Source organism: Zonotrichia leucophrys, chromosome 9 (genome assembly GCF_028769735.1).
Source record: "Zonotrichia leucophrys gambelii isolate GWCS_2022_RI chromosome 9, RI_Zleu_2.0, whole genome shotgun sequence".
Classification (NCBI taxonomy): domain Eukaryota; kingdom Metazoa; phylum Chordata; class Aves; order Passeriformes; family Passerellidae; genus Zonotrichia; species Zonotrichia leucophrys.
Window position 1 is genome coordinate 8,721,881 of NC_088179.1, and position 71,229 is coordinate 8,793,109.

The window sequence follows — 71,229 nt, forward strand, 5'->3', positions numbered from 1 at the left end:
GAGCGGCTTCAGCCGGAGGGAAGCGGGTTTGGGACCCGCACACCGAGCCACCAGGATGGGCTCGTTCCTCAGGAGCAGCTCGGGAAGCTCCAACTCTCCCGACGGGCAGGGGAGGCAGCGACACCCTGCAAGTGCTTCAGCCCGCAGAGCGGAAGGCCGAGGCAAACGCACTCCCTGATTCTGGTTCTGCTCGTGAGCTCAGCAGGACCCACTCACACGCAGGGGCAGGGGCTCCGCAGGGGCAGGACAGCGCGCACGGAGCACGGCAGCTTCTCCCAGCCGGGGGAAAGTGTCAGCCCGCGTCCCGCACCGGGCCGAGCCGATCCTCCCTCACAGCTGAGGGCATCTCTTCCCCGGGACCGCGGCTCCGCGGATCTCCTCACGGCGGCAGGCACGGCGTCCGTGCGCCTCCCGGCAAAGGCACAGCGCACACCCGCATTCCCGTGAGCAGCCCCCGCTGCCCCGGCTCCCAGCCCAGCCCCGCGGCCCGGCCCTGCCCGGCGGGGAGCGGGCCCCGGGTCACCTGTCCTCGCCGGCCGTGATGACGCCGTCCTCCTTGGGGATGAGGAGCGCGGCGCTCACGGCGTCCTGGTGGCCCTCGACCTTGCTGAGCAGCACGGGCCGGCGGCTCTGCGGCCGCGAGTGGATCTCGGCGGCCATGGCCCGCACGGCTGCGCGCAGCGGCGCCGCCCGCCCCGCCGCGGAGTCCCGAGTAGCGGCGCAGCCCACGCGCGCCGCTGCCGTCACGGCGGGGCGGGCCGCCAGCCGTACTCCCTGGAATAGAGGGGCACCGGGCCGTATTTCATGGAAGAGCGGAGAAATCAATCCGGCTGTGGGGGCTCCCGCCGCCTGCCCGGGGTGGAACGTGTCCCCTCTGGTGTCCCCTCCGGTGTCCCCATCTCAAACACGCGTTACTGTGCCTCTCCCGTGGGCTCTGTCCAGGAAAAGTCGCCGCCGTGACCCCCGCTGAAGGAGCCCAGTCGCTGCCCATCCCCGCTGGCATGCGGCCACCGCAAGGCGGCAAAGGAAAGGCTGCTCCCCTGTGGGAATTAACGGAGGGATATGGGCTCAGGCAGGACGTGTAGTCACAGGAAATACATTAGCTCCTTTCTGTCTGTTAAAGCAGCTGTAATCCTTCATCCTATAAGTTCTTAAGCAGCTGGCTTGTGCTGTTATTTTCTCTGTGTTCACTGCATGGGAATGTTGGCCACGTAGCTGGGTAACCAACAGCAGAATTCCTCCCCTCGGTGCTTAGTTTTTGGTCTTATATCTGAATACCAGCATTTGGATATAGCCGACACACACTGGGCTTAACTGAAAATGCCCAGACAGAGCTGAGCCCAAAGAGATGAGCTCCAAGATGAGGTGCAGACAAACCTCCTGGAGCAGGGTGCTGGGGATTGTGTCATTTGATGAGCTGTCACATACCGTGTCACCCACCCACAGTCAGGGAGGGTGAGTGAGGCTTCCCCAGGACCCTGGGGGAGGGCAGCAGACAGCAATTATCTTTCCCCTGATCTGTCCCAAGAGAGGAATTTTGTAGCTGAGAAAGCGAGTAAGGGAGATTGGCTACAGCAAAGGAAACTGGCACAGGAAGAATGGGTCCAGCTTGAAGCTTCAAAGACACGTGTGGTTAAATAGACTTTGTTTTGCCTCAGTTTTTTTCCCTGTTCCTTATTTTTCCTTTGTATTTCCAGAGTGACTTGGTCACTGAGGACAAGGGTATTACTCCAGGTCTGGCCTAACAAATCATCCCATATTCAAAGCAACAGGCAATGACCACTGAAGCAAAATACCTGGCATAGCTGGATCTAAAATCCTTCAAACACAATACTTCAGGCCTTGACCACGTTTGCTGTGCAAGGTTTCCCTGTGCTTGTGAACAGCAATGCAGTTCTTGGCCCAGTGGACATCTCTGCAGTCAGAATGATAATTTGTGATCCAAGCAGACACCAAAAGGCACCTTGTTGTCCAATGCTCTGGTTATTCAGTCTCATATGCACTTATGCCTCTGTTTTTTAGCCTGACCTGATTAGCTGCTGCCGGTTGTCAGAGGTGAGTCTGGCTCTCTGCCCAAAGAGGGGAAGATGGTGTTCTTCACATACAGAGGCTTCACAGCAGGGATTATGCATAAATGTGCAGCTCTAGGATGGCACATCCACAGGGAAATGTTTTCAAGAACTACTATCCAAACACTTTTTTTGATGACTAGTGGTTATGAGCTGTTTTTAACCTTCCTTTCTTATCACATGAGACATTCCCTCTGGCCTCATCATCTGCGACTCATCCTGCTGACCTTGGCTAGGGACACGTGCTGGTGTTTCGGCTTGAGGTACATCCTTCTACCGGCTCCTCCGCCTCCTGGCTGGGGACCCCCGTCCCGCAGGAGCGGGGGATGTGCTGATCCCCGGTGTTTTCCTGCTCCTGCACCGGGGCCCCGCCTGAGGGACCGGCACCGGCTGAGGGACTGGCTGAGGACCGGCACCGGGCTGCGCCGTGCGCGCAGGGACGCCAGGGGGCGCTGCGGCCGCGCCGGGCCCGCGCGTGAGGGACGGATCCGCCGGAACGCGGGGAGCGGGGATAGGAGGATATGGGGACGGCGGGATATAGAGACAGGGGGATATAGGGACAGCGGGACAGGGGATATGGGGGATAAAGGGACATGAGGACAGGAGGATGTGGGGAAAGGGGTACAGAGGAAATGGAGGTGCAAACAGGAAGATGTGGGGAAGAAGGAGAGGGGGAGAGAGGGACAAGTGATAAAGGGAGACAGGGATGAGGAAAGCAGGATATAGACATATGGTAAGATGGGGACAGGGAGATGGGAAGAGTGTGACAAGGACAGTGGGATGTAGGGATAGAGGGATATGAGGACAGGGGGTTATGGAGGCAAGGACAGGAAGATATGGGGCAGGGAGAGAGGGACAAGAAGATTAGGGTGATGGGGACAGGGGTACAGAGACAGCAGTATATGGTGACAGGGGATCTGGGGAAAGGGGGACAGGGAGGCAGGAGGATATGGGGACAGGGGGAGAAGGGAACATGGGGAAGTATGGTATAGAACAGGGGGATATGGGGACAGGAGGACATGAGGAACCCCTGCTGAATCACTGCCTTGTGCAGAGGCAGCCAGGCAGGGAAGTCACCTGTTCAGCCCCTCTGCTTAGTCCTGGTGCTTACAGGACACTGTTAAGAGCTATCAATAAGAAAAAAACAAAACAAAACAAAACAAAAACCCAGAAGAAAACTCTTCAAGTGCCATAATTTTGCCTCAGAATGGATTTAGAGGGGTTTGGGGGCTTTTCTTTGGGTGATAGTTTCGTTGTTGTTTTGGCTTGGGGGCTTTTTTTAAGCCCAAAGTGGAGCAGTCCCACTGCTTCTCAGAGGGACTGACAGTGCCCCATTGCCACTGGATACAGCCAGTAGCCATCTGGGTCCAGGGGCAAGAAGGGACAAAGGGGACATGGGGCTGTGCTTCCCGTGGGCACACAGCTGCCAGCAGAGCCTTGAACAGGCCAACTGCAGTGTCCTCACCTCAGCCATTTCAGGAAGGGAGAATAGCCCAGGTTGGTCAGATACAGCAGAAAATGCATCCCTGCCTTCCCCCTTCTCCACCACCTGTTCCGATCCCAAACCAGCCAGCACGCATTAGTCTGGACGTGGAACAAATGCTGCCTGTGATCCAAGGAGACAAACCCAGCCCTTCTGTCTAGGACAGGGTGGCTCACAGCCAGTGTAATTAACTGATGGCCACAGGCTCCAGGTGCTCGGTGCCCCAAAGAAAAATCATCTGATTCACTCCCTCTATTGCACAAACGCCCTTCAGGAGCTTATACACTTAATTACAGGGAATGTGGTGCATTAGGAGCCCGGATCCAGCATTCAGGGGAGATGCCATGGACTTACCAAAAGGCTTGGGGAAGATAATCCTCGCATCAGGGTTGATTGTGCATTGGCAGCACGTTGGAATGGAAATGACACTGTGTTAATGCACCATGCACAGCACATGCATCCCAGACAGGGCCCAATATTTCTTCCAGTCTGTACGAATTATCCTCACCGTGATCTTGGAAGCAAAAATTAGCATTCCTGGGAACTTGAGCACAATCTGAAGAAAAGAGAGGACAGCAGAGCACTGAGCTGCCATCCTGCTGTGAGCTGGCAATATATACCCATCACCACTGCAGCAGCAGCACAGCAGAGTGTCACCTAGTGAGTGAGCAGTGCCCACCTGGCCATAGCAGCAAGCCCAGAAACAAGAGCAGGGAGAATGCACTCTGGCTCCAGCACCACCCTCCTGGGAACGAGGGCAGCTTCCACCTTTAGGTTCCCCTACAGCCTTTGATAGGAGCTGGTCTCCTCCTGGGTGTCACATCCAACACAAGAACGTCACAGCTTCCTGGCACCACATAATAATGGAAATTATTAATGTTAGACAAGTTTCAACCACTGCAGGTATTGGTATTATTACTACTAATAAATGCACACAGTTTAAACTGGTGGGGCTAAGCTCTTTGGGTTTTAGTTTCTTTGAAGTATGAGGGAGAGTTTTTAAAATATTGCTTACAAAAGAGATATTTCAACTTCTTGCTCATTTTCATCTTTATTATGCCACGTTGCTGCTGGGAGGCAATGCAGCCATGTTTTTAATGGAGAGGTTGCTGTCAGAAGGCTGCCAGCAGGGAATGTGCTGTGATGCCAAAGGGTGAACTGCAGTTGTCCCTGTACACGTGCTGAGGAACTGGCCCTTCCCTACACTCTCCACTCTGTCCAGCAAACAGGATTTGAAATCAACAATGTCAATGAAATGTGGAAGTTGTAAAAGAAAATGAGCCTTTTTAGAGCTCTCTGAAGTAAGAAAAACAAAGTTAAGACATGGTTTGGCAGATTAATAGCCTGCTATTTTACCTGTTAATTACTTCATGACTAACTACTTTCTTCATTATGTTTCTGGCTCAGAAAATGCATGGCAAGGTCTACCAAACTCTCTCTCTACTTATTCTCTAGGCTAAAGCAACTGTAATCACAAGCATTTTCCAGTCATTTCCTGCCAAGGTTTCAGTCTCAGTCTGAAGAGCAATCAGTCTCTCAGGGCTTTCCACCTCAGAAAGGTTTACAAAGGATGTGTTATCTGTGCTTTTAAAGACTGAGAAACTGAGGTGTCTGTGGAGAGCAGCCAGGAACAGCAGACAATGAGACCATCTGGGCAGCAATTCTGCAATCCTGTTTGAAGTTACCCATCCATTACTATGATAAGTTAAGCTTCCCACATTCAGGTCTCTGTTCTTCCTTGAGGACGGTCCCTTCCCAGCCCTCCTACCCTCAAACATTGAAGGGCTTAGGGGCCCAAAACCAGCTCAGCTTTGCCAGGCTGACAAAGTTCAACTGTGAAGCAGCTGGGAGTAAAGGAGGAGTAGACTGCACCAAGCAGTGTGAGCATCCACCATAGACCTGACAGTCCTAGAGACAAAGGTGACTTTGAAACAATTAACATGCCACCTCTACCGACTGCAATCAGATTGCCCAAAGCCTTCCAAGAGCAGCTAACAGACTGCCACACTAAGGGTTAATAGACTACACTAAACTTAATGCAAAAACATCACACTGAACTCATTACTCTGTCAAGCAGGACTGGAAATTTGATACTTATTCAGCTCCCAGGATGGAAGAGCACAGTGGTTTTACAGCATTACTGAAGAGGAAGTTTTTAGCAGCTAACCTGACTCCCACCTTCCAAGGCTTTTAACTCATTTCCTTTCACTCCAAGCTCCTCTACCCAGTTCATAGGCAAATAGCACCAGCATCTTTGTTCAAACCTGCATTTTAACTTTTCTTTTCTAGCATTGAAAAAAGGAAAAAAGTGCTGCCTAGGAGTGGCAGAGCTGAACTCCCCTTTTTCTGAGTGGTGACATAATTCACCCTTGTACTGCAGACGATTGAGGCTCACCAGGAGAAACTGTGAGGTGTAGCATTGCCCCTGTTTGTTCAGAGCTCAGCTTGGGCAGGTAGTCCTGGCTCCAGCAGGCTAAATAATGATTATTATTTAGCCTCTTCACTGTCCACTTTTGGGGAAAAAAACAAAATACCCAGTTACTCACTGTTCGTGCTCTAAAGCAATCATCTTATTTTACAAGTTATTTCAGGACTAACAGAAGGGACTGAAAGTTGTTTACACAGAAACTGTGCTAAAGTAAACCTGAAAGCTTATGTCACTGCAATTTTTTTCTTGCCCAAACCTAATCCCAAACCTGTTTGCTGCCCAAAGCAGACACTGCTGCTGTGTGTAAGTCCTGTGGGAGCTCAGTTTCAATGCCAACCCTGAAATATTGGAATTCTTAACAGAAACATTAAATAGAAGTAACTGGAAAATTAATTCTCATATTGCAATTTTATTTTGATATTAAAACAGCAGCTGTTACTCTGAAATACAATCCTGCACCACTCCAGAGCCCAAAGATCATGTCTTGCACCCCAATAGTCAGAAAAAAACAATTTGTGTGTGAATTAACTCCACCTCAGATCCTGGCTCTGTAGTTTCTGTGAGGCAACATTTCTCTATTTTTACAGGACAAACCATATCCAAGACAGATGGAAGACAAACCAATGCAGATGTCACTGTAATTGTTTACAGCCCAGTAACTATTCCATTGTTACTTGTGCTCCTTACCTCCATGAGATGCAAGGAACTGAAGGCAGGTGTGGTTGGGTTAGCCAGGAGAGTTCTCCTGCTCAGCAGGAATCTTTAGTTACATGATCCCCATACTTGGTTGTTTTCTGGTTGCTGCTTTTGAGTGCATCTGTTTTTCATTCCCCACTGCAGGGTTCACTTTCTCTTCAACAAGACAGGAAGACAACAAGGCCATGCTAATTTTCTCCACTCACCTATTGCAGACCCAGCCCTCAGCATGCAGCAGGAGCATCCCTTCCCCAGCTTACTTGGATTGGGTGGTAGGCAGAAAATACAGCCCATAAATCCCCTACAGATTTTATTCTTCTTGATGATTGCAGTCTTCATCTCAAGCAGGAAAAGAGAGGCTAGCTGATTGCTTCAGTATCTGGCAGCATGTTATGAGCTCTCAGCCTGGGGTCTGGACTGGGTTAGGACTGACCATGCACAACACATTCAGGTGTTTTCAGCTGGAAGCATTTTCTCTTCATCTTGCTTTCTCACCCAACCAAGAGGCTCAACACTGCAGTGGACACACACTGCAGTCACCTACTTCCACCAGGGCTGAGTCTGCAGGGATTTCTCCCCTGAGACCAGCAGCCTCTTCTCCCTGAGTGCGCCCTTCAGGGCTGCCAAAGATTTCCCTCACCCACCCCAGTCCCTCAGTCGCCACAGAAGCAGCACAACAAAGAACCATCTGTGACAAGCCAAAGGGATTTGCTGCTTATCTTTTGGAAAGAGTTTGGCACTCAGGAGAGTCCTGCAAGGGGCATGAAGAGATGCCCATGTGCATATAAACTGCACCACAGGGAACAGGAGGAAAGTGCCAAAAGGTGCACTGAGACATCCTCATGGGACAGTTTTCAGCAGTAACTTGGGCATACAAAAATAGAGTTCTCTTCAGATACCAAACCTATGGATAATTCATCCACAGCAGAACAACTTCAAAAAAGGTCATCAGAAGGAGAGACTAAAACAAGTAAAAATCCAAACAAGCAAACAAACCCCACCACAAAAATCCCAACCAACACCCCCCTACACACAACAAAAAGGTCTCACAAAACATCTCCCTCCTTTCACTCTTCTTAAATCTCAAACAAATCACACAGGGCTCTGGACCCCAATATCCTTGTGCACATCCACGATCCACAACACTGACTGTTCATAATGCAGTTTTATTTTTTTCCTTTGTACAAAAACAAATATAAAATTTAAATCCAATAGAAAGTGTATACTAGCAATGACAAGTTTACATTACAATGAGACAGGACAATGCGATGTGTATTGAACACCACATTAGTTTTAAAACTCTCAGTGATACATGCACTATATAAAAACTGCTAGAACTTTTATTCTATTTCTACCAAGAATATCCAGGTACCAAGATACTCAAGAACCAAAAGTAATCTTGATAGGTGGTATCTACAAAATTAGACCTTTTCCACACACAAGAAGAAACCAACATTAATAGAAACATTTATCATTCTTTGTTAAAATCCTCTCACAAAAAGCCATACATAAAATTCTTAGTAGATACAGAAAAAGCTCAGAAGCTGCTAGCATAGGTAACCATTCAGTAGTTTAGAGAATCTTTTAGACATTTTGAAGAGATACTGTAGTTTTCAATCTGTATTTTCCCCACAAAGCCAGAACTATGTCGACTCCTGTTTCAAAACCTAGTCAGTGGTTAAAACTAGTTCTTGAGTGAAGTCAAAGAGTAGTGTACAAAATATTTAACAGAACAGGGGTGTGCCTGTTTACTTCTTGAAGAAAGTCTTTTCCACATTCAAGGTTTGTTTATCTGTCCCATAAACAAGATTGTACCTAAGGGATGAAACAAAAACAAGGGTTACCATCATCTGTAAATAGAGTTCAACTTTTCCATGAAAGCTCTAAGGCCACAGAGCACAGCCAAGCCACCTTGCCAGTCCTGTCCAGCCTCTTTGAGGTCTGTAAGCCAGGGAAATGCATGTTTGGATAGGTGGCCAGCTCCTATTTCTAGAGACACACAGCCCTGTTGATGCTCTATGGAGCCTGGGGATGGGGCTGGCTGCCAGCAGCCTGCTCTTCCCCAGTGCTGGCAGCAGCACCTTGTTCCCCACTGACTGACATTGATCATGCAGGTCACTGCAAGGAGGGCAATTCTGCTCTGGGAGACTCAGCCCATGCTGCACAGGAGCTGTGAGCATTATATTGGAACACTCATATTCAGGATAGGCTGGAGCAGCACCCCAAATCCCCAACCCCCTATTCTGCCTTCGCCCTCACTGTCTGACTGTCCAGAAAGCTGGGTCCTGTTCAGCAATTCACCACCAGTAAAGAGCTGTTTCCTCTGCACTCAGGGGAACTATGACTATTAAAGACTCTTCTTTTATACCCACAAACCTGCCACACTTGCTTCTGTTACCTTGACAGCCAAAATGGATTTCTTTCCCTGCTTCAAGTTGTATTCCCAATAAAATAATATAAAATTAAGGGCAAAAAACACCCTGCGAGTACATTTTTATAATAGTTATTCAGTAGCTTCAGACTTCTTTTGTCACTATTACATAGCTGATAGTCAACTTCTAAGCCAAAAAGTACTTAGAGATGCTGCTTACCTGTAGGATTGTGCCGGATGAAAAATACAAATGGTCTGTCTACTATGAACCAAGGAGGGGATGACCTGGCTATTAAAATTGCAGCTTGAAAAAAAAGAAAAAAAAAAGTTTAGAGTGAGACAAATCAAGCACCATAATGCATTACATACTCTATCAAAGTAAAGTTTCTTTGTAGATAGATATATATATGCATGTGTGTATATATATCTACATATATCTGCACCTTGAATAGGTGCAGACAGATGCCTAAAACCAACTAACTTGGACATTTAAAGCCACACAGGGTACATGATATTCTTACAGGAAGCATTTAAAAAGACAAGACCCACACAGAGCTGGAAGTCTTGGGTTGTCACCCAAAGGCTTGCAGTAGCTTACTCCTCTTTGTAACCTGGATAGCCAGAATGTGCTGTCAGTGGGCTGATATAAACTCTAAGCTATGGGAAGACACTTCTCTAGAAGTAAGCCTGTCAATACTTCTTACAGTGATCAACATTGGCAAGTTGAGATTTGACTGAGAAATCACATAAAACCCATTAACTGATCTGAGTCTGAGCACACTGCTGCAGTGATCTCCAGGTGAGCTCTTTGCCCAGTGCCAAAGCCTTCTAATGGAGTTTGCCCAACTCTGACAGTTAGCAGTACAATTGCTTACTTGTTGCTGCAGAAGCTTTGGTACCATCTTCACTAACTTCAATTTTTGTCTTTTGCAGAACGTTAGATACATGAAGACCTTCTGTTCCTGAAAGACCCAAGGAGAAGAGCACCTTCAGTAAAACTCACTGAAAAAATCCTGGAGTGCTGTGTAGCTAAGCAGCTCTGTCAGCATGGCCCAGAATGCTAAAAGCTGCTACAGTCCTGCTGGAATCCCAAAGCTGCAGTCCAGAACAATACCTTTGAATACAGTCACTAAGGTTATTCCATACTTTTGTAATTACTCACTATCTTATTCCTTGTTCCTCCCCATTTCCTAAGTTTCCTTATTGTTGATTTAAGTTAGAAGCACTCACATGAATTTTTAGTTTTAATTTTAAAAAAACCTGAAAAATTTTGCTATTAGAATTTAAGTTACCCTCCCAAATGTCTCAGTGTCAGGGGAAAAAAAAGCACTTACCAACACACCTTGCTTTCAAGGAAAGACAGGCATGTGTTTTCAAATTAAGCCAGCACAAGGGTAAGCTTTTTTGTTAGACAGTTCTATAGAAGCTAATCAGGATTTTAATGAGAGCAGAGAAGAGAAATAAGATGACATCTTTCAGCCATAAGTTCTAAAGTGTTTATATTCCATTTTCAGATACTAATATTTGCAGCTCTGAGTTGCTTAAAGTGTGAGTGTTTTTCATGCATGCTTTCTTACAGCTCAAGTCAATAAACACACACTTCAGGGAAGGTTACACACTGTAGTTGCAGTATTTGTTACAGACTAAGGTATGGTATTGTTTAAGCCCTGCCAAAGATTTCAGACAATGCCTGAGACCCTCAGGTTGCAATATCAAATCTTAAGCAGCTGACCAGCATGATTTACTGCTGTAATGTAAGATGAGGGAGGAAAAAAGCCACTGCAATGTTGAACAGAAGCAAGCAGTCATGCCTGGCTGGCTACAACATAAAGCCAGCTCCAATGTCATGGCAACACTTAGCCAAGAGAAAGCAGACAACTGCATTGGTAAAGCAGCACTTTATTCAGAGCTAGCAACTATGAAGGACCACCATGAATTAAAACAAAAAAAAACCCTTACTTGCTATTTTTGCAAAGTTTGCCTTTGACTGGTCAAACATATCTGTAATACCAAGTGCTTGCAGTGGTTCCTTTAAGTCTGTTTCTGCCTCTGCTGTAAATCTGGTTGGAACAAAAATAGAATGCATCAGGTATTATGCAGGGAAGTCACCTTCAGTATTCCTTCTCTTATATCTGATGAGATACATATAAATAACCCCCCAAACACTTCCAGAAGAAGGAATGGATTGTGTAAGTACTTACTTTGGTAAAATAACCTGCACCCTTTTTGCTACCATGGTTGTCATCCAGCTTCCTATTGTTTTGGTGCTGATGTGGGGGATGATAGCAGAGAGCGGCGTTGTGCTTTCAGTGGGCAGTGCAATCAACATGCTGATCATTTCCCCGTGGTAGGGCAGCTCAATGATGTTGTACCACAGCTCATTTGGGGTACTTGTAGTGCCTAAAATGATAGAAACAAACAAACCCAAACTAGTGAGCCATAGCTATTCTAGTTTTAAATCTCTACCTTAACACAGCTACTGCTAGAAGAGTCTGTCAGGAAAGCTTTGCCCACATCTGAAAACCAGCTCTAAAGTCCCAGGCTTCCTGCTCGGCAGCCCTTCAGAAGGCATGGGCTCTGTATGGATGCTGGTATGCCATAAAACACAGACAGGATGACACCATGGAGCAAATACTCATTTAACATACACACTGCTTCCCAGACAAATCTCACCAGCCCAGAGCAGCAAGCCAGCTATGCTAGAAGTGACCAGGTCAGCAAATTAAATGGATCTCTGCTCCAGATCTCAGCTGTACCAGAACCAACTGAGAATAAAAATAAAGCAAGGAATAGCAATAGACTATCTTTCCAAACTGAAGAGATTTTGCAGACAAGCTTCTTCCTCCAAGAGTTATTGCAAGACCTCCTGGTTCCTGTCTGAATTAGTCTGTTGCATTTGCTTAATTTTCTTGCTTAATAAGGATCTGATTGGGAAGCAATCTGAAGCCTTGCAAGATAGTGGAGCAGCCACTTTGAGGCAGTGCAAGAGGCCAATTAGATGAGATGGAGGGAGATGATAGCACAACCAAGTTCCAGCAAGACTGCCTTTGAGCAACCCTCTCCTCCTCCAAGCTCCCTTTGCTTACTGTGGGATTTCTGGCATGTGGCTGGGAAGCAAATGCTTTTTATAGTAGTTTCAAGTTAAAATTTGTCAGTTTAACTACAGACAGTATTTCAGGCAAGGTTTTAGGATAGCAACAAGATCTTATTGTCTTTCCCCTTTCTTGATCTAAATCTGTACTTGACAGTCCAAGCTGAAAATCAACAGCTTCATTACAAATTTAATCTTGTTGTCAGAGCCATGAAAGCTGCTCTAAACTCATATTGCTACAAAACTGGCAGTATTGCCCCTCTGTTTTGCAAGAATCATGCCAAAGTTGGCAGTTTCACTATTCCATTTATTATGGCAGTGGTTCTCAGGCTGGATCCTACAGATCTAACACTGGCTGCAGAAGTCAGCTCCAGGACAGCCACACAAAGCAAACTGTCCAGCAGGTAAATGCTGCTTTCCTGATTTGCTGCTATCATTACTGAGGCAAACTGAACAGGAGGGGAGCTCAGCTTTAGTCAGCAGATGGGACTGAAGAGACTTAAGATATTTAAACTTTAAAGATTCCATTCCAAGCATGGATAAAATAGAAGCCCTATGTTAGGAAATCTAGAGATAAAAAATACCTCATTTGAGTCCTCAGGAAATGAGTAACTCAGCAGTATTTGTTTTGTTCATTTTTAGCCTTAATAGTTTCTCTACCTTAAACATAGGCCAACATAATGGATATTATAACCAGCATCAGAAGTCAAAAGCCTTCAAGATAATAGTCTTGCTAAACCCCACCTTTAGTCATAGAACCCATTTGAAACTCCAAAATTAGTATATACTGCAGTACATACTCACACTTTCAGCAGTTAAAGTATTGCGTTACATCTGCTCTAATGTACAGGTCTGGGACAGAGTCACAGTTGTTTACTTCAACATAAAGTCTACTAATAATAATTGAGCACTACTGACAGCACAAACACGCATTTAAAAGCACAGCGTGTCTTGCTTTTAGATTTATAGCAAGCTGTATTCTCAGGCCTATTTCTCAGAGTGTATCTAGCAGACATGAAGTAAGTTCCATGCAGCACTTCTTAGAAGGATGGAACACAAGGTTTTAATCAGAGCATCCATCTTACTTTGACCACTAAAATCCCTATAAGGCTGCAAACTGCAGCTCTGAAGTACATTGTCAGTCACATCAAGCTGCTGGTGTCAGCTCTGAGAGTCTCTGATGGAAGTCTGGCAGAACCTGCTGAACTTCTTTTCACTTGTGACTCAATCTGAAGAGCAGTTTCACACCTCAGGAGATACAGCCAACATTCTAACCCAGCTCCTCTGGCTCCCACAGGACTGGAGACTGTGCAAGTCCCATTTCTCTATCTGCAGTAAAATATAAACTGAAACTCCAATCTTTCTCTCACCACCAGGTAAGCCTCCTACCATTCTGCCTGTTGGAAGCTTTCTTTATTTTCAGCCTTTATAAACACGTATTTTTCTTTCTTACAGCAAAATGCAAATTTCTCAATTTGGGTACATCAGACTTTCCCTTTTGAAGGCAAAGGATAAGGCAATACTTGACAGAGCATCCAACCTTAAGGCAACTGTTAAGTACCTGGCCCATGCCTCAGCAGCAGGAGACACTTCTGTAACAATCCATCTATATCAGCTACAAGAACAGCACCATTAAATGCACAGCAAGCTCCTGGAAAGAGCAAATTCTACACCCTTTGCTGGTTGCAGTGGGAGTCCCTTGGCTTACCACAGCGGAAGATGGACAGCTGGGACAGCATGGGAACTTGGTAGGTCTTCCCATCAGCTCCATAAAACGGGCGCTTCTTGGTATTTTCAGGTCGAAATCGTGATTTCCATAAGCCCTTGAAATACACAGCATTCACTAACACCAGTCTGGTCAAACTGCCTTCAATATCATCTGGAGCTACAACCTGATCAATCATACCTAGAAGAAAGAAAGGAATTCTTGAGCATTTGCTGTTCTTACGTTGGCCAACTGTTTCTGAAGAACCTGATACACATTACTTTAGACCCCTTGACCTGTGAGTGTGCCAGCTCCTCAGGGACAATATTTTAAAATTCATAATGTCAGTGCTATTCTTTGTCAAAAAGTAAATTTGGGGATAACTAGAAGTAAACATATCCTGATAAATGATAGCCTGATGTTTCAACAACTAACAAGGCTCTACCTTTTCCAGCATGCAAGCAGATCTAAGACTGCATGGAATAGTTTCAGCTGAAATACCTCCCTATTCACACACTGCTTGCAACATTGCTATGCAAAACTGGTGATGTGGTCGAGAAAGAATTTGACAGCCTCATTTGACAAATACCACATCCAACATCATTAACACACTCCTCACATCCAGGAGAGACTGGGTTTAGCTCCAGAAGGTACCAAACACATAATTCCCCTAGACTGGGAACATGCTGCAAAATGTCATCTCTGGCTTTAGTGTCTATAAGCTTTCCAATTGGTTCAAGAGGCTTGAAGCATGAGGAGTTCTGTCAAGGCAGGGTTAGTTAAGAATCCTCCACTAAATGTGAGTCCTAAGAACAGGGTCATATCTTAGGACAGTTTAGGGCAGTCAGAGCAAAAGCTGAACTGCCCTACAGCTTCCCATAAGTCTGATTTACTGAGTAAAACATCTGAGCTGCCTGAAAGCATCTATGTTTGAGAGAAAGCATGGACCCAACACAATTGTGCTTGGATCTCTCACCAGGTACATGAGTGCAAAAAAGAGCAAAAGCTGCTCTGATCCCATGGATGGATGGGATGGACACACCCCAAACATCCCACACAGGCACATCTGCAGGGGCAACAACACTGCTGCTTCCTGACCCACCAGCTCTGAAGCATCACACTAATGCCAGCTAAAGGACAGCTTTAGGCTGGAGAACAGAGCTTTCTCCACCTCCCTTTGTCTTTCTCCAATATTTCCATCTAAATTGGAGGTCTCAGACACCACCCTGCCATGCACAAAGGCACTCCCCAATACTCACCCCTTGTTTCATTTTTCACCCATTGGTTGATGGAATCACAGGCTGCATTTGGGTCCTCGAAGTCCACACTCTTGACACTGCACTGAAACACCTCTTTGTTCCTTGTAACAAAAGGCACTTCCATTTTAAAGCCACTCTTTGCAAACACTGCATTAGCAATTGTTACAATGTCTTTATTCTTTTTTGAGACTATCAGCCTGTTTATCTTCTTTAAGGCTTTACCAACTCCTAGTTGGAAAAAACAGCAAGTTTAATTTAGAATAACATGATAAACCAACAGTTACTTTATATGCAACTATTAACGACATGAAAAGTCAGACATTAAGTGTTGGACTAGAAAAGGAAGGCCAAAGCAAGCATTCTGAAGGGACTTCCAAAATATCCATTTCTGATGTCTCATCTGCTGATTCCCAGCAAAAACATGAACTCCACTAGGACGCCTGCTGCACCTTTAACTGTCTGCTCAGAATGTTACAGACAGTGTTTGGGATTACACTGAGGTTCAAATATTAGTGTAGAGCTAAAAATGATGCTCTTCCACAGAACAAACTGTTCCAAAAATATTTCACATCATATAAGCCAGGTCAATTGTCAGTTCTGTGATGACAAAGAAAGTCAAAGGGTCAGCCTACTCACTCAGAGTTTTGCAGGATTTGCATAACAAATGGTCTTGAGCCTCAGAATGTAAAACAAAAATTAAAATATTTTCTTTACTTCCTTTCCATTTACTGGAGAATAAAGGAAGCTGTCAAGAGTTTTATAATAAACTTCCAAGTTGAGTCTTAGTTTCCTTAACGACTAAGTCCTGGCCTAAATCAGCTACAAGCAGGAGTTAACACATGAATTTGCTTCTAAAAACAGGAAAAGTAGTAGGTTCCAGTGCTTAGTCGAGATTCTCAGGACCCGAGAGCAGATTGTACAGAGTGCTTGCTAGCTCCTTCACTGTGTGTGAGGGAAAGCAGATGGCAGCACAGAAGAACTGCTATGCTCACCATACCCAGTTCTGCCGTGTTACACCCATCAATGAGTGCCTTTCTACACAGGGAAGCCACTGCCAGGCAGCAAACTCCATGTTCAACCTCTGTATCAAACAGCAGCCTTGGGTGGCTGTTATTAAAGGGTTCCCTCTGTTTCCCAATACAATTTAGGCAGAAACATTTCCCGCCTGCTTTCTTATGTAGACAAAGAAGAGATGTGAAAGGAATAAATTAGTTCAGAGTTACTCTCTTAGCTGCATGTCAGAAAAAACCTCAGATGGCTTTGCTGTTTCATGTATCATGAATGCTTTAACAGCACCACTGGTATGAATTTCTACATGTTCACTCTCCAATATCATGGGCAAATTCTTTTGGAGAACATACCATAACAGAGGTTCTCAAACTGTATTCTGTGGACCACTGGTGGCCCACGGAGCACTTGCTGGTGGTCCGGGGAGAGCTGGCTGGTCTCATGGTGCTGGCTCTCCTCTTTGCTTCCAGCTGCTAAATTGCATTAAAAGACAGCTAAAGACAAATTACATACTTTTCAACTAATACCTTTCCAAAGAAGCACTTGCTGCAGTTGCCAAAGGACTTTAAGGTAGTCATGAACAAGAGCAGGGGAAACCTGTGCAAGGACAGAGGCAGCATCCCATAACAAGCCTCTAACCAGGCAGTGGCTACCTTCTAAGGTGTTTGAGAACCTCTGTGTCTCACAGTTAGGATTAGGAATTCTGAAGGCCAAATAAAACCAGTTGATATAATACTTCAACATTTTTGCAAGTACTTAGATTTTAAGCATTCAAATGTTCCTAGATCTGATTATCCCATGAAGAGATTTCCATTTACATCATTTAGATATTAAGGTGTCAAATAATTTTGTTGTACTTCAAATCCAGGACCAAAACAGCAAAGCAAATGAAGACAGGACAACATGTTATATGACAACATGTTATATGACAATACTGCTCAAGATTTAAATGTGCACTTACCTCCTGAAGGGTTTTCTATTCTTGGAAGTAAGGCAGAATGCTGGCACTAAGATGTTAAGTCTTGCTGGCAAACACTCACAAAAATAGCATGCAAATTAAAGCAGTAAGAATCTTCAGCCTACTCCCTCTGGAGGGGCAGACATTGGCAGAGGAATATGAACACAGATGCATGCAGTGTCAGGCACAGGCAAGCAGAAATGGCTGTCTCAAGAAGAGGGCACTACAAGAACTACACATACAGGGATTCTGACAGCAGGAACATGTGAACAAAACTGAAGAGCAAAGTGAAAGTGTCGATTGTATGGTTAGTTTGCACTGCTTTCAGTGAGGTGCCAAGAAATATCCTCTTGCCCTGTTATCTAAGGAGCAGCACATGAAAGTTGTTCAGCACAGCCTGAAATGCAGGACTGCCACCTTCCTGCTCAGAGCTAGCACTGGACCACCATCCACCCTGTTCTGGAACACCAATTTGGCAAGGACAAAGGCAGCTCTAGCCAGGGCCCTGAAGTCATTAACCAAGTTGCTTATAAGCCAGTTTGGGTATATGTACATACCATGCTCAAATTGCCAATTAACCTCAAGCATGTCCATTCTGTGCTTTGGTAAACAGAGTTAATTGGTGCATGATGCAATCTACCACACTTTGAAAGCCATTTCATACATCATGAAGAGTCTCACAAAACACACCCAAAACCACCTTAGGATCACTGACCATTTACGCTGTATCTCATCACAGTTGTCAGCTGCTTCTTTGTCTTGCCATCAGCTCCCAGCTGCAGCACCCCCAGGACAGATGCAATCCCGTGAGGAGAAACAACAACATTGTCCTGAGGCTTAGCTTTCACTATTTGATTGAAGACCTGGATTCCAACATCAGAGCTAAGCTCCTCCAGAGGATAAAAACTGAACTGGGAACATACAGACATTAAAGTCCCAAGAACAAAGAGGAGTGAAAAATGCCAGTTCATGATTCCTGGTTGGAGATACCTGTAAGAAAACAAGAGGGGGGAGTTAAGTCAGCTTTCACAAGAACAGCATTTTTAACATAAACTCTTATTCACCTAAAGAGCAGACAATCTTGTACACGTGCCACACACCATTCAGAGCTCTGGCAATGGGACTCACACAACTCACTGTGTTTCACTTAGCTCTACCAGGATTTTAGGTCTAGGGGTTTCCAGGTGCAATGATAATCATGACATAGCTAGATACCATTGCCTATATAAAGGACAAAAGCCACCAAGTTAGAAGACTATCTCCCACAACACCCTAGTTGAGGCAGTTTTGTGTTTCAGTTAAATGAGCTTTGGCATTCCATTTAGATTGCCCTTTATGGTAAACGAGTGCTGAGAGTGTGGTATGGTCCTCACCCACTAGTGTGTGATGCACGGTACACCTCATAGATCATTTTCTGCAGTGAACAGAAGCATATATACATATGCAAACAGACCTTCTGGTGTGGGAATTTACACCTGCCTAGAACAATAAGAGTTAGCTGCATAATTGGCATTCTCAATAACAGCAACGTAGAGGAAAATTTTGGATTTTAAAATGCAAATCTTGAACTTGGATTTCAACCTGTACTTCTCCATTTAAGAACACAGAGCACCTAATGTATACAGAATGAAGTTAATATTCAAAACAGGTGCACCTTCATCTGCAGGTCTAACACCTGACAGAACTCAGCATTATTATCCATGAGCTCCAAAGAACTGAAGCACAAACAGCATCAACATTTTCTTCAGGACCTATCAGCAACCGATTAGAGACAGCCAAACCCAAATGTCAAACACTGAGCACTGTAACTGCTGTGCTGTATTTCCTCCTCATGAAACTGCATTCAATCCCTATTGTTAGGGCAAAGAGAAACGTAGAGAAAAATACACGCAATAATCTCCAATCTCCTTAAATTATGTTCCCTGTTCACAACATTAAGACATTTCATTTACACAGTTCACAGCCCTGACTTCCATTTCCAGGCCAGCCAGGAGCCTGTTCCTCACTGACTTCAGAAGGCTGCAGAAGGTATACAATAGAATGAAGTGTTATTTGCACAACAAATGCAGCACCGGGTCTGTGCTGCCCTGCAGCCCCCAGTGCAGCCAGCTGGCACCCCTGCTGCTCTGGGTGCAGCACCCCAGGGTGCTGGGGCCCAGCAGAGGCACAGCCTTGTCACTGCCAGCCTCCTCCCACACAGCCCAAGGAGCTGTGCCACCGCCAGCCTACCTACGCTGCGAGTTCAAACCGCGCTGCAGCACTGCACTACCAGAAAACCAGCTGGCGTTTGCACAGATTTGTTTAATCATCTTTTAATAGCATGTACTTTAACTGTGCTAAAACACTTGAAAGCGACAAATACAGCATTTCCACTTTCTTCTACACCGTTTGAGGGGACGAAGTTGGCTTTGTCGCAGTTTGTCGCTGCAGAATAAAGCAAATGCTGAAAATGCAATAATTCAGGAGTTTAGACATCTTTCTCCCCCAAACCCAACTTCAGCACACTTCTGACCAGAGGAACTTGCTGATTTAAGTTATGCAAGAAAAAGTGAAAACGCTGTCCTACAAATTGGGGTAACAGCCCACCCAATAATTAAGTCTTCTCCATAAACCTACTGATCCCCCAAGCAGTTCTGAGGTCACTAAAGCACAATTCCATCCAAAGCAGCTTCATATCAGCCATCTGCTGCAACTACTCAAGCTTAGTCCAAAATTAAGGCTGGACTGGGCTAGCTGCAGCTGATACCAGCAGGAACAAAACCCAAGCACCACAGATTGCTTTGCACCCCCTGAGGCAGGTCAGGATTGGCTTTGCACCCCCTGAGGCAGGTTACATGAGTCACTCCTACGTTTGTCTTGCACCCCTCATCACCAGCTACAGCAAGAAAATGTCATGGGGGAGAGCCAACAGCCTGACAGGGAAAGTCAACTTGCACTTTTCAAAATAAATTAAAATCGTTAAGGAACATTCTTCAGTGTTCTTTGATGCTAACACAAACCACGTGAAACCTTTAGTTTTGTTCTAAAGGGCAACAATTCCTTCTCACAGGCAGCAGCTCCACATGGATGGCACTGCTGCCTTGCAGGACGAACTCCAAGAAAAGCTTCATTTAGGGCTAGCTTTTAGGGTTTTCTTTGGTTGTTTGGTGGCCATCTCTTCTCCCAAACCTGGAAACCCAAGGGGTAGTTTAAACAAATTCTTAATCCCGATATTAAGCAGATTTATAACTCGACCTAGTATCTTGGCAAAAAGAAACTTCAAGGCCCTAAAACTATTACAAAGTCTTACTGGAGGCACTCTGAAGCAAGAAAAGGTGCATGTTGGTGCAATACAGCCTGTCCCACATAGTGATGGACGGAGACAGTACCAGATAATCACAGAGCACAGTTTGAGCTGCCATCTGAAAACCAGGCTTTGACCAAGGCAGCTCCACCTGATCCTGACAGCAAACCACAGGACACTGGGCTGTTTTGAGGGCAATCTACCCTTGATACATTATATGGCAAGAAGCATACTATGAGGGCAGACAGCAGTGACACTTTGAAATCAAATAAAACAATGTTTCTTTGTCTTTTAGGTACTTCATCTGCACAAACCTAACTGAAGTCAGACACTTCTCTCCTTGACTTTCCCAGAATATATTGCAAGTCTCCAAGTTTTCTACTCCACTGATGACAGCCCCTGACAGACTCAGGGTGACAGCCTTGTATTTTCCCCGTAACATGTGAAGCCTTGTCAAAACAACCCCACTCTGCTCACAAGGCCACTGCTGCAAAATTTTGGGATTTTTTCTGTTTCAACTGATTACCTCCCGCATCTGGTTTCCCCAGAATTATCCATATTTGCCTAACTCACACACCTTTAAGATGGGTTGGTCTCTGTTTTGGAGCATAATCTCTAGCAGATACCTATTCAATAAGTGAAATAAAAACCACTTTTGATCACAAGTTACGGAGCAGTCACTTCTTGGCCTGGCCACTAGGTAACTTAACCAGGTAACTGGGGAGACAATTGGATCTTTGAGAAGAGGTGACATCCCTGCAATTGAAGTTTCCATCATGGATTTCAGTAAAATCAACTTCTATGCAGTCCAGTATCAAGAACTGCATTTGCATATCCTGAAAGAAGCAGCTTAAGCACAGTGCTGGGAGAAGAAATCCAAAAGGATGTATGATGTGTGGGATGGAAAACAGCTGACCTGCTATACAGAATATCAACAAGCTTTCATAACACTGAAGCTAAAAAACTCAGTGATAGTTAAATCTGAATCTAAGGCTTCAAAAACCAAACAAAAATACAGGCTAGGCATTTCTTTGCCTATGACCTTTATATTTTTTGCAAAGTTAAACTGAGGAGGAGGAAAGCATATAGGCGAATTCATTTGCATAAATGTGGGCTTTTGAAAGATGCTGGATCAAAAAAAAGTCCCTCTGTAGGGTAGGCTGCCCACTTCTTAGACTGAGCACTTACAGGAAGGACAACATCCACAATTTCAACTTCTCAACACGCAATGGCAATGCTGTCACTAACCCAAAGAAACGTAGCCAGTGTTATCATGCATTGCCATTTGTTATGCAAATCCAGCCCTTAACCCTAATGCTAGAGTTACTGAGCAGGCCAGAGCAGTGGCACACACTCATCTATGAGAGATGCCATCTGCACAGCAAGCACACCCAGAACTCAGCTCCCCCACCTCACAGAGCAGCACCGCCCCAAGTCTGTACATCACACCGAAGTACCAGCTGTAACTCCAACTGCAGAGCCCAGCCTGAGCCACGAAGGAATGTTTAGGCAACTATTCCAGTCAGGCACAGAGCTCTGGGGAAGGCAGAGGAGGAACACAGCAGCAGGTCCTGTGTACACTGATAGCCCTGTGCTGTTTCATGGCAGATGATGGAAACTCTTCAGGCTCCCAACCTTGGGATGAGCTCAGCTTCAGTGTTGCAAACACTGACTCTCAGATGTATTGGGCAGGACACTCAACTCTCACCAGGCTCAACTATCCAGATCACCATCATAGTACCTAGTTTAATTTTTTTAGATGAAATTATTGTGGAAATAATTATATCAACAAAGAGGGCGTGATGCTTTCAGCCTACATTTATAGAATGCTTGTTACAAAAGCAAAGTTATATTAATACAGGCTGTTTAATCTGTGTCTAGAAAAGCATTTGGTGGAGCAGGGAAAAGTAACATCTTCAGCCCCAGGCACAAAATACTGCTAACAATGAAGATCCTCCTACAGCAGAAAACTAGCTTAGGAAAGACTTTATTTTCAGAGAGCCAAACTAAGCTTCTGCAATCTTCCCAAGAGGAAGAACAGAAATTAGTTTGGTTCAAGATCAGAGGCAAAAACATGATCTGAAAAAATGTCCATATTTAATATCTAAGTTGGAGAAAAGGCCTGCCCCAGAGAGGCTAAAGAACACTTTGCAGTGGATTGAGGATGAAATAATCAACTGTACATAGATTTTCAGATAGCTGTAATTACTGCACTATGAGACACTTCCAAGTGTTTATTTTGAAGCCTGACTTCAACAGTAATATATCCAAAACTCATTCTTGCAGTTGCAAGATTGATTCTGTGGTTTTTTTAAAAGATACAAGAAACAAGGAAGTTTAGACACCAGACTGCACTTCTGTGAATAGCTGTAACCAAAGGGCAGCAAGCACAGCTAAAGGGACTAAAAGTGAGGAGCAGTCTCACAGCCTTGCTGGTCTCACTGTAGTAAGCCCAAACCCCTCAGAGCCCCTGAGCCCACGTGGCAGGCACTGGGCAGCCTCTGTGACCAGAGAAGGCCAGCCTGGAACAAACATTCAGGGACCTCTCCAAGTCTGAGATGTTGATGTTTCCATGCCACTGTCATCTGGGCTACTAATTTAAAAGTCTTATTTCAATTGACATATGAGCTGAAAGAAAGCAGCTTCACTTCAGGCATTTAACCAGTTCTCTCCAGCAGGACTGAATAAATACTCAAACAAACTTGTTAACAGTCATTAAAGGAGCTGGCTGAGCACACAGCAATTGTTTCTCCCAAGCAAGGAGACCACTCCGGGGCAGAGGGAAGGTCATGTGCTGGGTCTTGTTTTCCAGCTGATGGGTTTAGCAGCATGGTAAAGCACTCCAGCCCCTTGGTGGGCTTCCCTGCCCCTCACAGGTGCTCCTGACTCCCCTTCTGCCTAAGCCTCCTACATACCAAAGCCTTCAGCTTCAATATCCTCTCCTCATCCTGAACCTGAGTTCAGCCTGCTGAAGTTCTGGCTTCTTCCACATGACAGATCTGGGAAATGTTTCATCTTCCTGAATGCTGGCTCTTCCTTTTCATCTAACAACTCCTTCTATTATTACTCAATACCTGGAAAGTTTAGTATATGCAGAGCATTTCCAAGAAAGGATGATTGCTAGGTTTTAAACAGCTCAGTACTCACATTGCTCTGAAGAGGAGTAAGTTACTGTCAACAAGATATAAACATAACTTGTACACAGAGATAAGATGGAAGTGATGGGTTTTTGAAAGAAAAAATTTTATATCTTAAGGCATTGGTCTGACATCAGGCACAACAGCCAGCATTGCACATGAATGCCAAAAGCATGGTATTGGTTCTGAATATTTCCTCTCCCAACCTTAATCCTCTCTCTGCTATTCCTATCTCTCTCAGACTTTTTAGTGCATTCTGGAAAGCCTGTTCAGCTGTGTCCAACCAGCCTCCCCTGCCAAGTGGGCATTTCCCTGCAGAGCACCAGCTTGTACAACCAGCTGGTCCCACACAGGAACCATCTCTTTGTCCAAGAGATGCTCCCCCATGAGCAGGAAGCTGGAGTTCAGTGCTTCTTTATCAAGAGTCCTGACCACCCCCATTTTCTGGGAGTTTCTGTTAAACATGAAGTGCAGAGACCAGCTCCATTTCAAACTGTCTGTAACCTCATGACTGGGGTCTCCAGCTCACAAGCCAGACTAATTTTTCCCACCAGTATCTATCCATCTTGTACAGCATTTGGTGGTGGTTCATGGTAGTTAATTACAAAGATCAATTTCACATCATGCAAAGCTGACCAGGGTTTTTTACTTCACCACTGAGTTGTGGCTGTACAACAACTACAGAGGCACTATTGAGAGTTTCAAGAACATAGATAGGCTTTTATGTACCATTTGCTTTTACTTCCATCCCTCATTTATACATGATTTAAAGAGCCAAATTTAGCTCTGCTTCATGAAGCAAATACAGCTGACAGGGCAGGGGGCTTACAGAGACTGTTATGGTACTGCACAATTCTACCACCAGTCTTAAATTTTATGTGTTCTCTTGTTACTGTAAGCTCAATTACAATTGCTAAAGTTTCTAGGTATTATCTATTCCTGTATTTAAAGTAGCTTCTACAGAATTCTCCAAGACCTAGAATCAAGTCTTACAGTATCAGAAAGATTAAACAGAATTATGTTTGTAGTTTACTGGTGTCCCTTTATTAAAGAAGTGGTTTGGTTGATCTCAAGTTCATTGTGCAGTGTGGGTATTTTAACATAATGAAGAAACAAGCATGGGACAGTCAGCTCCTCCAGATTAACGCTGCAGTCCCACCTCTGCTTTAGGATTTTACCATCTTTTCTTCCTTAAAAAAATATTAAAGGGCAACCCAGTACCCTTATTCATTTTCACTTAGTACAAGTATCTTGGTGTCATCTGATAGCAAGACTCACACCACTACATCCCTGCAGGGCAAACAAATCTGGTTCTCCTCTTCTCAGGTAAATTTTCATAACACTTTCATAAATTTTCTCCAACACTTGGGCTTAAAGAACTGACAAACAAAGGAAAAAAACCCCAAAACTGTGTACGAAATAAAGAAAACTAAAGGTGTAGAATTAGTCCTCAAGCCAATAGTTAATACTTCAGAGCTTTGAAAAGGCATGTGAGTTGCTGCAGAGTAGAAGAGAGATGACTGTTGGCCTCCAGATTCCATAATTTTGAGGTTTAGGTTACTCTGCAAAAGAGATACTTATATTTCCTACTAAACAATGCTACAAAGCCCAATTCCCATCACCCCACACTCTATGGTTCAGTCAGGGTTTACAGCATAACTGAAAATTAGGCTTTCTATGGAGCCATGCTATTTTTCATTATTTACATTTTTATTATCCTGGGAAGCTGAGAGAGGTGGCAGCATCTATCAGCCATAAAACATCTAATCAAAGCCAACTGGGTTTAGAGATGCCCAAATGGTAACAGAAGATGGGGAGACATTCTCTCAAGAGGACTTTAAGAAGCCTCACTTCAAATAATGCATGTGCATTATTTCAAGTTTTTACTTATCCCTTCTCCTTCAAGAGGAAAGACTACAGCAGTACAGTGTTGGCAGTTAGTCTAAAAGTACATACAGTCAATACAGTTGTTTCACTATAAAAATGGATTGGAACTCCAGTATTCTCTGTTCATAACTATGACATTAATAAAAACTTGCACTTACACAAGCTCATTGATAACCAAAACCTGATACTTTAAGCATTTGTACATGGGAATGCTACCAAGTGACAAATTACTTGGAGAGATCAGGAATGCTGTTCCAACCATTTACTGCACTTGTGGTTGGAGATCTGCAGAGCAATGGGTGACTAGCCTTTTATTTATTTATTAATCACACAGTACATCATTAGCAATCAACCACTTCCTATTTGCAAGCTAATTTAGAAACCTTATCTGAAAAACTAGATAACAAATATAACCCTCAAAGTGTAATGGAGCCAAGTTATTAACATAAAAAATGTATACTGATTTATACATTTATTTAAAATGAAAAATGTATATCGATCTTCTGTATCCAGGACAGCATCACTGAAACAGACCTAAGCTCACAGGAGATACTAGTTTTTAGTGGCCTCTTCTCAGCCATTCCAGCCCTAGCTTGAAGGTTACCCAAAAAGGATAAGGAGATTTACATTTCTATTCACAGCACAGACATTTACTTGTATCCATCTTTTCCCCCAGGAAGCTCCAGAAGGAGAACTAGCCAACCACAAGAGCATTCCAAGTCCCAGGTGCTGTAAGGATGCAGGAATGAAACTTTGTGCTGGGAACCTCATCCATATGCTCAGGTAGATACCTCCTCAGTCATCTGCAAGAAGACTCACGTTAACAAGTCAATAAGCTATTTCAAGAGCTGTATTTAAGAAAACACACTTTTTGTTTAACTGACCTCACTTCTGACTGATCCCCCTGGCTTTACTACAGATTTCTGGGAAGGCAAAACTTAAATTTCCATAGTAAAAAAAGGGACAACAGAGTATGAACTATGCACAAGAACTCTCCAAGAGCAGGTCATGACCTGTATATTAAACTGTCTGATTCAGTTCAGCCTGAGAGCTTGTGGGCTGAGCTGTGAGCTGTGCTGGCTGAGGCTCCACGGAGTCCATCACTATTTCTGTAAGGCAGATGACAAACCTCTGCAGAGGAAGTAGGCAATTAGCTGGGAAAGCAACCTCTCCAAGCGAGCTGCCAGAGCAGCTGGAGGCCTCAGCTTGTTTAACTGCTGGGAAAGACACACAAACTGCTCTTTATGGGACAGGAGGGGGTGTAGCAACATGGAGACATACGGATAATGCACCAACTTCTACATGGCAGTTCTTAGATTGCTTAGGGATGTAAAGTTATAGGATAACAGAATGGAGGAGAAAAAACTAGTCATGTTCAGTTCTCCACTTGAGTTTGTACCTGTAACCTGTCAGAGCCAATGGCAAACTGCCCCACTCCTAGTCAAACAAAAAACCTGAAACCTCGTTCAGCTTTGGGCAAGCAGAAGCTTACAGCTCCCACCAGATGACAGAAGCATCTCAAAAGCAGTGAGAAACATCACTAAATACCTCAACATGTCCTTCTGTGAGAACAGAAGCTTAAAGAGAGCTGTTAAATAATACACAAAGCATTTAACATAAAAACAGGCTTGGTCAAAACTACATAGCTGACGAACATGAATTCATATCCCCTGTACATCAGCCAAACTAAGGGAGGTAGAATGTACAATCATTTCTCACTAGTGCTTCTGGAGACTCCAGGGGGATTTGCTCCTGTAGCTTACAGTCTGTTGGTAACTCTAATTTCTCTCAATCCAACCTACCTGCTCACCAAGGCCACCACATATACCCAGCTTTGAACAGGCTTCTTCAGCTCAGCACTCACTAACCACCAGTCTTGATCCCTTCCACAGTCCCACAACACTGAGGAGAATTTCAGGCTGCTGTTTCCAAAGCCCTGATGCCAACAGCAGACTGCCTGAAGCCCACACTTTGCACCACATGAACATGGTCAGCAAAACTGACATTTTCTCCAAGGGAGATAATTCCACAAGACGAATATGCTTTCATACTTAAACTGCTTTGTGGCATGGTTATTGGACCCCAGCATAAGGCACCTTTTGATTTCAGCTTGAAAATAAGGGGAAAAACCACCTTTCTGGCCATTACAGGTAAATACCAGACCACAGAAAAGACACAGGAGCTGCCAAAACGCATGCTTTTCCACAGACACTGCTCAAAGAGAGGTGCTAATGGCTTTAGAAAGCAGTTCAGTTACCATTTAAGTGTATTTCAAGGCCATGATAAACAGCTTAAGAACCTACAGCTTATTCTAGCATTGCCACTAAAATTGCCCCATACTTTTCCAGTCAATCATTGCTGGCTCTCACTTCAGCAGAGACCTCAGCTCTGCTTACAGAAGTCAAGTATGAACTAGAGTCTCTCCCTAAAGTGAGAGGAAAACAAGCAGAACACAGGACAGCTTTTTTTCCCCCACGGCATGCCAGCCTAAACGTTTGTGTGGCTCCAGCTGCAGAATGCTACCACCTCTTATTGCTCTCCTCCCACCACTTTAACCATCACAGAGGAGACACCTGAACACACACATGGTTGTACATATTCAGCTCTCCAGTTTTTACACAAAGAAGCTAGCTACTTTAATAATAATAAAAAACTTATATTTTCATACTTTCCTAACTTACACTGAATCTTTACATTTACACTAAATCTTTAAAATCATATGTAGATAACTGACTACTCCATGCTACCACTACCAAAAAGAGGTAATTCCTTGTATCACTACACTTATTCAGAAGAAGTTTATGGCTAGTAGAGGTGCACAGAATGACATGGATCCTACAGGCCAGCACTTTACTGTAAAACTTGATTCATTAGCTATGTCACAGGTGACTGGGAAGATGCTCAGAGGCACGTAAATAAAGATGACTGTATGTAGCAACACTTCACAGATTAGTGATGGTTATCCATCTTTTCCCTGTCTTCTCGTGTATAAAACCTTGGACCCCAGAGAATTGCAGAATTCAGTTAACAAACCAAGTTGACTGGAACTGTTTTGATGATTAGAATTAATTTCCTCATAATCAGTATTACAAAAGCATGCTCTTTCATGCATGCTTGTGATTAAGCAATTCAAGCAGCCCAGACAACCCCTAACCTCAGCTTCCAAGAAAAACCTTTCACTGAGCCTCAGCTTTTTCAAGAATGAGCACAGCAGTTCCTATCAAGAACCAAAAGCCACAACCAGCTGCATGAGCCAGGCAGATGCTGTGCCCACCACCACAAATTGCTTCCCAGAGCTCCCTCTGAGCTGATCCCTTGCTGTGGATACTGAAATTTACTTGCATCTCCACTGTAATTCCTAGCAGCAAGGTGAGGCGCTTATTTTTCAGTATTTATACAGACACATTCACTTCAACCTATTCTAAAAATACCTGGTGCAACTTGCTGGGCTCCCTGCTTGACATTTTTCTGCCTAGCAGATGCTGGTAAGAAACTCTAGGATGGGAACACGTTTCTGCCTGTGTGATTTAGACACTCAGGCTAAAAGTCTCCACATGCCACTAAGACGTGCTATTCTCCTGGTTGTCAATGACAACACCAAACAGAAGCTCCAACACTTCTGTATACACCTTGAGACAAAACCCACTGCGGGTTTCTGTTTTCTTTTTTGTTCTGACATGAGTTTCTATTGCCTCCCACATGAGATCCATAGAGCTATATATAGATATAAATGTATGTGTGACTATAGTGATGGCCATATCACCAATCAGAGCAGAGAGGAGTTCTTCCACCATCCTCATACCTGGGGAGGGCATAAAACAGCAGTGCCCACAGAAGCTGCCTTCCAGCATCTCAAGCACTTGACACAATTTGCTTACAGACTGCCTGACATACAACTTGTCTGTAATTGTAAAAAGCTGTGGACTAGCATTCATCACTCAAAGTTTGCTCCTGTGCCAAACAGCTGCTATTCTCGTGAGTTTAATCACACCCACAAAATGCTAGATCTCCAATCTAGTACATCTTACATGCAGCTGAATTAATCTACTTAATAATTCTGCCTTTTTATTTGCATTGCTCTTCCCCTCGCACTCCAAAGGCTCAACTGAGCACTCAGCAGACATGCAGCTGCTTTTCACTTTCCTCGAGGATGTCTGCAGTTTCTCCGAAGCTACACAGCAGCACAGCTGCTTACACCTACGTATATTTCGTGAATAGTCCCTACAAAATCAGGTTTCTAATGAATTCCTGTGGCAAGCTGGGGACAAGACATTACTAAATGCGCCCACCAGAGAAAGTGAAGGAACAAGAGGTCATTTTTCAGTGCAGTGAAAAAAAAAAGTCATTCTACCAGGTTTCTCTTTCAGGAAGTTGCCCAAGAATGCGATTACAACCACAAAAGCCAAATCACATTCAGAATCATACACAGGCATGAGACAGGGGGAGAGAAATAAATCAAAGGCCTCTAACCCATAAACAGATATTTCCTAGTTTTATGGGAAATTTGGCATTTTAACACCTATTTGTTACTACAATGGCTTCTCCAAAGGTATTTTTCTGTTAAGATCCTCCAACATCGCACAGCACTGAGAGTAAATATCAAGCACCATTTTCACCAAGAGACAAAGGACTCTGCATTTCCAAAACCTCCCAGGACGCGACACACGAAGCACCTCCCGTATCACCCCAAAGTGAGCCGAGGTCAGAGTGTTGGTTAACCAGCTCTCCGCTCCGGCACACAGCGGGATGCTATCAGCCCTAAATCCTGTTACAGTATCACAGTATCACTCGTTCCTCCCCAAAGGGCAATGGCCGAAAATGTTCCTCCCCCGTTACTCTGCCCTTCGAAAAGCCAAGAAAATTTCAGTCACTACCCGGATTATGATTTATTACTTTTATTTAGCACAACAGCAGCAAGCTCTCTCTCACGGCAGACAAGGGACACGAACGCAAGCGAGCAACTTGCAGTTCCCGAGCGCTCGCAGCGCAGCCGGTGCCCGGGAAGAGCCGCCGCTCCCGCACCGGGAGCGAAGCGCCTCCCGCGCCGCTGCCCGCGGGCTGCCGGCCCCAAACCCGCTTCTTTCGGGGCAAAATCCCTCCCTGCTCGCACAAAGCCAGCGCCTTATCTTGGGAGAAACTCGGCGCGCCCGAAGCCCCGCTCCCGGCACAGCGCCCACGCACCCGGTGCTGGGAAACTTGTGCGAGCAGGTAACAGGAGCGCACCGAGGAGCCGCCGGAGCGACCCCCGCGGCCTCCGCGCTGTCAGCAGCCAAACTTTGGGTGCCCCGCTCCCCTCCCTCCCGGGCGCCCCTCCGGCGCGACCCGGCTGCGCCCGCACGGTCCCGCTCACCTCGGCCGCCACTCGCCGCCGCTGCCCCTCGCCCCGCGCCGCTCGGCCGGAGCGCGGCGGCGCCGCCCGCCATTTATAGGGCCCGGGCCGCCCCGCCCGCCCGCCCGCCCCTCGCCCCGCGCCGCGGGCCCGCCCAGGGCAGCGCCGGAGCGGCGCGGGGGGCGAGCCTGTCCCCGGCCCGGCCTCAGCTCCGTGTCACACAGCACCTCTGGATCAGCCCTGCCGGGGACAAGGGGGAGCCCGGGCAGCGGTGGAGGTGCCCACGGGGCGAGGCTCGGCCCGACAGGGCACCGCGGGGGTGGTGAGGGGACAGGGACCGCCGAGGCCAGCTCCATGCGACCCCTTCCCGGCAGTGCCGTGCTGGGAGCTTGCAGGGTTTGGGCCAAGGGGCTCCTCCCCGTGTGCTCCCACGTCCTCACCAAGGGGTGAGGAAATGGCTCAGCCGGGGACCTCCATCCCTTGTATGGCCCTGGGTTAAATCTGCAAGAGCAGCGGGAGGGATCGGAGGGAGGGGAGTTGTTGCTTCAGTGTAGCGGCACAGGCACAGAGCAGTGCGGCAGGACAGAAGTGTAAACCTGGGAAAACACATGTTAACCTTAATACTGACTGACAGCCCTAGGCTCCTTGACTGACGAAGTACCAGAAGGAATTTCCACTCTTTGTACAAAACCAGTAGTGCTGACAACTTCAGGAAAACCGGCAGTGTGTTGTGCGGCAGTGGACAGCACTGCCTCGTTACCCAGCACTGCCTTGTTAAGTCATTATTTCTGATCCCTGTTTCCAAACAAATTTTCATGCATGGCACAGTTCAGCTTTGAAGAGACAGGATAAGTATGCAATAAACCACATTTCTTCCCACAGGATTTGGACTTCTCTGGATAAAAAATCAAAACAACCCATCTCCTGGCACGAGCTGGATCAGCCTTGGTGGCAGCTGCTGCTGGTCTTTATGGTGGAGAGACTTGTGTCCATCCAGGTGGCTCTCTCAGTGCAGGGGCCCTGTGCCTGGGCAGAACAGAAATTATCGAAACATGGATGAGAGAGGTGGCACAGCAAGGCAGTGCTCAGAGGGAAGGAGCTCAGCCTCAGCCAGGGCACAGGGAATTAGGCCAAGATAAGGTGCTGGTGCCAGAAGGCTGGGCTGTCCAGGAATGGTTTCTCCACCAGCTGAGGTGGACATTTGGTAGGCTATTTACTAACCAGCTTGATTTTTAAATTTTAATTAAAATCTAGCTTCCTTTCCCAAAATGTTTCATACCATCATTTCTACTGAGATCCATTTCTGAATTGAGAATGGAGATTAATTAAGAAACCAAAAAACCCACAAAAATACCCAACAGCCACTTTTTGCATATTTTTTCATATTAGCAGAGACAACCCTTGGGTATCCATTTTCTCTCAGGCATGAAGGCAGAAAGCTGCAAAGACCATGTCAGATCCCTTGCCCAACCACTCAGCATCATGAAAACCACATGGGAAAATACCACTGAATGATTTTAGCAGCATTTTGGTACAATCTGGCACATGGAAAGGTAGCTGAAGAGCTAGACCACGACTAGCTAGCTGAACTCAGAACTTGGAGCAGGAACCCTGGTTCTGGTCTGACAACCTGAAGACCTAATCCAACAGCCAAGCCCCCAAATGCCCTTCTCTTGGATCTGAGCCCATCCTCCTCATGTGCAGACTGCAGAGTCTATCTTCAGTAGAAATGGGCCAGGGAAAAGGGAGTCATGTTCCAAGCAAATGAAAATGACATGAAATTGTCCAAGTTTTGATTCCACCCAGTTTGGACAGCACAGTTCCCGCCCAGTGAAGCTGGAGCTGAAGAGTAAAAGCCAGAAGTGCAGTTCCTCCCCTTGGTCGTGTCCACATCGCCCACAGCCCAATCAGTTCCTGTGGGCAACCACCTCCCACCCAGGCAAGAAGGCACTGTTCCTTCTCCTCAGCAAGTGGTTTAAGTGATCAAATTCGTGCCCACTAAACAGTTAACAAGTCAGGCTTTTTGGAAAGAGTGAGGCACCACACCTACGAAGTATTTGCACCAACAAAGAACTAATTTGTGGAAATCGGGCAAAAATAGTCAAGAGGAGTTTGAGGGGAAGCTGCCTGAGATTTGCCCAGCCAAGCAAACAGCTGCCAAAAGGGGAGCACTGCCATCCCCTCCTTTCCCCCCTACCCCACTCAGGGTCTCAGAGCCCCACCAGCTCTGCTGCCTGCCCAGTCCTTGTGTGAGGTGTCTCATCCTCATAGGGGAAAAAACCAACAATGAGCCTTTTTTTCTGAATTTATCCTCTGATTCCTTTAGGTGGGACACACTTGGTTGCTACTAGAATTAATTTCATAGATAAGTACCTATGCACGGAGATGAAAGATGCGTACATGAAAGCAAAATTCACTGACAAGCTGTATGTGCTGTGAGGCTATACTTAAAAGCAGAGAGGTTCTTCAGATGGTATCTCACCTCAGAAAGGGCAGATTTCAAGCTATACACCACACTGCTAATGAGGATACAGGAAATCTCATCCATTTTTTCCACTTGATGCAAAACATCTCTTCCCACAAAGGGAAGTGTTGATGTTTCCCAGTGTGATTTAGGCTGAAAGAGGAAACTGACAGGCAGAAAGTCACAGTGAAATAGAAAAACTGGCTCCAACACAAACAAGCCTAAGCTTGACAAAATAGGCTGTAGTTTTAACAAGCAGGTTAGGAGAAGACCAAGGCGGAGGCCCTTAAAGAAATTTACTGCCTTTTGAGGCCAAAAATTTGAAAGCAACATTTCTCAAGCAGTTCAGATAGGAAATCCTACATAAAAGGGGGGAAAAAAGAAACTTCCCAGTTCTCATCCATGTTTTATAAAGCTAAAGAAAAAAAATATTGTAAAAGTGATAAGCCTAAAGAATTTATTGTTTCATGTATGGTTTTGACAGGTTGCCAAGAGAATGGTGCTGCTCTATGGAGAGTAGAAGAAATGACATTTTCTTTGCTTTAGATTGTTATAAAATTTTCAGTTTTTTACAAGCCCCCAGATGGTTTTTATAACCCCTTCAGGGGTTGCAACATATTGACTGAGAAATACCGATTTATATAGCAAACTCCACTCTCTTCTCGTTGGCAAAAATTACTGCTTTGTATCTGTGTATACACACAGTGGCTGAATATAAATAAAAACCCAAAAATAATGAGATCTGAGGCAAAATCCACCACCTGGCAGTACATTAAGTCGGATGAAATTTCCCTAAATTTACACTGGTGTAAATAAGAGGAATATTTGGCCTTAAATCATTTAGGTGAATTTGGGATTGACGATTAAAAAGTTTGTTCTCTGTTTCACCCTGCAAACAAGCAGGCTGCCTTCATTGGTGTCAGAAATAAGGAAACATTTCCACCAACAATTCTTTGGAAGTGGAGGATTTTTTATTGGCTTTCATTGTGTTCATCTGCAGTGTTTTAACTGGGAAGTATTGGTGCCTTGGGACACAGCAGGCTTACAGCACAATCACCAAAGCAGGTGACAGCACCTCAGGAGGAGCAACTCTGAAATGCTTTCCCTGTAATGAGCAAATAATTACTGAGGTAAACAGTGTGTCCAGTTTTGGAGTTTTATAGACCCCTATAATCATCTGTATTTTGTACGTTCACGAGGGTAAAAGAGAATTCTTCTGAATGGTGACTTCACAAAGAATCTAAATCCACAGTGGACCATGAAGAGTTCATATTCCTTGGGGGACTGAGCCTGAGCTTCTGCTCTTGCCCACACTCCTGCACAATCAGGCTGCTGGTTTGGCTCACTGGGTGACTCTGGTCACTGCTGAGACTGCCTAGGTATAAAACACCACAGGACCTGGTGCTGTGCTCAGCTCACAGCTAGGGAGGAGGCAGCACCCCATTCTTGCTGTGCCTCAGGGTTAGGTGGTCACTGAGAGCACAGGGAGTGTGATTTTAATTCCAATGAAGGCAGGAGGAGAGTTGCTGGTATTCCCAGGAGAAGTCTATGTCTGCCCTCTCTGAGGCTTTTCTGGATAAAGAGAGATTTTGGTGCCTTCCTACTTTGCATTAAAGAATTGAAAATGCATTTAAGCAGGCAGAAAGAAAGGAAGACCACGGCATTGTAGCTTCATATTTAAATCATCATTTGGGAGGGTGGAGACTGCAGTTCTGCCCCTGGCTTGCCAAGCAGAATACTTTTGTATTTTACATTAGTCAGCCAGTGGATAAAATACATGAAGAACCCTTAGGCTGGTCAGAAAGTTTAACTGATATCCTCATACTCAGCATCTCCTCTGCTCCTTTGCATTGCAATACCTCACTTTTCTTGGAGCTGAGCCTTAACCTGTGCCCTGTAGCTCTGCACGGGGAAAAGCAGAACTGCTGCACTAAACTTTCTGGCAGCTTTCATTATGCAGATTTTGAAACCTTTAGATCACAAACTTTCTCTGTCAAGGCACGCACACAGCTCCCAGCTCCTTCAGCCCCCGTCTCAGGCTGATATTAAAGCAGCAGCGAGCTGCTTCCAGATTACCTTGGATTTGTGTGGATTTAGGGCTAAGCCCCATCAGCGAGGCTGCTGCTTAAACTTTAGTGCACTGTGTTTAGGTTGTAGGACCCAAGTGAGCAGAGCTGGCCAGGTTGTAGTGTTGGTTCGACTCTTCCTGCGCACTTGGACAGCTGTTAAAAGAGCAGGCAGCAGAACAGCTCCAGACCTGAAAGGAGGCAGCAAAGCAGACTTGGCACAGGGAAAAAAGCACAGGCAAGTCAGCTGGCTCAGGGGAGGCAAGTCAGGGGAACGAGCCCAAGGCACAAACAAAGCCAATGGCAGCCTCAGGCTGGCCCTGGTCCTGTGGGGCAGAGCCCAGCCTCGGCCAAGGCAGGGCTGCTTCCCAAGGCAGGGACAGACAGACGGCCAGGGCGATGGTGCGAATGAATGGCACCGGGATTTGGCTGAAATTTGCCTGTTCCTTCGGGCTAGAAATGGTGCCATTTGCCATTGTAAGTACCCTATTCAAAAGCTCAGTCTCTATGGCACTCAGCTGAAGGACTAAAGAGCTCATCTGAAACTGCTCAGTGCTAGGAAGAGCCAGCACTGCTGCGTCAAGCCGAAATTAACTTCCCCGTGTGGGCAGGATGTAGCGCTTAAACTCCTTTGACATGTATTTCCTAGAGACAAATGGCAATTCCCTCTGTGGCCCATCATTTACTATCTACATAAAAGCAGAAGGAGATGATTAGAGTGGGGAACTGCCCTGCTTTTGCTATATTTAGTGCCCTGTCAGCTCAGCCTATAACATTCTGCTCTTCAGTTGTAAATAATACCCTAAGGAAGGGAATAAAATGAATATCAAACATGGAGAAGCTGGTATAGAAAAGCAGACAAAAGACTGTAGGTCCAGAGCACACAGGAATAAACCTTCTGCTTGGGTTTAAAAGCTGAAGGAGGCATTAATGGAGCTCATCCCACCTCCTGCCCCACAGCTGAGAGCAGGGGAGGGTTGCAGTCTTTGGGGTCCTCCAGCAGAAAGCTGCATAAATCAGTGAGTCTGGCTGGCTCCTTCTGCCTGGCACCTGGCAATGTGGTCTGACGTGAAGGCTTCCAGCACTGTACCTAAAGGAATTCTCACATTTATATTTCAAAGAGTTCTGGGAGGCTGCACATATTTCTATTACGTGTATGTATTTAAATCTATTCAAATTTGTTCCTCTTAAGAGTGAATTCCTCATCATAAATCATCATCAAGACTTATTAGCTTAAACTCTACACAGCACACACTTGTAAGGAAAAATACAAACTATGTATTTGCCTTAAATAGTCCTGTGGTATTATTTAATACCAGCTGGACATTTTACAGCAATAAATAGATTTTCTAGCAACAGCCTCCTGAGGTAAAGTGGAATATTCCCATTTTACAGCACAGTAATGGAGGTGGTCAGTCCATGGCTGTTGTGGACATCTGTAGAAATGACCCCAGATCTCTAGTACTTCAAAATCTTTGCTAGCCCACAGGACCAGCTTCTTCTAAAACCAGATGGAAAGGCAATGCAGAAAGGAAAAGAACAAAGAAAAAGGTTTTGGTTTGGTTTGTTGCCAATGAAGAGTAAAGGAAGAAAGCCGTTAACAAAGCATTTTCCCATGTGAATCAAATTAGGGCAGCCCATAATGGCTGAAGACAATTGTGCTTTTATTCTTTTTCAGTGATATTTTCAAATTTGGGAAAGTTTTTGTTGTTCTTTTGCCATTCAACATAAGGAAGTTGACTTTGGTTCCACCACCAGAATGATTCACTGCACTGAAGAAATTCAGAACATCCCCAGTAGAGGAAGTTCATTGCTAAATTTTAAATTTTGACCACATCAATACAGATCTTCTCTGCCAGGAAACAATCTGTCTACAGTCTAGAGGAAATGCTCTCTAACAAATGAAAAATGAATCCTGTACTGTAAACCCCACTTAAGTTCACTGGGTTGTTGGTTTTGGTTTTTTTTTTCATGAGTACGAAATGAGTAAAAACAAACAAACATCCTTTTGGAAATGCACCAAAAAGATTAGTCAGGCTTTTAGCCATAGCCTACTTGGAGATCCACGGTCTCAGTGAGTTTTTGGTCATGCTCTTCAGGAAATACACAACACATAGTTTATTCAAGATAACTTAGTGCAAACAGCTCCAGGCATTTTGGTTACAAGTTGTAGGTTTCTCTATTACTGACTCATTCTTCTGGATACCTGATGCTGGCTCTGCGTTCTGCCTGAGACTGGTTTTTGTAGATTTTAGTTTCTTCCGTTTTTTCAAAATCAAAAAGAAGAAAAGAAATGATAAGAAATATAAAGCAAAAAAAAAAAAAGAATTTCAATCTTGAAGTTTCTCTTCACTGTTTTATGGCTTCTTTTGTCTAAAAACTCCCAAAATTCAATTCTTAAAATAAATATTTATGAAACAAGCATTTGTAAAATGTGCTTGCCTGCCAACTCCAGTGAATACTTACTGATTAACCATTTTTCCAAGACTACCTGGGTGTTTTCATGCTCTCAGTTCATAATACACTTCAATGCATTGCCTTCTCTGGGAGTTCACACTCTGAAGCAGCAGCACATGAAGGCACTTTGCATTTGATTGAACAGAGTTTGGATCTGCTCTGCTCCATATGCTGAACATGTCTGCATAATCTATCTGCAGGAGGGAACCAAAAAGCCTGGAAGAAAGGACATTTGATATGATGAATAATGGGAAGTTGTAGAGGTGAGGCATTTAGACTACTTCCTGCATTTTATTGATAGGGAAACAATAAAAAGCTAATACTCTCTCCAGAGATTTACAGATTAGGCATTCAGGTTTTTGGTTTGGGGTGGCTTTGTTGTGTTTTATCCACCCATTCAAGTTGGTTTTGGGGCTAACGAGTACATTGTATCCTCAGAGGATAAGCTCTGAAATTCAGGCCAAGAATATGAAATCAATTTCGATTCCTGTTCTCTTTCAGAGGCCTGTAGAGACAAACAAGGCTCAGGGGTTTGATTCCAACCTGCTTGGATGCAACAGCCTGCTGGGGACAGCAAGGCATGGGCCTGCTCAGCCAGCAGTGAGCATCTGAAGGACAGAGCCCAGAGAGATGCCATGGCTGTGATTCCCCATGGCTTGAGCCGCCCTCTGAGGTAATTAGCAGCTGCAGCCTGTAATCAGTGGCCCCTGGGGCAGGAAGGCAGCCCAGCAGCACCAGGGCACCCTGCAAACACCCCTGCTCCCACCTGAGCCAGCCTGGCTGCACTTGAGCACCAGGGCTTGCCCCAGGCATGGCACTTCCACTCTCTGTTGGCACAATCTTCCCCATCACAGGGCTGCCAGAGCTGGCACCCAGCCAAACCTCAGCATCTCACCCTGGCCTGCCTCGTCCCTAAACAAAGGCAGCTTCTGAGTTTGCAGCTGAGGTGGCACACAGGAAGTCTTGCTTTGGTAGCGTTTAAAATAACGTGTAAGATGGCAGAATAGGCTGACATCTTACACATTATTTAGCCAGACACTTACACAAGTGTCTGGCTAAAAAAGGTTTCTTGCCTTTCCACTAATAAACATACTTCAAGGCTTGTTTTGAAAACACTGGTATGTCTTAGCAAGATATTTCTGGTCTCTTTATTTTCCTGCCTGCACTTGAACTCTAATCATGCTAATGATCTTCATCTTCTGTGCATTCTGACAGGTTTTTTTGTGACCTCTCTAGGGCTTGGCAATTAAAAACCCAACTCTGGGTAACGTGAGGTTTTTTATGTTTAGATAGATAGATAGATAGATAGACTGATAGATAGATATAAAAGTTTCATATGTATAAAGCACCTACCATCATATTGACAAACATTCTTTTTCTATTTTCACCTATTTATTTCTCCACTCACCACCTCTGGTGTGTTAGATGCCTCAGTGTTTTGGGTTTGCCCACTCCCTTCTGCATTCCAGCATGAGCTTCTCCCAGGAATCCTCTCTGCTTGGGAGGAGAGGTTCTTGCCTCTGGTTCAGTCCAGACATCCCATTGAGTCAGTTTGTGCTACAACAATAATAAAGACAGGATTAACTGGTTCACAGCTTAAAGAATTAATTTAAGACTTGGTGGGAAAGGCCCTTTCCCATGTCCCCTTCTTAGAGATGGAGTTCAAGCTAACAAGTTCTTAAGTTTCTGAAGTTTGTGATGTTTCATTTTCTGAAGGCAGAAGTAGACTGAATGGTTCACCATTCAAAACTCATTCTTTCAGAAGAGGGTGGAGTTTGTTTTAGTAATGCCACACTAATTTGTGAATTAATGTCTCCATTTTCTGAGGTACATGGACAGTCTGCTTCAGAGGAGTGGTATGTATGTAACAAAAAAAAAGATGAGGTCAAATATAATTCTTTAAGTTTAGTTTCTACTGTGTTTTAAGACTATAAGACCAACTACCCACTATCAGTCAGTCTGTAAGAAAGGTTTAATATATTATAATACATGGTCAATATATAAAAACATATGACATCAATATTGTTTAGGGATTGGTTTGTTTGGTTTTGTGTAATTAAAAGGTAAAACCAAGCAGCACTATGGGAGACAGATACTCTTAAAAAACAGAGAAACAGTAAGGTTCAGAAAATTTGTTTACAACTACCAATAACAGAATGAGCACCTTTAATCACAAAAGATATTTCTTCAGTACAAACAGCTGGACTGAAGCTTAAATGCATTACATCTGCTCAGGTCAGTGCTCACAGGGAATGATCCCACAAGGGAAAAACAAAGGAAGCAGGGAACACACAGGATGCTGCAGTGTTCCCAGGCTCAGCACTGCCATTCCCATGGTGTGTGGGTGTTGTGGACAGATGCAGCCCATGCTCTTGCCCTGTGGTTATCCTCCACAACTTCCCACCCACCTCATTTATTTCTGTCCCTTTGGGTGGCAGTGCCAGCTCAAACTCTGTCCAGATGGCCGAGGCCAGCCCCTGCCACACAGAGATTTTCTCTACTGTCCCTTCCCTGCTAAACCAGCACAAACACCTTCTCTTTCTGAGGCTGCAGCAGATGCTCCCATCATGGATCCTAGCACCACCAGGAAAGGAGGGAGGATGCTCAGCCTGTCCCAGGCTGGTCACCTTTCACCATGCCAGAAGCTGGGAGGCTGGGCAGTTGCCCCAGCCAGTGGTTTCCCCAGCAATTAGGCATTAATTAGGCACACTGAAGTCATGGAGTGAGGCTAGACAGCTCTGGAGGGGCACATTTCCCTCCCAAGTCTGAACCTCTGGCTGGGGCCCAAGCACCAGGAGTATCCCTCCCTGAACAGAGGATGGTACCACAGTGATCCCTCTTGCTGTGGCTCCACAGAGAGTGACTGCCAGTTCCACAGCTATATAACAGTTCTGGGGGTGTGCTCCAGTCTCCAGGCTGTGTGTGCTGTCTGCACTCTGAAACCACATGTAAGCTGGTGGGCTCATGGATCAGTCTCAGAAAACCTCAGCTCTGCACTAAAGTCTCTCTCAGGGTTCTCCCTGGGTCAGCACCTTTTCACCCCAAACACACACAGCCCAGCAGACCAGAGATTAAAGCTACCCCTTAACCAAGACAGGACACAGTGAACCAGAGGCTGTCCCACATCCCCTCCTTCTAAAAGAAAAACATTACTTTTTCTATTTTTGTTGTGCTGGATTGATAGTTCTGCCTTCCCCACTGTGTCCCAGTGTCATAAGAGGGGACATAAATCAAGGTCCAAACTCCCAAGCCTTCTCTGTGCCCATCACTGCATGGACTACCCTGGCCACACAAGAATCCTTTTTTTTTTTTTTAACTGAGATGATCTATACTTTATTTGCAGCTTTTGCTTTGCTCTAGTCCTGGCTTGCCTCCATGCACTTTTTTCAGCTAGGATTTTGCTGCTTTGTTTTCCAGTTGCACCATTTGGGCCCAGTGATAAGCTGTGAAGTCAGAAAGCCCCCACACAGGCAGCAGCATCCTTGGCTCAGCCTTGCTCTTGCCCCATCAGGCTTGACAGCCCTTCAGAAGTGATTGATGTGCAGCCCCAGTGCCCTCCCTTGGGATGGCAGCACTCAGGAAAGCTGTCAGAGCTCAAGGAGACAGGATCACCCCAGGAACGATGGCTCATTTCAGCTTGTCTCCAGAGCCACTTACCCAAGGATCATAAATACATGAAGTGGGATTTCTACCTTCATGACTTCCTGGATAATTGACACTGAGAGCTGCATTTCTGCAGTGGAATGTGGATGTGCCTCCCCAGGTAACAATGCCATGAAGCAGCCAATATCTGCAGCTCATTTGGTGCAGCCTGTGGTTCAGAGGTCAGGGAGGGCCATGTAAAACATCTGCCCAGGTCAAATAACTGCAGATAAGCCCCCTCACAGGGTTCTTCTAACTGTGCCTGGAGGGGCAGGAGGCACATGGTGTGTGAAGCAACAGGAGTCAGACACCTTATGTTGCCCTGGCCTTATGTTATCATTCTCAAGTCCTGTGGCATCAGAGGAACCTATTTTTGGCAATCATATCATCAGGAAGGTCCAGGAAGGTAATCCAGATGGTAATGAGCTGCATAAAGCAAATTCAGCTTTTCTGAGGAATTTCCCACTTGTTTCATACACCAGACCAAAGGTAGTGTTCCTACCTGGTGCCCTTATGCCTGCCCCTTGTGAGTGCTATTTGTTCAGGCTGAACAATCATTTATTTTAAACAAATGGCACATATCAAAGCAAGGGTTTAGTAACCTATAGGAGAAAGGCTGGGTATTAGGCCTAAAGTAGCTTTGAGAGAGCTCAGAGCACCATCATGTCTCATCCATCCAATTCTTCCAAGAGTACTTCAGATTCCCTGTGCTTCTAGAGAAACCATTTCTCACTATCTCACTGTCTGGACAGCCCTGGCCCCAGAGGTGCTCTGGACTTTGCTTTCTTAGGGTGGCTATTTCTGTCACAGAGGAGTTCCTGGCAGCTTGCCATGGTTTCTCTCAATAAATCTTCACATATCCAATTTTTATAAGCTTTTCTCCATGTTAAGTGTTGAGCAATCTAATATTACATCATTTGTACTGAGTGTTCACTGTCATCAAGAACAGAGAACTGCCTACTGGATATTATTACTTTCAGAGACAAAACAAAGACATTTTTATTAAGCCAGTTTCAGTCAAATACAGCAAGTCTGACCCCAGCTTTTCACACCTGTGTAGAACCAGTGTGAGACAGCCACCAAACACCACAGATCTCCCTCACCTTTCAGGAGTGGTCTGTTCACACTTGCTGAGCAACACAGGACAACTGAATTCCAGTTCAGCAGCATTTAGAGTCCAGTCTGCATAGAAATAAATAATTACCCAACATCAAAGACAGAGAGTCAGAGTATCCATACACTGTATTCAAGATGCACAGAACCTTGCTGGTCTCTTTTTGTGATCACTAGGATTGTCTTTTTCTAAGACACTGATATTAAACAGATTCAAGGTACATCACCTGTCTGGTAATGACCCCCATACCTTCAAGACTCGATTTTCGAGTTTCCTGTTGGCACACACCACATCTCTGCCACTGGCACGGCAGCTGTGTGCCCAGAAGTGACACCTGTGCCCACACGTGGCCAGCTACTTACCTGATGCACTTGGACTGTGCTCCCAGCGGGTCCCTCAGAGCAGCTGACTCCCACTTTTATTAAGTTTCTGTCAAACCAGTGCAGTACTAGAGCAGCAGAAGCTAAAAGCCAATTCCAAACAATGAAGACAAAACTGAGCTTACAGCTCACTCCAGCAGTGCCAGCAGCTCCTTTGATCCTGCATCCATCTTTCCTAAACACTCTGCATTCAACATTTCCCACCTCACACCTAGGGCTAAAACACTTCTCTTGTACAGCCCTCTTGCCAAGCATCCCTTATATTTTATTACCAATTCCTATTGTTTGGATTGCTATTCCCTTGGCATGACTGGCTGCCTCCCAGCTGCCTCTGACACCAACAGGGGTGAAGTGGGGGAAACAAAAGCAGCAGATGCTCTTCCTTCAGTCCCCACCACACTCACTGCTCCATCCCCAGACCTCAGTCCTCCCTCCATCCTTTCTGGATCTAGAGAGTGGGAGAATTCCCACTATTAGCAAGTGGGAATTTTCTTCTTAATTCTTTATAACAATTTCCATTGGAATGTTTTAAAAAATCAAAACTAAAGAAAAACTCAAACAAAATCCCAACACCAACCAAAAAATTTCACAAACCAAACCAAATCAGCCAAATTCCATTGTCCTCAACAAATCTCTTCATCCTCAAGCTCTTCACATTTTGCCTTTTAGTGCCCATTTAACAGAGACTCCCTTAACACTTGGGATTATCATGGGTTTTGCCATGTCTGACTGGAAATCTCTAAGCAGTCATTTGAATATCAGGCACTTTAAGACACATCATGACACCACCATCTCTATTCACACTTCTCCAGTATGCCCTTGATAAATCATCTACTATATTTTCAACTCCTTTTCTGGATTGGCATTCAAACCTTCACTTGGTATTTCTGGAGTGTTAACAGCTGTCTCCCTATTCCTGGTGGATGCTTAGTGAAGGTTCTTGAAAATAATCTCCAACACCCAGTAGGGCTGCTCAAGTTTTCCCCAGATGCACTGTGGGCACCGTGAGGGGCCCTGCTGCTGCAGCCACCCCTTGTGACACTCATATCTGGGTTTGCTGAACACTGCCTGAGATTAGAGATGCACTTATAAGAGACAATGCAGAGGTGGGATGGGAGATAAGTTGCAACATAAAAAGAGCAGATGGGGAACTGAGGCACGCTTGGCTTGCACCCAAATATGCAGAGCATGCTCTATATAAAATATGAGAGAACAAGGAGGTGGCACTGAAAACCCTTAAATCTGTCAAAGGAGAAAAGAACAGCAATTCTGGAGTAATAACAATGACCCATTTCACAACTCAGGAAAAATCCCAAACTTTCAATGGCCAAAGATTTAGCTACTTTGGGGACTTGGGTTCAGTGCCTGACCTGTGAACAAGTTCTCAGTGCAACCTTTAGGAAATCACTTCATTTGCTTTCATCTACCTCCCTGTCTGTAAAATGGGAATAGTGACATTTCTCTCCTGTGGTGCCAGACAGCAAGAATTTGGAGCATGGAGATGCTCAGATGTCACAGAGTCTACTACTGCTCCTAAAAAGTTGAATATTCCTCATATTTATGAGTGGTTTTTGATATGCATGCAACAGAGGGTAGCTAGCAAAATGAAACAATTAGTTCTGTGACATTTTCAGCTGCCTAATGAGTTTCTCTTCTGCTTGTCACAAAAGTATTTCAGAATTGGAGCTTGTGTTACCAGTTTTCAATATTTTATGCTTTTTCAGCCTGAAATTCAACAGCTGTTTCAATATTGCAGTTGGAGCCAATATATTCCATATAGATTTTCTTCAGTATGTGCCAGTTTTTAAAACCTTTGCCATGCCTCTTTGCTTTTTGTACCTTGATCATGGCCACCTCTTCATTAGAAATCTGGCAGTGGAGTTTTTCTCCTACAAATGTGTGAACTGAGTTTGTTTGAATGTCAGTCAGAATAATTTCTCAGGAAACTCAGGTTTCTGTCCCAGCACTTTCCCCCACTCTACCAATCTGCACATCATGTGCTTGTTAGTCAGTTTTCCACAAAAATACCACAAAAGTCATGCACAATAGTGCTCTTTCCAGCCTTTCTACTTCTCCTTCTAGGTTCAAGAAGGTATTGTATTTGTCACACATGTTATTGGAGGGATTTTTTTTTTTTTGGTCCAGACCTTGTTTCTTGGAGCTGGTCCAGAAAAAAATTTCCAGATGACAGCTGTATATGCTATTGTTAGTATTATTCTCTCAAAAGTACTGCACTGCATTGAGGATAAGCCTCCTTTTTACTCCTCCTGGCACATTAAAAATCCATCTGGTGGGATCTATACTCTGAAACTGGCCTTTCTCTCCTGTCCTGAACTCATCTCCCACTTATGTTCCCTGTCCTGACTTCACCAGCCCTAATGACAAGGGACATAAGAGTCTTGCTTCCTGCTATTAGAAATAATTACAATGCCCGTATTGATTTTAAAATTAAACTGACACTATCTTTGTCACCTGTACATAGATAAATATTCTTTGGAGCTTTTCATTCCTGCTGTGTTGCACATCCCACAAGAAGGAGCTCCTTTCTTTGTTGGAAGGACTCCCTGCAGCAGATCCATCACTGTCTAGGGCTGGAACACACCTGCAGATTATTATCTCTGAAAAGCTTTCAGCCATATACTTTGGGCCACTTGAAACAGATTTTTTTTTTGTAATACAGTATTTAGGACAAAGGAAAATACACCTTTGTATTTGATAGTACTTGAAAGTACAATGAGAAAAATGGAAAAAGGTGCCTCTTGTGTGAGGCTTCCTTCACTGCTGGACGCCCTTTCCCCTTGGTTCCTCCTTTGTGCTCCTGGGGACCCAGCTCTCCCTGCTGAGCCTGGGGGGTACAGCATAGCACAGACAGCCATGGGCACCCACAGCTTGCCAGGGCTCAGCCAGGCACAGCAAAGGGTTAACAAATTGTGAGGGATTTCTCTGTGAGCCATGGAAAGGGCTCAGAAAGCGGAAACCAGGCTGAATTTAAACTGAGGACCTCATTCTTCCGCCAAGCCAGTCGGCTTCTTAATCAACTGGGGCCTTGTTTCACAGTCAGCCATCAGAGGCTTTAGAAAGTCCTTCTGACAAATCTGTAAGGGGAGATCCACAAAGGATGTCTTTTCTGTGCCACTCTCCACCTAGAATATGCAATGCTGGGGACAGGGCTGCCCTCAGTGGTGCTTCTGTACGTGGAGCACAATGCACAATGATGCTATAGGATACTTCCACTGCTCAGCTCCTGCTTATTTAAATATGTATTTCATTAAGGAAAGCACCCTAGGAAATCAAGCAATGAGCTTTCCCAATGGTACTTCTCCTCCTTCCATGGAGAAAATCGTTCTCAGGTTTCGGAAGTGCTGCAGTCTGCTCCAAGTCAGACCTTTCTTTCCCTCATTAGCTGTGCAGTCCTGTCACTTACTAGATTTCTGGCTCCTAAGGAAACAATTCTTCTTTATTTTTCTTCTCAGTCTAGTAATGCTTTAAATGATTTCTGAGAACTACACTTCCATTACTCATTATTATTGAGTCAGGAGAAAAAAAATACATAATAGTAGAAATCTAATTATTCTGGGAAACTTTGAAATTCCCTTCTCTCGTGGTATTCTTTGATGTGCCTGTTAAATAAATAATGATTTTTACATCTAAGGTTTATCTCACAGTGCAAATACACCATTATCCTCAGCTTAAAAACACTTTTCATTGTTAGCCACTGTAAACATGGGCTGAAGCTGTGATTCAGGAGTGCTTGAAGCTGACCTGCCCAGGTATGGGGCAGTGTAATTTTTTCACATTAACAACTTGTGAAGGAGAAATGGGCCATGGAGACAGAGGTATTGCAACAGGGGGAGGGAAAGAAGAGGACAGATCAAAACAGAAATGTCATGCAGGCAAAAGGAAACTAGCAGGTACTCTAAAGACAGAAACATATCTGATTAGAAACAGAATATGTGTCTTTTCATAAGATTTTTCAATCACAGCCTCAGGCACTTTGTATGACAGCAGGAAATAGGATGACATTTCTGGAATAGTACATAATTAAAAATAATAAAAAAAAAGATCAGAGTTTACCAGAGAAGGAACTCACTAAAGACTTCAGCAATGGTACAGGCAGGACATTACTATATAAAGTCACCTGAAGTAATGTATTTTTATGTATTTACTTGGTGTGATAATGGATTTTACTGTTAAGTGTGCACTCTGGAGTCCAGCACTGCTCAGTACCTGTTCAGCTCTCTCCAGGTCTGCCAGGACCTGTGCTCTGTGCCAGTGGTTGTTCTCCTCCCTGTCTCCCTGGGAATTACCTCCTGTGCAGCCTGGGATGGAGCTGTGCCGCTGTGGGCAGGGGCAGGGCACATCCTGAGCTGCATGGAGGAGCTCTTGGAGACCCACAGGCTTTCGTGAGGAGGTGTTACATGGGCACTGAGAGAGCCCCAAACCTCTCTTCACCACAAGCAGCCTGGTTTGGGGAAGCCCCTCTGATGCCACACACAGTCCCCTGTCCCCTTGGCTGGGTGCCTGGTGCTGGGCTGGCAGGCAGGGCACTGGTGGGAATGCCCAGCTGCCTGAGGGGGCATCTCCCAGCCTCAGGTGTGTGTGCCAGCCATCTCCTGCCTGAGGTGGGCATTTCCCAGCCTCAGGTGTGTGTGCCAGCCATCTCCTGCCTGAGGTGGGCATCTCCCACCTGGGCAGCCTCAGCTGTATGTGTGCCAGACACATCCCCTGCAGCACCAGGACAGGAGGAGTGTGTGGGACTCAGTGCAGGGGAGATGCAGAGCTGCAACACACCCGCACTGAGCACAGGGGAACAGGGAGCAGGGGAAGCTGGAAAAAGAACTCCCATGGGTTTTTTTGGCTTTTGTCCTTATTTTTATGTCCTGAGTTCTCTGAGGTTTTGTAGGGTTTTTTTTTTATTGGTTTGGGTTTTTTTTGGTTTTGTTTTGGTTTTTGCATCACAGATTAAACCCAGAAGTCTTCTCCTGTCTCTCACTTTCAGTTCCCACCTATGTCTTCTCAAAATTTCCCTGATCTGCCATTCCTTCCAGAAGTTTTGTAGCATCTTTTGTGTGCAAGCACACTCATCAGACAAGACTGGAGGAAGCAATCACCAGAGGCTTCTCACTGCAGAGAAGCAATTTTGTGCTCTCGCAGCAAGGCCCTGTGCAACAGACTGCTGGCAAATGAGAACTTACCCTGGCAGAATGCTGCTCTTCCACTTGTTTCCCAAAATGAATGTCCATTTCCAGAAACCAGAGGTGGTAAACCTGGGATGTGTTTACACCTGGAATGGAAAAGCTGTGTTTAAAATGAAGGCATAAGAAGAGCAGTGATGAAAGAGTGTTTCTTTTGGGTTGTGTTCCCTTGCAGCACTGTCTGAGCACTGAGCCCCTCTCCAACCCATCTCATCCCTGTCCTGAAACAGGAGCAAAGAATAGGAAAGGAAATGGAAGTGTGCTGTGCTCAGTAGTAAAGTGAATGTGGGAGAGGGCACTTATCTGGAAACCAGAGCTCCTTCCTGGCCTCCAGACTATTCACTTGTATAAATGTATCAGCAAACCCATCAAACCATCCCTGGCTGGTTTCTTCCAAATGATGTTTCCAAAAGAAGGCTCCTTCTTTTACAGTCATGCTTACTGGAGCTTGGTGCAAGGCTCCAGGCTCTGTGTGCTTCCTACATGAAGTAGCTAAGAAGAGTTTTCAGTCGTTTTCTGATTTTTAGTCTCCTGAGCTGCTGGATGGAGTTCAGCCCTGAGCATTATTCACTCTGTGCAGTCTGGTTTCCTTTTACACAATCCACTCGAAGGGAAGGCTACCAAACAGAGCAGCATTTCTCCTTCAGCCCTGGCAGATGGAGCCTCCTAGGTCAGATTCTTGTGTGCATAGTTATGGCCTGACACACACTGAGCCTCCAGTGAACATCATCTGCTTTGCACTGCGTGAACAGCATGGTCTGAGTCAACCTCATACTCGGGGACACCCAGGGGCAAGAGAAGGGAGAGGGTGGGAGTGCACACGTGGGGTGTGAGGAGGCCACCTCTGTTGGAAGCAGCTTGCACTTAAATGGGATTAAGCAGTTTCCTGAATTGACACCCTTGGTTAGATGGGATTTAGCTTCCAGGCCACTCTTAGTCATCAGTTTTCAGCGTCCCTCCCAGAGGCTGCTCCACAAAGTCTGTGCCACAGCACACCTTCATTTCCAGCCCTTCTGCTCCCCTGTCTGGGCTGGGAGCTGATGGAAGGGTTTCTGCACGTCAGCCCCACTAATTTCTTACCAGTCAGGGCAGCCAAAGCTGTGAAGACCCCTCCAGTGCCCCTGTCAGACTCAGAAACCAAGGGAAGCCTCGGCCCTGGGCTCTGTCCATGTCACAGCCCAGCAGCTGTGCTGCTGTGACAGGAGTGACCAGCCCAGAGGACATTGCTGCTGCCCATCAGTCAGCACCAGCCCAGCTCCAGACAAACATGCTCAGCATCTCCAGAGCAAGCTGATTATATCCTGGGCAGCACTAAAAGCCACAGGCAGGTGAATTAACAGAGAACAAAAACTAGCTCCAGCCTGTGTGTCTTGCCAAACTGCAGCTGGTTTCGTGTCCTCAGCTAAGTTCTAACATGACAGCAGTTCCCAGTACAACACAAGACTTAGAAAAAGCCCCAAAGCTGGCACGGTGGGCATGGCAGCTCCTGCTGTCTCAGAGGATGAGCTAATCAAATTACACAAGAGGGAGAGGGTGGCAGTGCTCAACTTTCACCTTTTCTGAACTGTTGCAATTTTTCCAGGAAGGGTGTTGGTTCTTTCAAGAAATTCACTCATCTCCTGTAGATTCACATAGTGAAAGGTACTTTTAAGTAGCTTGCAGGTACTTTTAAGAAGCAGCCGTGGGCCACACATGTGGTTCTCAGCTCCAAGTCTGTTGGACAGCCTTGCTTCTCCTTTTCTTTACATCTGTGGCCAGGCATGGTAGCACTGTCCCAGTCCAGCAGAACTTGTGAGCATGCCCAGAGCTTTACCCAGCTGCTCTGGCTGCAATTCTGTCACTGGGCAAGGGAACCTAAAATTGACATCACTCTGGTCCTCTCCTTGCCCCAGCACTGGCTGCATGCTCCTGCCTCCCTTCCTTACATCAATGGTGATATTTTTCTGACCTCTGGAGCTGAGTGGAGCTCCAGCTGCCAATTGGGCAGAAAACTAACCCCACAAGGAAAAAGGAATAGGTTTTTGCTGGTTTAAACCATACCCATAAATCCTGAATGGATCTGAACCCTCTGTAAGACAGTTTTGAATGGTAAGTTACTGTAAACTTAACCTCCTCTTATCATTCTGCAATATGTCAGATATGTTTCACAACCACAGTAAAGTTTTTGAAAACATGAGTGTATCTCAAGACCTTGTTCTTCAGGAAGTCTTTCTTTCTTAACTCATAAAAAAACCCCAAACCAACAATCTCTTCTTTCTTTCTTAACTCAGGGGAAAAACCCAAATCTGCTCCAAGGAATTTCTTTTTTGAAGCATTTTCAGGAAACAAAAACTTGCAAGATTATTACCCACCTTCCCAAACAATGAAAAAAAAAAAAAACACAAAAAGAAAAAGGGAAAACAAAACAAAAAAGAGAGAGAAGAAACTTTCAGTTGAAGAAGCGAAAATCTTGGATAATTTCTCATAGTCTTTTACTGGAATCCAATAAACACATTACCAAATTACACTGTATATTTTACTAGGCCAACTTATCTCTGTGTGTATTAGAGGCACAGCAAGAAGAAAAACAACAAAAAAAAAATTAACCTCCTTTGTATAACTCAGTAGAGTTATAAAAGATCTAATTGAATAAACTACATTTGACAAGAACAAATGGTGACATTTCCATTTAATGTTGTCTTTTTGGCTTCCTGACAAAGAAAAGCTTAAGGAACCATGAGTTTTGTTTCCTAAGGGCAAGTTCTTCTTCTTGTATCAACTCAGCAATCAATAATAAAGTATAAGCATAACCAGTTTTAATTTATGAACTGTATTCTTTGAGTGAGTTTAATGGTTTCATCTTACGCACGTTGCTGTGTGTTTATTTTTGTTGTACTGCACAGAACTGCTTAAGGGAAAATACTGCATTAAAGCAGTAAAGCAGCCATATATGTAGGAAAGCAGAAAAGGAATAATTGAGACACAGTGAAATTAACACTGTGCTGATTTCTTGTAAGCAGAAGAGCACCATTGCATTGAGGGGGAGCAAAACCCCGAACAGGGAGCTTGCACTGGTGTCATCTCTCAGCAAAAGAGCACCAGATGACCAGGCTTCCTCTTCCCTGACAATCCTTTGTCACTCCTCTTTTTCCCTCAGAGAGCAGAGCTCAGCCCTCCTGGATTTTGGTGCTGGCTTAGGTGCAGTTTTGTAGGCAGTTCCCAGTTTTGCCATGTGCCTTGTCCAGCAGGTCCCTCCAAACCAGCTCCCAGTGGAGCTGGAGTCAGCCAGGAGGGGCTACGTGTGCTGGTTTGGACTGACCTAGAAAGGGCTCACCAACAATAACACTTGCCCATAAAAACATCACTCCCATTTGTCTCTGGGAGTAAGGAGTGGACTTTATGAGCCTGGTTGTGCAGTGAATCACTGCTGTCCATTACTCACTGCTGAAATTGGACGTGACCTGCGCCTGGTGTTAGGGAGAGGGTGGCTCTTCCCACCCAGCTTTTCCCATTCCGACCTGATAAGGATTTCCACAGTGTGTATTTCTCCTGTCAGAAGCATGCTCTTTCACTATGGACTATTGATGTTAGCACAGATGGGCTTCTGGTTGCCATGCAGGTGATAATGTTCCAGTGAGTTTCAGTTAATATTAAATGGAAAGTGGCTCAATCTGCATGTCTCTCTAGAAACAACAAAGCAACCATCTTGAGGATCAATACTGATAATACTCTGAATTTGAAGCAAAAAATAAATACAGCAACAACAAACACATATGGTGACTCCAAACTGCAGTATCATGCAACAGGAAAAGCAGGACATTTAAAAGAGAGATAATTTCTCAAAACTGTATCCTAATTAAGACCATGCATTATCTATCAGATTTCAGATCATCTATACATAGCAAAAGCTTTACCTGCCAAATCCATATGCTGGTGTAGGTGAGCACCACGGGCAGGAGCAACACACAGAAAGAAGAGGCAGACCCAGGCCAGCTGCAGGGTAGATCATAGATGTCCCAGGAGCATTCAGGGGCTGGAAAGAGCCCTCTCACCCCTCTTTGGCAGGGGAACACAGGGCTGAGACAAGCCAACATCTGCATTATTGGATGTGGGATTTTTGTTCTTCTTGGCCTATGAAAATGAGATGAGATAAAGCAGCAGGCAAGGAGGATTAGTTTTGTAATTCTATCTCAACCCACATCATATACAACAAAGAAAAGAGATACTTGCTCACCAAGCTGCTTCAAGCAAGGATAAAGTGCTCATGACCATGTGTGGGCTCAAGTAGCTTACAGGGAACTTACCTTTCTCAAGTTTAACTTCTTAACATGGTTATGCAGTCAGTAATTAACGGAAAACTGCATTATCTGGTATTTCCACAGCAGCCAAACTCATAACCTGCTCTGTTTTATTAGTGCCAGATTTCTTACTTCTAATTTATGGACGAAAGCCTTTCAGGAAAGTCTAGAATTATGGTCCCTTCCAGCCCAGAGTGGCCTGGGTTGGAAGGGACCCTAAAGACCATCCAAGTTCCAACCCCTCTGGGTTTTTACACTTTTTACTAGCCCAGGTTGCTCAAAGCATATGGAGAGTATATTTCTTAGCTCACTTTATATTACCAGTAGCCTGACTTCTGCTAAGTATTTAGCTAAAATAGATTTAATCAACTCATCAAAACAGAGGATTATTTGAATCAAGACAGTTGGTTTGTCTCATAGACAAGCAGCATTCTCTTTTATTTAAACATGAGTGTGTGTAAGACTTGTTGTTTTTTTTTTTTTTAAATGCTGTGTTCTAAACAAATTTCAAGCAAGCAAAACCTACAGGAGACAGAAAAAACACCCTGTGGCTTGTTTCGATCTGAACCAAAAGAAATGCATTTTGGCCTGAGTTTGTCAATGTGCTTATCCCAATGTGCTTATCCCCCAACAATGGAAAGTCCATGTTTCATCCTAAGCTGCTCAGTAGAGGACAGCACTGAGATTGTGGACACAGGTGAAAGACAAAACATGCAAAACCACTGAACAACTGGCAGTGCTGGGGCAAACCCTGGTGCAAACCACCAGCCTTCAGGGCTGGTGCTGAGCCATGACTATTCCACCAGCCTGGATGGGCTCCTGAGGCTGGAGCCAGGCAGCCCACTCATTTCCTGAGGAGCAGGGCAGCATCTTCATCGTCCCCATGCAAACACAAGAGAGGGATGTCACAAACTAACCTGGAATGCAGAAACAATTTGTGCATCACTTAGCAGAGGGAAGGAAAGCAGTACATGAGTGATTGCAGTCCTCAAGGAAGGGAAAACAGAGAGCAACGTTGTGAAAGCTTAAGTAAAACACAACTGAGAGTGTTTGTGTGTTCCCTGCTCTGCAGCCTCCGCTCTCCAGTCGGCTTACGCAGGCTCACCCCTCACCACGGCACAGAGACAGGAAAAATCATCAGCTCAGCTCAATATGCCATGATTTAATACCCTAGAAATCAACTTAATTGTTAGTATTTTCTTTATAGTTTGCAGTTTCAGTTGGACCCAGCTCACTTTTTCAAAAAGATCATCACAGTTTTACCTTTTCTAGTAACTGCAAAGTTATTATGGATGCAAATGATCACATTAGAGTCGTTGCCACGGAAATAAACTGCAGTGTTACAAGCACAAAATAAAGAGCCTGCTGCAAAAGAAGATGTGGCAGCCACAGCTTCAGGGAAGTGCTTTTTTGGTAGCAAATGATGAACCAATTGCTCCAAACCTCTTGAGCTACAGGAGGAAACACAGCAGCCCCATTTTGCAACTTTACAGGACTGTGCATAATGCCTCAAGTCATTTTAGAAACAGAGTGCCACCTACCTCATGGCTTGAGGTTAGTTTTGTCGTACCAGGAACTCATGTGGGACCTTCTGAAGGGTTCTTGCACTACAGCCTGTTCCTCCCATGCTGAAACACAATCCCAGCAGCACAGGTGCCAATAAAAACAAGCCTCTTTTGCAGTGATAATGTCATTGGTGAGCATGACTAAGGCACCTTAAGCAGACCCAGCCTTTCAGGATTTCCCCTTAAGCAGGAAGATTTCTCCACTGGCATGTCCTTTGAGCCTGTAGCCATGTGACATCACAGAAATGTATAAGGGGGCCAGAGTCTGATGGGATTTAGGGACACATTATAAAGGATGAAAGGAAAAACTCTTTAAGATCAGCTCTGCTTAGTTACTCTTGCATGGTGAAGGCAAAAAACACATGGACAAAAGAACCTCACCATCAACTAAAGCTGGATTTTGAGAAGAGCCATCTCCTGATGTTGCTCAGAGGACCCAACAGAGCACTGGGAACACCAAGCCCCCCAGACAGGCTGAGTGTGGAGGCTGCTGTGGGGGCACAGGCCAGGCACTGGGGTGAGAAGCACAGGGGTGGGTGGGTGAGGAGAGCAACTCTCAGTGCACAGAGTTCCTGGTTTGCAGCTGTGGAGTCTGACTCCAGGGCACAGGGAGGAAGGAGCTGTTCACAGCCAGCAGTGAGTGCCTGGCATTTCCAAAGGGTGTGTCTGTGCCAGGGAGGGGACAGAGTTAGAGAGGACACAAACCCACCGCTGTCACCACGAGCACCTTCCTTCAGTTAACACAAAGGTTTCTATAGAGACCCTCAATGTTTTATTTTCTAATCTGCTTTTCTAGCCCCAACAGAGGAATCTTGCAGTGGTCCCATCCACATCCCTGCCTTCCCTGATGCTGACCCACCCTCTCCAGCTGGGGTTCTGCCTTGCCTGCTGCAAGCCACTGGCCCTGGCAGCTGCCTGTGCCCAGCCTGCACGGTGCTGGGCTGCTGTTCAGCCCCACAGGCACCCTCCTGCAGAAAAGCAGCCTCCTGGGAGGCACAGGGGCAGACCTGGCTCCTGCAACACCCAGAGGCTGTGCTGGCACTGCCAGAGCCCACCCGCTGCCCACGCTGTGTGCACACAAACTCTGCTGTGCCAGGCTCTGGCAGACTCATGCCACAAACATCAATTAGCTCTGTGAAGTTAAATAAACAAACAGAAAGGAGATTAAAACTGATTAACTGAAGGGCAGGAAACATGAGAAGCTGGTTTGCTAGAAAGAAAAGCTCTTGTGCTGAGATCTCCAGTAATTAGCAGCAACAAGACCTACAGAAATTTATGAGGTAAAAAAAAAATCCATGAACCCTTCCTGTTTAAATGTTCTCCTTGCACATGTTTTGCTTGGAAGGCTAACTTAAAACACAAACACAGACTGGGTCTCAAATATGGAATAGAGAGTCATGTTCTGCAGCAGTCATATACTTGGATTGCAAAGCAAATGAATGTGCATCGATGCAAGTCCTTTTTTTCTCCTGCAAATTATGTATTTTATTAACAACTATCACACTGACGGCTCTATCCCTCCCTCCAAGCACCTGGAAGGCAATTTGGTTACTGCTGGCAAATGCTGGAAGTGCTCCTTGGAGCACTGGAAAGCCCCTGGAGAGCCAAAGGCCTTTGTCAGGAGTGACCAGTGAGATTCAACAATAATTCAGTAATTCCAGCTCAGCAATGGCCTGTGTGAGCTGTTTGCAGTGTGCAGTGGAGCTGCTGTTGATTATGCAGGAGCGTACCTGCTTTCATCAGGCTCAGCAGTGTCCTCCCCCTGCTCCTGGAGCAGCACAGTCAGGTAATGAAACCCCCAGGCAGGGCTGGAACCTTGACCTGGATTTCAATGGCACTTCAAGCTGTATTTATGCATCTTCAGCATGGCTGTGTTTACTCTCTTAAATAGCAGATTTAAAATTAAAGAGAGCCCTGCAGATCCATGTCTGCTTTGCTGTCCTGGCTTTGCCTTGCTCTGTTGGATAACTCAGAAGACAACTTGAATCAAGACTGAGACTTGCTCCAATTGGTTGCAAACCTCAGCATACACTCAGAAAAGCAGCATGAGCAGGGCACAGTAATTTCCATGGGAAGGGAGGTGGCAGGTCTGATCCTGGCTGAGAGCATGGAGCTCATTAGCATGCAGTTATTATCCTGCATTCTGGTGTGTCCCCAGTGCAATTACAGCTCCAGGATGCAGCTCTCTGCACATGGCTGAGGATAGTGATTACACTCCAATACAAAGGGGAAGGAAAGAACTAAAATACTACTCTATTTCCCTGACAGCAAATGGCAAAAAACTCAAGGTAAAGCTGTGTATCAATGTGAAGTAACATAAAGAAGCAGAGCTCTGTGGCCTGGTAGCTCTGGAGAGCCCATCAGCGACATTGCTGGGGTGTCCTGCCCCCTTTCCAGGGCAGGCTAGCCCTTGGGTGTTTGGAGCTGGCTTCCAGAAATCACCAGCATCAGTCAGACACTTCCCAGTCAGGATGAGGCCACTGCAGAGGATTCTGAAAAACCTTCAAGCACAGGACAGCCCTTCTTCCCCTTCGAAAAACAACCAACCACACATGTGGGGAAGGACCCACAGCCTGACCACGTTCCATTACAGCATGTGGTGGTTATTGCTGCTGGGGAGGTTTTACCACCCAGTAATATCTTGTGGGAAATGAGCAGAGCAGGGGGCTCCTACATTTCCTTTGCTAATTTGCCACTTTTGCAAGTGTGGGGCCCTTTTACCAGGTTACAGCCACAGCCACAGGAAGAGCTGTTTGACTCCTTGAGCAGTGCTTAAAAACCTGCCTGTGGACAAGCTGGAGGTCCCTGGGAGCTGGGGCTGCTCCAGGGCTGAGTGAATGTGGGTATCAATGTTCTTTGGAGCCTGCTGCAGCCTTGTTCACATTAAAAAGCAAATGAGTGGGTGTATATTAAATATACACAATTAAAGTGGTGTATATTTATATTTTTGTCTAAAAAGAGCTCTCCCACAATCCCACTCCATTTATTTCAGCAGAGAGCTGAACTGCCATTAATTTACAGCCACCAGAAGAGAGAAAAAATTAGAACATTTGACTTCTTTAAATAAATATTTTCTATTTTAGTGCCCAACACTGTGCACTTCCTCCACAACCCAGGCAAAAGGTAGCAGAGAAGGTTGACAATGCTTGCAACAGTAAAACACATTTTGAGAAATCCCTGTCAATGGAGCTTTCCAGCATCCACCCTCATGGTGACACCAGTGGGAGGCTCAGGTCCCACAGGTGTACATGAGAACTGGGCAAGAGCTCTGCCCTTCTCAGCCCAGCAGTTTGCACTCACAATGATCTCACTGAGGAAAAAACCAGCAGGGCTGAGAGGTGGGAAAGAGTGGCAAAATCAAAGCTCTTCCTGCATTTGGAGTCAGGCAGGGCTGGAGGAGGTTTTAAGATGGAGAAGGGAATCCAAGTCAGGTTTGAATGCATGGGAAGCAGGAGGCAAAGTCTGAAGTTCCTTCTCACCTCTGGCTCTGTGTTTGTGAGGCACAGCTCTTCCCCAGGCTGCTCTTTGTGCACACTCATGGAGAACTCACTGAGCTCAGCTTAGCTCTGTGCTGTGCCCAGCACTAATCCTGGAATAAAGCCCTGCTCTGCCTTATGCAAAGTGAGAGAATGAGTGTTCAGCTGAGCGGGAGGTGCTGCTCCCACCCTGCCCTGGGCTGCACCCTCAAAGAAGCCCCTTGGCCTCAGCAGGCCAGACTCTGCTTTCATTTGGCCAAAAGCCACCCCACAAAATGCTTTAGAGTGACACAGGGAGAGTGAGGGGAGCCAGCCCACCCTGCTCTACACAACAGCTCTGCCAGCCTGTGCAAAGCCCAAAGCTCCTCCTGCTGTGGGACAGGCTGTGAGCCCTTGGTGGAGCAGCCTCCTCTCCTCCTGGGCACGCCGCTCCACAGCCAGGCTCAGTCCAGCAGCCAGGCTGACTGACACTGGCCAGGAGGAGCAGGGCTCTGTCCAACTGCCCCCAGAGGGGATATTTGGGCAGTGGTCCCCATAACAGGAGTTTTACCTTTCTGCTGTCCTGCAGAGCTTGTGAAAGCCAGGCACTGCCTGGCACAGCGCTGCTGCAGCAGCTGGGGCCATTCTGCTCTGGCCCTTCTCCCCACAGACACATTGATGAGATCACCTCTGCCCCAAGCCCATTGCTGGCCCTGCCTGTGCAGCCCAAACACCCAAACACCGCCCTGCTGTTGCAGTCAGGGCTGTCACTAACCCTTCTGCAGGATGAAGTCCCTGTCTCTGAAGCACTGCATCAGTGGCCTCTTCTGTTCATTGTTAATCTCCAGAGCATGACTGCACAATGATACAGTTGGTTAAAGGAGGAAATCCATTTTTCCAGCCACCCTGATGGCACACTCATGCTCTGCTGTGATTTGGCCTTACCTCACTGGTGTGACTTGCTGGTGGGGCTGTTTGCTGTGTCACCCACCCTGTCCCATGCCTCAGCTCCAGTTTGCTCCTCTGCTCCTCCATATGGCTCAAACGAGGGCCCTGATGCTGATTAAAAAGAACTTTAAAATAGATCTGGTTGAATTTACATCTTCAAAGGTCTCTGAGAAACGTTAATCTGTATTTTGGAAAAAAAAATAATTAAGAAGTACATTTTTGAAACAGCTCCTGTTTCAGCATATGTGATAAAAGGTGAGGAAATGGGACTGGAGAGATGAGTGAGGTGTGGGAACCCATTTTCCCTGGCTGGGGCAGGCACTGGGGGCTCAGGCATCTGTCCAGGCTTGGCCCTGCCTGCTGACCATGGGCAAGTCCAGGTGTGTGGGAAAACACAGGATAAAAGTGAATTACAGGATGTGGGATGTGCCATCAGAGCACCATGGCAGCACAGAGCAGCATGTGGTGACACGGAGAGGGACATGGTGGCACAGACAGGGACACGGCGGCACAGAGCAGCATGTGGTGACACGGAGAGGGACACGGTGGCACAGAGCAGCACATGGTGGCACAGACAGGGACATGGTGGCACAGAGCAGCACATGGTGGCACAGACAGGGACACAGTGGCACAGAGCAGCTTGTCCCAGCAAGTCCACTGCTGGGGACTCAGCCTGCCCATCAGAGCTGCCTGAGAAAAGCAATATGAATGAGCACAAAGTACCAACCAGCAGCACTTTGCAGGTGCCCCAAAGGTGATACAGGTTTCTTTTATGCTCTCCTAAATTAGATTCATGGGAATTCATGTGGCAATGCCAATACTGCAGGCTCAGGAGCACTACATCATCCTTTATGGGCACATTAATGTGGGTTTCAGTCTCTGTCACATTTAGTATCAGCAATTATTTCACACACAGCTGTAGATCAGCTCCCTTTTGATCACAATCTGCCACCCTTTCCCACCATTCAAATTTACAGCAACATTAATAGTTCAAAAGTAATAGTGTTTACTGTGTACTGGGTTTCAATAAATGAGGGGGGAGCAACCCTTCCTGAACAAAGACTCCAGAAAGCACCAAAGATGAACTGAATGTAAGCTTTTCACCCCCATTAACACATCCTTGTCTATTGGCAGAAAGTTTCCATTGCAGCTGTGAGAAAATAATTCCATGGATTATGTCACATCAATTCAAAGTGAAATTCAAAGCCAAAGAGAAAGCAGAAAAGTATTCCCTGTGTTCTTACAGAAAATATCACTGCTTCAATTAGGTGCTACAGATGCTTGGGGTAAACATATTTTCCACTGTTTTTCTTAGAACCATACCCACTTAAATCTCCAATATTCTTCTGCATGTTCATTTCTCATCCCAGTTTAATACCACGCCTCTGGGTGTTAGTGGTTAAGGGGATGCTGCCAAGCAATGGAAGCCAAGGAAAGCTGGGATAAGAAGGGAAAATATGGCCTTTGTATAGTAAATAAACTTTTCAGCCTTAATGTAATGGCTGCTGTCAGCATAACTCAGAGGGGAAAAATAATAACCCAGTGCCAGTTGTACTTTTCAGTTCTTGTTCCATGTGAATGTCCAGTTCTCCAGCTTTGAATCTGCTCCCAATCCAATGGAAATAATGCACAAAACTGAGCATTCCAGCCTCTAATAAATCTCATCTTTGTGCAGAATCCCTGGGATTCAGAACAAAACCAAAAGACTTCTCAATATGTCAGTAAACACCATCCCTCCGGTAAAATCTCAAATTGTAGGAAATCTATATATCCTTTTGACGTAAGAATAAGGTTGGAATTGAAGCACTGAGTAATTACTATATATGAACTGCACATGAATACATGTCACACATCCATGGCTCTCTTCAAAACAACAACCACATTTTGCAGCCTTGTTGCATCCAAAATATGAACGCTCTGAAGATACAAACCTCCTCTCCCACCAAAATGCCTTACAGAAAATTTTCACCCCAAGTTACTGGTGTGTGTATCCTTCCCTTGCAGAAGCAGAGGAGAAGAGGGGAAGCAATCTCTGTTTATAGGTGTTAAACTGCAGCTTACTTTAGAGCTAAAACATCCTGGCAGATGGTACCCAGCATCTGGGAGAATGCAAATGCCCAGATATAAAATTTGTTTTCTTTATTCCTCTTTATTGGGACTCCATTTGGTTACAGTGTATTGTGCTAAGATCTATTTCCTATGCTTGTCTCTTAAATTTCAATCTCAAAGCAACGTTTATAAACATTACAACCTATCAGTTATTGCTCTAGTGCAGAATCACTAATCTGAATTCAGATCAGCCACAGTGTGCATAAATATGTCACATAAAAATACATCTAACAACACTTTCCCAAACAAACATCTAAGATTTTTTTTCTTTTAAAGAGATGGCTGAGGAAGAAGAAAAAATAGATTACATTAGCATACCTCATGAAAACAAATGGTTTGACCTTGTAGGAATAAAGGTAGGAACAGCTGCATTAGTCAAGTAAAACCCCCTAAAATGATAAAGGCTGGCTGTTTGGGGGCAAGAACCATCTCTGCCCTTCCCTGTAATTAGCTGTGGGTAAGTGGGAAATCTGGGTTTACCTGCTCTGAGTGCTGCTGCAGCTCCCCCAGCCCCCAGGGATGCCATGCAGATTTTGCTTTTCATCAGTGGTGCTGGAAAACCACAGGACCTCTTTGTGCAGGATAGCAAGTCAAGGCTGCTCCCAGCTGAATACTGCAGGAGAAAACAACACTCAAATAAGACAGCTTCCTCCCAGCCCCAGCGCCTTGCTAAGAACCTTCTGTGCCAACTTTCCTGGGGCTAAGGGGAGTGAGCAACTCTATTTTGCTTCCAAATTAGCAGCTAAGGGTATCGAGGGCTATCTGCAACAGCTGTACACCTGAAAAACCTAAAAAATACTCCCACCAGAGGCCTGGGAGTAAGAGACCTGGAGACACATCTTTTAAAGGTTGGATCTCTCCTTAGCATTGCTCTCTTCTCCTGCCATAAACACAAGTGAGAGCAGACAGGCGACAGGAGGATGCTGCTAAACACAGCCTGCTGCAAAACCTGCAGACAATCCAGCTGTTACCAGAAATGTAGGTGGAATGGGAATATTTTCTTCAAAATAAAGTAAAATCTATCCTAACAGCTTATTTCCACAGCCCAATCCTCTCTGTGGTGCATCAGCTCCAGCCCCTTCCCTCCCTCAGTGCCACATCCCTGTCCCAAGGTCTCTGTGAGGAGCAGCGCCACTGCTGTGCACAGGCTGTCCCCTGCACAGGTTACAGGTTTCTCTCATGCACCTGAGGGCCTTTCCTCCCCTTCTCCTGCCTGTCTGGCCCAGCTGCCTGCCCCTGCCTCTCCCCTGCTCCGGCCAATCCCCAGCTGCAGCTTTCAGATCTGGGTGGCAATGCCAGTCCCACACAGACTCATGAGAACTCTTACCCATTCCAAAGCATCTGGAAATCAAGGTGCTGCACTATTTGTCTAATTCTGAGCACCTCAGTTACTGACTCAGTTATTTCCTTATTGCTGCCCTTGGTAACAGCTGCAGATTTCCTTCCTGCCCCTCATAATGGGTTCTCTGCTCCCACAGTGGCATCTCTCTTGCCCATTGTCAGCTCCAACACTGCGCTGGGGATGCCCAGCACCAGGCACAGAGACCCTGGCCCGTGTGGAGGAGGAATCTGCAGCCCCCCAGGTGCTCCCTTGGGGCTGTCTCGGGGGTTTTGCTGTTCCCAAAGGTATCACAACCTGCAATAAGCTAAAAGAGGGGTTTTTTCACTCCATACCCACAATTACTCTGCAGTGAGGTCAGGTGTTGTCCAAAAATTTTCCCTTATCTCTGGCCAAAGTAAATAGTTGCATGCATGGAAAAGAGAAGAGAGAAACTCCTTTTTGCAAATGTTAGCATGGTCTGCAAGAAATTCATAGGCTGACAAGATAAAATGAGAGTGTGCTTTTAATAGCAAAAATATGTTTTCTTTGGCCTGAATGCAACCCAGGGTTTTCCAGTGTTTCAGTGATATTAATTATTTAACAGGCACAAAAAGAGACCTGAGGAAATTATTCCTTCTTCCTCCTATTCAGTGTAAGGGCACAGCCAACCCTGGGTCTGGGACCACTGAGGAATTTTTCATCTGTTCTGAAAACATTATTCCTAATTTTCCCTTCATTTCCTTCCTGCTAATGACATCCTTGTGCACAAAGCCTTGGAGTTGATCCATGCTCTGGGTGAGCCCAGTCTGAAGCCCATTGCCTGAAGACAAGCACTGACCCTCAGAGCTGCAGCTGGAGCCCACCAGAACCTGATGCCACAAGTTTCAGTTCTTTATCTGGTGTCAGGAGGGAGGTGTGGGGTAGAACTGCTCCCTTCCCAGTACCAGGTAAATGCCTGGAAGGTGCCACAAGCACCAATGTCCATTGGGAATGATCTCCATCCCTGCTGTGTGCCCACACCCCAGCCCCTGGTGCCCATGGCTGCTCATCCTCTCACACCTCTGGCCCTGCTAATTAGCAATACAGGCAATTAATCTCCTGCCTAAACTAACAGCAGATTCTTCCTGTCATGGCACAGGAACTGCTCTCAGGGATTGTCCTGGGAGATTATCAGCTGTAACAATTTCCAGAAGCCAGTGAGTGTACAGGCAGTTCCCAGGGCAGATGATTCAGTGGATTCATCTTGTGTTTTGTTCTCAGCCCTGACACCAGAGCCCCCAGAAGAACCTTTTGCCCCACAATTTCCTGGCTTTACACCTGGCACGAGACAGACACACTGGGAACACACAGGGGAGTCACTGCACAGGGCAGGGAGCAGCACCCCTGAACAAACACCAACAGCAAACTGATGTAAACAGGATTTTACCATCACCACCATAAGCCCTGTGGATATTTGCTGACTGTGAAATTTAATGCTGGCTGCATTTTTTTCACAAGAGTCTTCACAAGCTGGGACTACTTTAACTCAATTCAAGAAACCAAAACCAAAACCCAAATGGTCAGAAATCATTCAGATGAGTCTTTTCTTATTCTCATTTCTCAGGCTGGGTTGAATAAGATTTTCTCCACACATAACTAGGATGGAAAAAATGTAGATTTGGGGAGGAGCCCTTAGATAAAGCTAAGATGTACTGCAAAAGACGGACTTTGCAAGGGAAAGGAGCGGAAGTAGGGCTGAATAATACAGGCAAAAGGGACAGGTTCCTCATCTATCCCATGATTTTATAGGATGCTGTAAGTGAAGTTAGTTTTAAGAGCTGTCTGCAGCTGGTCTTCCTGAGGAATTTTCAAGAGAAATCAGTAGGGCTTCAACTTGATGTTAACCCTCTATATGGGAACTTCATTTCTATTCATCCCTCCAAGTGGAATATGAGTGGGTGATGCTGGGGTCTTCTTTCCAGCCACTGGATCAAGTTTGTTATCTTTTATGACCCAGGTGTAGGATTACTACTAAGGCAAAACAATCCAAATGTACCCTGTAACCCAGCTCCCCCGAGCTGCAGCAAACACCTGTGGGGTTGTTTTGGAATACATCAGTGCTGCAAAGCCCCCAGTGAAACCTCACAACACTCACAGCCAACACAAGAGCAGCTCAGAAGAGCTACAGGGAAACAGTGAGGAGTCATTTTCTGCTTTTAGCCCGGGGCCGAGCACTCAGTGTTTTCCTAGAGCCCAGCAGCAGCCCTGTCACACACACAGCAAGGTGGGATGCCACTGCCTGACCCCTCACCTTTCCAAGCAAGTCAGTGATGTTCTGGTTCTGGTTCCTACACTCTTCCAAGGTTTAGCACATGTTTCTCATCTGCCCAGCCATGCAGCCCCAGAGTGCAGGAGAGCAGGGCTGCACCAGCTGGAGCCCCAGGAAGGCCATGCTTGTGTTAAATACAGCTTTGTACTGCTCTGCAAGGGGGGAGTGCTCTGTCCTTAGCCAACACATTGAGCTGCTCTGTCTTCCAAACCCTGTGTTTTCTCTTCATTTAAAATCACAGAGCTTCCTTTGAGGCAGGGCTGATGACAGAAGGAGAACAATCTGCCCTGGACATTTCTGTTGCAACCTTTGGAAAATATTTTGGCTGTCTCTAGGGCCACCGTGTATCTATGTAATCAAGGCTGACTTACAACACCTTAAGGTGGGCCATGGGTGATGGGTTCAAGAATCCATGGGTTTTCCCATCTGTGAAAACTCCATTTGGCTTTGTCCCAGATCAGAACATAAAAGGTCATGGTTTTGCAACCTCCCTTGAGGTGTGGGACCTCAGAACATTCTTGGCTTAAACTTTCCTTGTGGTGCATCAGCCCCATGTACCTGCTGAGATGGGCAGCTGTGGATTTGGCTCAGGGCAGAGCAGAGCACCTGCCCAGGGCAGGGAATCACTCCCAGGACACTGCTCAGCTCTTGGCCCAGAGCCACTGCTGGGAAAGCAGACAAGGATCAGCATGCCACCAGCATCTCCCAGAGGAAATGTCTCCTCCTGATTTCGTTGATAGAGAATTGAATTCTCCTGCCCCTCCAAATCAACTGCTGGACTTTTCTTTCTTAAAAACTAAAAAAAAAACCACTATGTGTTACTAAAACTACCTAATTGTCTCAGGAAATAGGGAGGGATAGTGAGGGCAACCTCCCAGCCAGCCCAATGTTCTGTACAGCCACCAAGAGACAGGGTTTCCAGTGAGGAGGTGCCTTTCCAGCCTGGTACACCACACCACACTGCCTGACTGTCAGCAGAGCCTCAGCTGGGAAAAACCATGGGGAACCTGCTACACAAGCATGGGGGTACTTTGCTGTACCAAGGGAGGGCCGTGACCACATTCAGAACATGAATGGTACAGAAGTTTCTCAGAATTTGTACAAAAACTGGTAAACAAAAAAACCCCCAAAAATCTCAATCAACCAACCAAAAAAAAAAAACCAAAAAAACAAAACACACCCTGAGTTTTGGTTCTTACTCAGTTTGGTCACAAGAGAGCAGTTGTTTCAGGCTGATAGACAGAGAACTCAATAGCAGGTTCAGGTCAGTGCCAGCTGAGAGTCTGTAGGGTGTCAGTGCTATGGACAAGACCACCTTGTATTTCTAGATTAGGTAATGGCTTGAACTCAATGGTTTTGCCACAGTTAAAAGCAGATCTTTTGGAAGGATGAAAGGCTAAAGCAAAGGGACATGGTGCTCATTCAGTTAGTACAGACTGTCCTTTTAATAAATTAACAGACCTAGATGAAAGATCTAATTAAAAGGCTCTGCACACCGTATCCGTTTAGAAAAAAACTTGAATGGAAAAACCTTTGGGAAAGAACTTTTACTTGTGAGTTGGAAAACCCTTGACTGTTTGACAGGTATCATGATGACTTCCAGAGATCAGTGATGGATGCTGAATCATGGACACTTTGGCCAAAAAAGTGTTCTTACCAACAACTCTTCTGGGAAGCCAGGGCCTTTACACATCCACAAACCTGCTGTGTTGTGCTACAGATATTGTCCTGCCACATGCATAGACAGGTCTATGCCAAACCTCAACCACTCAGAACACAATGTGCCCTTTGAAAAAAGGTGATTTGAGGAGAAGTAACAAGGGAGATCATAGTTAGTATCTCCTTTGGAGCATATGGCACCAATGCCATAAAGCCTGGAAGCTGATCCTTGTACTGAGAGCAGGAGTTTTCACTTATAAAGGCAGAACAGAGCAGCAAGACAGAGCCTCAGAGACACGTACTCCTAGGAGTGATGTGTGTGAAACCTGTGCCTGCCCAAGCACAGCACATGCAGCCTGCTGAGCCAGACCCTCTATGACATTCCTGTGACCTGTGCCTAAGAGCTGAACATGCAGAACATCAGTTTTGCAATATGGTAGTTGTGCTTATTTAATAACTTTCCATAACACGTACAGATATTATCTTCTGTCATGGCCTAAAAACACTTTAAACAACAGTTTCCTCAAAAATCAAACAGAAATTTATATCAAACTGAGAGATGATGACAGACTTCTGTGGAATTAAGCAATTTCTCTCAGCATTTTTGTGGGCTTAACTAAACTGAGAGATTACAAGCAGAAAGGAAAGAACCACCCCCAGATTTTCCATTTAAAAAAATAGTGAGGAAACATTCTGAAAAAACTGTAGAAGATAAACAACTGTTAGACATGATGTACCATAGCCTTGACCTCCCATCAACAACTGTTATTCCCATTCAAATCAATTGCTGATATGGTTTTCTTCTCACCCAGCAGCTCCAGATGTTTCTTCCTGAACATTCCTGCTTGCCAAAGGAGAGCATTCACAGGGAGCAAAGGAGAACACAGTAAAAAAAACCCCAAAACCAGTAAAAGTTTGGCTCTCTGAGCACCAAGAGACCAACCACAAACGCAGCATCCCTTCCAAGAGCTGCTCATGGCCAAGGCTGGCCCAGGCCCATCTCCTGGGAGGGCTCAGCAGCTCCACGCCACTGCCTGTCCCTACGGCCAGGCTCAGGCCAAGCCAGGCAGGTACTGGCCCATCGCTCACCCTCTGAGAGGAACAAGCAGCACAGATAAGCAGGCTGCCGCTCCAGAGTGGTTCAGGGAAGTTGCAGTGAGTCACTCCTAGTCACAGAGGGGAGAAAAAACCCACACAGAGGTATTAAGAAGTCAGATGGATTGATTGCACCATCTTCATAGTGGGAATCTCAGATTAAAGCCCCTCACCTGCTGCACTGTACAGCCCTGCAGACAGCAGAGTTGGTTATTTTGATTGCACAGATGTATGATTGATAGGAGAATAAACCTGAATCATGCTGGCTACTGCTGTTAAAACAGTTAGGATAAAGTGTAGTCATCTGACAGGGAAAAACCACATTGTAAAATTAGAGATGAAGTTTGCCAGGATGGGTTTAGGTGTATTTATGAAGTGCCCATAAGTGATGTGGGTACTATCCAAAAAAAAAAAAAACCACCAACGTGCTTGCTTTCTAGAGGAAGAACAAAGATCAGCTGAAGTTCACAGAGGAGTTTGTGCCTTTTCACACAGGCCACAGCCAAGGTGTTCATGGAATGCACACCCTCTACATAGGCTGGAACCTCTAAAGGGCTTTTCTAACACGTTATTGTACCTTTCAGGGCATAAAAATGACATACCAGATTTCACATTGCTGACTGGACCTGGGAATCCTCACCAGGTTTGTAGTTCTGACACAACCCCCATGCTCCCGGTGCCCTCACTTCTCTGCCCAGGGATGCAGGGCAGAAATGCTGCCCCAAGCCTGGACAGCCCAATCCCCCCTGCCATCCCCCAGCTTGTTGGCAGACATGGCAGCAGAGAGATGAGGGCACTTTTTAGCTTTTCTGTCACCTCTACTTGGTGACACAAGCCTGTGGATGTCTTTGATGTTGCAGCAGGAGATCCTGTCAGCTGAGATAAATCTCACTGCAAATGCTGCTCACACACAACTCGTGATTCTGCAGGTTAATGCAGCAATTCTCCCTGCAAGTGTGTCCATGGCACAGTGTCTTCAGACATCAATCCTTGCTAGGACCTGAAAACTGGTAACTCTAATGCAATGTAAATCTACACATTTCAGGATATTTAACCTACAATAGAGCAAAAAAAGGGAAGTAAATGGCAGTGCCATTTACTTGTGCAGACAAGAAAAGGTGTCTACACAGATTTTCTAAATGAGGCTGGAAAGGCAGATTTGATTTCTCTCTTAAGTCAGCAACAAAAGGGAAACATTCTCATTTTTACAGCTATGAGCTGCTTGTTCCATGATCACCAAAGAGTTAAGTACCCAAGGCCTGCAGTTTTTCCAGGGTGTTTTACATTTTTCAGGCCTTAGACTGAGAGCCATTGAGCAGTCACCACAGGCAAGCCTCTCTGCAAGCAGAGCTGGGAGGCTGGGGCACTGCTGGGCCTGCTCTGGAGAGCTGGGACAGCAGCCAAGGCACACAGAAAAGGACAAGTCAGGTAACTCCTTACAGCAGCACTTTTCTGCTCACTCCCGTTCTGCCTGCAAAGAGCACACGAACCCAAGGCAGCAGTGAGGCACGGCTGGGTGTGTGGGAGGCCAGGCAGGGAGAGGGAATGGGCACAAGGAGCAGCCCCACAGAAGGAAGGGCTGAGTCACCTGGATTGGGGTCAGGGGGAAAGAGTGCAGGATGGGGCTGGGAAAGGCTTGGAACACGAATGGCCAGCCCTACTGCAGCCCAAGGACAAGGGGGACAGCAAGGAGTTGCAGGGGAGAACAGTGCCCAAGGAACACGGGGTCCCATCCACCTGGGCAGGCCTGGCCCTGCAGCAGCAGCATGTTCTGAGTTTCATCTGCAGAATGTTTGGTTGGTTATTTTCAATTAAAAATAAGGGAGCTGTACTCACTCTGTGCCCCTCAGACTGCTTTTCTGCACAGCACACGGAGCTGATTTAGAGGGCCAGAGAAACCGGGTTTGGAAACTCCAGCGTTCTGGGGTTTGGCAGTGTGACAGTTCCTGAGCAGAGGGATGCATGTAATGCCCTTTCCCTTGCTGCTCTCCTCAGCTCAGGCATCTGCAAGCACTTCTCCTCGATCAGCTGGAGTGACACATGGAAGAAGTTAGATTTTAAGTAGAGCTGACTCTGTTCAGGCACAAGATTGTTGGTAGCCTGGATCAGAAGGGCCAGTTCTCTCTCTGTCCCCTGTGGAGGAATATTCAACAGATAAACTCTAATAGGTAATAAAAACCACATGGGATTCACCAGCTTGGACAGTCCCTTACCCATCATCAACAACCTAATGCTACTCTGCTACTTCATCCTCTGCTATTACAGTTATGCTGAGTAACTGAAGAGAATAAATTGCTGTTGAAATACCTGTGCAAAAAAAGAACACATACCCAAAGACTGGATGCATTTTGCTACTAATAATGTATTTATCAACCTGATTTTGCACGGCTCTGATTTCTGATTATGCACAATCCAAGTGCCTAAACATATAACAGCAATTAACAACTTGCACACAGCACAAAGGAAAGGTGCTCCCAAGGGCTTCGTGCCTGTCTCTGCTCTCTCTTTGAAGTGCTGAAGAAGTTGCAAGTGGTGCTTGCTAAGAAAATAGGCAAACAGGGACTAGAACTTATCCACACTGTGATCAGCATTGCACCACCCTGACCTCTCCCTGTTTAGAGGAAAGGTTCATTATTCTCCCTAGGGAGCTGTCCAGGCCAGGCCATGCTGCCCAGAGCAGGGCTGGGCAGTGAGGCAGGGGACAGGCTCTGAAATGCTAAAATCAAGGTTAAACCAGAGACTGAGTCCTGAACTGGACAGCTGGTGGCACACAGGCCTGACCATGCTGACTGCAGCAGAATCTCCTCTCTCTCCAGGTAACTGCTCTGCTGTATTCAAAGCTGCTTTTCCATTCCCCATCATCTCACTCTTTCCCAGGACAATCCTCTCCTGTCACACAGGCAGGACCCACCATGCCAAAGCAGGGAGCACAAAAAGCATCACTCTGAGCCCCAGCAGAGCAGTGACTCTCAGAGCTGCCCTGACTGCACAGACCCAGCCATCTGCTGTGATATCTGCATGCACTGAAGGCTCTCTGCTCTGCCAAGGAGCTCCAGACCTGCCAAGGATTCCTGTGGCAAAGCCTTGGCAAGGCACAGAATATTCCCATTCATTTTCCTCTCTCCATAAATTGGCCAAAGCCCCCTCCTGCAGCTCAGGCTCAGCAAAGCTCCTGGGCACAGGGATTATTTCTTCCCAGGATCCTACACACCCATAACCCTCAGTGCTCTTTCCACTTACAAGGTTTAAAACCCCAAAAGCAAGCAAGGATGAGAACCCAGCAGCAGCACACGATTGGGAATGCAGCCTTAGGCTCATGCCCATCTTTGTGTGCCCCTGTGCCAGTCCCACTGGAAATTTATAGAGTTTGCTCAGAAATGGAGTGCAGTCAGGCTTGAGTTGTTGAGGACGCAGAGGTACTTGTGCCTCATGGCACAGTCTTATCCCTTCCTTCTTTCCCTCAGTAATTTATACAGTTATGCCCCAAAATACATGTTTTGGCATGAGAGCAAGAGCAGATATCAAAACACTATTTAATAAAAGATTTTAAATGGTACTGCTGGCTGTCTACAGCTAATTCCCTGCCTGCATTTAAAATTTAACCTGAAGCAGAATAATTATAGGTCTCTTTTTAATGGTTTTGTGGAGAATTAAAGATATAGGTCAGCACCATGAAACTATGCAGGATGCCCCCTCAATCAGAAAGAGGAATTTAGACTCCATATCATCACCCCTGTGCTAGAAACTGCTGCAGCAAAGAGGAGGATGGCAAACTCACCACAGAGCAGCTGGGCAAGGGAGGGGGACATGCAGACTCCTAAGGAGCTTCTCAGCATTTCAAAGCAGGGTTCTGCTGCAGCAGAGGAGGTAATAAAGCAAGGTGGGTGTTTCACATTCCCTGCTGGGTGAATTTTCTCACCATGAGAGTGTGAAGAATCTCCAGCAGCAGCAGTGTTAAACACAAGTTTTCCTTAAACACAAGTGTTCCAGGCTCACATACCATTACCCCTGGTGAAATACACCATGGACCTGGGCAGCAACTGAAAGCTTCCTTCCCAAGTGCCCTGGCCATCCTCAGGACACCCAGAGACTGTGCTGAGGGCATTTGCACAGCACAGACAAGCCCTGACACACTGGGCTTGAGGCTTGCTTATCTCCCTGGTGTCAGCTGCAGGACCCTCCCTGCTGGGCACTGAGTGCACTTTGCCAGCAAAAGGAGCACCTGGGAAGGAGCTCAGAGGCACTTTTTAAAGGCATTTCCTTGATACCTTTTAAAGAAATTCAAGAGCTTCTTGCCCTCCAGAGGAACCCGAGAAGGGGACGTGCATGGGTACCAGGGCATAACAAGCATTTATTTTTAAATACATTGCAGGTTTTGTCTGTGTTTGGAGGAGGAGGCATGCCTAGCAGACAGCAGAACAAGAACCACACTGGGGAAAGGGAATAATGTTCAAATTAGGTGGGAGGAGA

The 71,229-nt window shown here is 45.7% G+C and overlaps 2 protein-coding genes and 2 long non-coding RNA genes across 6 annotated transcripts in view; all 4 read right to left on the bottom strand.

Annotated features, from left to right (window-relative positions):
- WDFY1 (WD repeat and FYVE domain containing 1) overlaps positions 1 to 716 on the bottom strand; it is a 23,106-nt gene extending 22,390 nt beyond the window's left edge. Inside the window, exon 1 of the mRNA XM_064721051.1 lies at positions 524 to 716. Coding sequence (XP_064577121.1) covers positions 524 to 660 — 137 coding nt within the window. The 5' untranslated portion in view covers positions 661 to 716. The remainder of the gene's footprint in view (positions 1 to 523) is intronic.
- Positions 717 to 7,822: 7,106 nt separating this feature from the next.
- On the bottom strand, positions 7,823 to 30,767 carry SERPINE2 (serpin family E member 2). Of its 2 annotated transcripts, XM_064721375.1 has the most exons (10): positions 30,726 to 30,757; positions 17,784 to 18,058; positions 16,464 to 16,583; positions 15,103 to 15,330; positions 13,847 to 14,044; positions 11,249 to 11,447; positions 11,007 to 11,107; positions 9,923 to 10,009; positions 9,268 to 9,351; positions 8,303 to 8,491 (listed from the first exon to the last, which is right to left on the bottom strand). In XM_064721375.1, the coding sequence occupies exons 2-10, from the start codon at positions 18,037 to 18,039 to the stop codon at positions 8,454 to 8,456; spliced, it is 1,311 nt and encodes a 436-aa protein (XP_064577445.1). In that variant the 5' UTR covers positions 18,040 to 18,058; positions 30,726 to 30,757; the 3' UTR covers positions 8,303 to 8,453. The 2 variants fall into 2 exon arrangements, with proteins under 2 accessions (XP_064577444.1, XP_064577445.1); XM_064721374.1 differs by lacking the exon at positions 16,464 to 16,583 and having other exon boundaries at positions 7,823 to 8,491; positions 30,726 to 30,767.
- Positions 30,768 to 39,112: 8,345 nt separating this feature from the next.
- On the bottom strand, positions 39,113 to 60,954 carry LOC135451793 (uncharacterized). Its single transcript, XR_010441433.1, has 5 exons — positions 60,857 to 60,954; positions 51,916 to 52,132; positions 48,023 to 48,111; positions 42,437 to 42,515; positions 39,113 to 39,248 (listed from the first exon to the last, which is right to left on the bottom strand). It is a non-coding gene; the product is annotated as an uncharacterized LOC135451793 (long non-coding RNA).
- Positions 60,955 to 71,109: 10,155 nt separating this feature from the next.
- The window catches only part of LOC135451792 (uncharacterized), a 13,123-nt gene continuing 13,003 nt past the window's right edge, over positions 71,110 to 71,229 (bottom strand). For both annotated transcript variants that reach the window (XR_010441432.1, XR_010441431.1), the window contains exon 3: positions 71,110 to 71,229. This exon is cut by the window's right edge and continues 303 nt beyond it. This is a non-coding gene — a long non-coding RNA (uncharacterized LOC135451792).

Excerpts from the sequence above, each read along its gene's own strand:
- SERPINE2 (XM_064721375.1), bottom strand. The coding sequence starts at position 18,039 with ATGAACTGGCATTTTTCACTCCTCTTTGTTCTTGGGACTTTAATGTCT. Across the intron at positions 16,584-17,783 it reads GATGAGATACAGCGTAAATG|CAGCTGGAAGCAAAGAGGAG; the intron begins GTCAGTGATCCT and ends AATGCAATTTAG. Across the intron at positions 9,352-9,922 it reads CAAAGCTTCTGCAGCAACAA|CTGCAATTTTAATAGCCAGG; the intron begins GTAAGCAATTGT and ends TTTTTTTTCAAG.